General features: G+C 34.7%; 5 protein-coding genes, 1 non-coding gene and 1 pseudogene across 7 annotated transcripts; 3 read left to right on the top strand and 4 right to left on the bottom strand.

Annotated features, from left to right (window-relative positions):
• Positions 1-7,697: 7,697 nt before the first annotated feature.
• Positions 7,698-10,089, bottom strand: LOC120193905 (protein CHUP1, chloroplastic-like). Of its 2 annotated transcripts, none has more exons than XM_039196328.1 (5): positions 9,975-10,089; positions 9,549-9,787; positions 9,386-9,462; positions 8,648-9,217; positions 7,698-8,578 (listed from the first exon to the last, which is right to left on the bottom strand). In XM_039196328.1, the coding sequence occupies exons 2-5, from the start codon at positions 9,697-9,699 to the stop codon at positions 7,772-7,774; spliced, it is 1,605 nt and encodes a 534-aa protein (XP_039052259.1). In that variant the 5' UTR covers positions 9,700-9,787; positions 9,975-10,089; the 3' UTR covers positions 7,698-7,771. The 2 variants fall into 2 exon arrangements, with proteins under 2 accessions (XP_039052259.1, XP_039052260.1); XM_039196329.1 differs by having other exon boundaries at positions 8,648-9,214.
• An 11,894-nt stretch (positions 10,090-21,983) lies between these two features.
• Positions 21,984-23,146, top strand: LOC120194185 (2-oxoglutarate-dependent dioxygenase AOP3-like). Its single transcript, XM_039196573.1, has 3 exons — positions 21,984-22,416; positions 22,496-22,820; positions 22,904-23,146. Exons 1-3 carry the CDS (start codon positions 22,046-22,048, stop codon positions 23,138-23,140), a joined length of 933 nt encoding a protein of 310 aa, XP_039052504.1. The 5' UTR covers positions 21,984-22,045; the 3' UTR covers positions 23,141-23,146.
• Positions 23,147-23,767: 621 nt separating this feature from the next.
• LOC120194544 lies at positions 23,768-23,915 on the top strand. Its single transcript, XR_005522977.1, has one exon. It is a non-coding gene; the product is annotated as a small nucleolar RNA snoR135 (small nucleolar RNA).
• A 700-nt stretch (positions 23,916-24,615) lies between these two features.
• Positions 24,616-26,380, bottom strand: LOC120194480 (annotated as a pseudogene).
• Positions 26,381-32,985: 6,605 nt separating this feature from the next.
• On the bottom strand, positions 32,986-35,068 carry LOC120194013 (auxin-responsive protein IAA26-like; the record flags this gene model as incomplete). Its single annotated transcript, XM_039196416.1, has 5 exons — positions 32,986-33,138; positions 33,231-33,295; positions 33,492-33,636; positions 33,936-34,195; positions 34,695-35,068. Coding segments are annotated over 5 exons (879 nt in total), but the record flags the coding sequence as incomplete, so codon positions are not given.
• Positions 35,069-35,354: 286 nt separating this feature from the next.
• LOC120194108 (oxysterol-binding protein-related protein 3C-like) lies at positions 35,355-37,647 on the top strand. Its single transcript, XM_039196503.1, has 5 exons — positions 35,355-35,456; positions 35,866-35,961; positions 36,125-36,279; positions 36,347-36,683; positions 37,402-37,647. The coding sequence occupies exons 1-4, from the start codon at positions 35,452-35,454 to the stop codon at positions 36,517-36,519; spliced, it is 429 nt and encodes a 142-aa protein (XP_039052434.1). The 5' UTR covers positions 35,355-35,451; the 3' UTR covers positions 36,520-36,683; positions 37,402-37,647.
• Positions 37,648-55,217: 17,570 nt separating this feature from the next.
• Positions 55,218-56,377, bottom strand: LOC120193941 (histidine-containing phosphotransfer protein 4-like). The gene is made up of 5 exons (XM_039196363.1): positions 56,247-56,377; positions 56,045-56,175; positions 55,901-55,969; positions 55,675-55,746; positions 55,218-55,495 (listed from the first exon to the last, which is right to left on the bottom strand). Exons 1-5 carry the CDS (start codon positions 56,304-56,306, stop codon positions 55,375-55,377), a joined length of 453 nt encoding a protein of 150 aa, XP_039052294.1. The 5' UTR covers positions 56,307-56,377; the 3' UTR covers positions 55,218-55,374.
• Positions 56,378-72,089: the final 15,712 nt, after the last annotated feature.

Genomic DNA, 72,089 nt, shown 5'->3' with positions numbered 1-72,089 from the left:
GCAATTCTCCTATTCGTTCCAACCATGCTGGTTTAAGGGTTAATTCTGCACAAAGACCACCGTCTCCCGTTAAAGATAATCTTGCATCCATAGCTCGTAAAGCTGCAAACGTCTTTCTACTCAGAGCATCTGCTACCACATTAGCCTTTCCGGGATGATAGTCAATTATCACATCATAATCCTTTAAGAACTCTACCCATCTACGTTGCCTCAAATTCAATTCTTTTTGAGTCATCAGGTACTTCAGGCTCTTATGATCCGTATATAAGTAACAACGCTCCCCATAAAGATAATGACGCCAAATCCTGAGAGCGAATACTACAGCAGCCATTTCTAAATCATGAGTGGGGTAATTCCTTTCATGTGGTTTCAACTGTCTCGATGCATACGCTACCACTTTTCCTTCTTGCATTAATACACACCCCAACCCGTTATGGGATGCGTCACTGTATACTACAAAATTCTTGCCCGATTCCGGTTGAACCAATATCGGAGTTTCCGTCAGAATTCTCTTTAAAGCTTCGAAGCTTTCTTTACATTCAGAAGTCCAAACAAATGGTACGTTCTTTCTCATTAACTTTGTTAGAGGCAGCACAATCATAGAAAAATTCTTAACGAATCTTCGATAGTAACCGGCAAGTCCCAGAAAACTCCGAACTTCAGACACATTCTTAGGAACTTCCCAATCCATTATAGCTTTAACTTTCTGAGGGTCTACTCTAATCCCAACTGCCGAGATCACATGCCCCAGGAAAATTACTTCCTTTAACCAGAACTCACATTTGGACAATTTGGCATACAACTTTTTATCTCTTAAAATTTGTAAGGCGGTCCTCAGATGTGTGCTATGCTCTTCATGGGATTTCGAGTACACCAGTATGTCATCAATAAAGACAACAACAAACTGGTCCAGATAGGGCTGAAAAATCCTGTTCATGAGATCCATGAAAGCAGCAGGTGCATTCGTTACTCCGAATGGCATTACGATGAATTCATAATGACCATATCTCGTTCTGAAAGCTGTCTTCGGAATATCTTTCTCCTGGATCTTCAATTGATGATAACCCGAACGTAGATCAATCTTCGAAAATACCGAAGCTCCTTTTAGTTGATCAAACAAGTCATCAATGCGCGGAAGGGGATACTTGTTCTTGATGGTCACCTTATTGAGCTGTCGATAGTCAATGCAAAAGCGCATTGATCCATCATTCTTTTTAACAAATAACACCAGAGCTCCCCAAGGCGATACACTTGGTCGGATAAATCCCTTCTCTAGCAACTCTTGTAATTGATTCTTTAACTCTTGCAATTCTTTCGGAGCCATTCGATAAGGTGCCATTGCAATCGGAGCTGTTCCCGGCATTATTTCAATTTGGAATTCTACCTCTCTATCCGGAGGTAATCCTGGCAATTCAGCAGGAAAAACATCAGGGAACTCTCGAACTATTGGAATTTCCTCTAACCTTTTCTCTTGAGCTCTTGAATCAATCACATTTGCAAGAAAACCCTGACATCCTTGTAGCAATAATTTCTTGGCAGACATCATTGATATTACATTTGCTAAAGGATTAAACTTTTCACTGCTCACACTTATCTCTATTCCTTCTGGACTTTTCAGAGTTACCTTTTTCAATCTGCAACTAACATCTCCATAATAACGGAACAACCAATCCATTCCCAGAATCACTTCAAACTCATCAAAGGGTAATTCCATCAGATTAGCAGGGAATTCAATTCCCTGAACCTTTATGGGACACCCCTTACAGACTTTATTCACCCGGGCACTATGGCCTAACGGAGTCGTTACTATAATCTCATTACTCGTAGCTTCTAAGGGAATCCCCAACTCCTTTACTAACTTACTTGTAATATAAGAATAATTAGAACCCGGATCAATCAGTACCAATACTAATTTATCATACAAATGAAAAGTACCTGCTATAATATCAGGGTCATCACGGTCTTCACTTGTCTTTAGGTTGTATACTCGAGCAGTGGATCGAACTTCAGGTTGAGCAGAGAATTCAGACGGGTTCCTTCCTCTGCCTCTTCCTCGTCCTCTTTGTGAGGAAGAACCAGCTCTTCCAGATGGTGCCGGCTCACCAACAATCAATGGACAATCCCGGACAAAATGTCCGGCCTCTCCACATCGAAAACAAGTCCCAGCTGCCATACGACAAGCTCCATAATGGTTTTTCCCACAATGCTGACACTGTCTCCCTTGACCCGGAGTAGATCTCCCAGCACAAGATTCCACTGACTGCGTCTGTCTAGGTCTTGCCTGACTTGCTCCCCTAGCAGACGATGCAACTGATTCTGATCTAGTTTGTGATCGAAATCCCGAGTCTCTTCCCCTTTTTGTTGGTGCTGAGCTAGAAGAAGTAGTCGTCCTCTTTGATGTCTGAACTCTTGAGTCCCCAAATCGTTCATTCTGAGCCCTTTCAAGAGCTTTTGCACGATTGATCACCTCCTGGAACGAGGACATGTTTAGTACTATCAACATTTCTTTAAGTCTAGGGCGCAAGCCCTCCACGAACCACTCGCAAGCATCTTTTTCAGTAGGCACAAGCTCAGCTGCAAACCTGCTCAGCTTATTAAACTCACATTCGTACTCATATACAGAGCGGCTCATCTGCTTCAAATTCATAAACTCCTGCTTCATTTGTCGGATAAACTGATCTCCAATATACTTGTTTTCAAATTCTTCTAAAAACAAAGACCAAGTCAACTGGTCGGTTGACATCCTCATGGTGACGTTCGTCCACCATATCCTCGCCTGACCCCTCAATAAAGACACAGCTCCATCTAATTTCTCCACTTCGGAACAGTGGAGACCATCTAACATGATTTTCAAATCATTCAACCAAAGATCCGCTGACACTGGACCTTCCTCAGCTTCTCCCTTAAATTCGGGAGCTCCTAAACTTCTCAACTCTTTTGCTACATTAATTCTTGGAGTTAGTGGAGCAGGAGGTTGAAGACGCGTCAGAATAGCGTCTAACGTTCTGAAGAACGTATCTTGATCTTGCACAGGCACTCCTTGAGATGCTCGTTCTTCACTCTGCCTGGCCAGGGCAGGTGAATTACTGCTTTCAGCATGCCTATCTTCTCCCGCTTCACTTCGGGAGCTATTATGTCCGGACATCTAATAAGAATAAACACATTATTCTATTAGCAAAACAGCATACTCATACTATACCAGATCAGAAGTTCTCGCTATTTGTTGGCATGTATTCCATTTAAAGACTCCATAGACTCTGGTTTATGCCTAGAATCGGCTAAACCATAGCTCTGATACCATTAAATGTAACACCCCCAACCCATACCCGACCCGGATATGAGTCAGAGATACTACATTGACTTTAAAACACAACTCTTAATAAATAATAGTAAAATATTTGAACTTGTATTAAGAAAATACAATAATATACATACTGTAATATAAGTTTACCAAAATATTCAGAGCATACACAACTTAACCCTTTAATTACATGCCAACTGCTATTTACATAACAAAATGACCTACTGATTAAGTTGCTTCTGATCTGATGGTTGCAGGAGTAATACTGTCAAGCTGCTTCACCTGTCTCGTCTAATTCCTCGGATCCTACGTGTGAAACACTCACACGCTAAGTCATCGACTTAGTGAGGCAATAATAATAACAAGGCAATGTAATGTAATGAAAATGTCAGGATCATATGAGATGAGATGCAAACATGTACTTAATCAATGTAGTATACTTCATCAATATCCATACCTGTAAGCGTATGACTGTAACATTCATGAATCTATATTTAATAAGTTTATTGGCCCATGATAGCATATTGAGAACCTAAGGTATTTGAGTAATGTGAGGTTGTGCACTATGCTGTCACCACAGCTCGTATAAATGCACCGAAGTGCCCCGTAGAATTGCACCGAAGTGCCCGTAGAATTGCACCGTAGTGCCATATAATGATGTCCATAAGGACCACATAGAATTCCTTAAGAATCATATACATATACTATGGATCAAGTATGTGTCTTTCAAGACTTCACACAGGTTCCAAAGGATATACATATGTCCTAAAGAACCGAGTATACCCTCTACCCTTGGCATGCCAACTATACCTATAGTTCTCATCTACATAACATGGGCTTTTACATTTCCCGTAGTTCATATCGCGTAGACATAGTATTTCCATACCTTTATCACATAGGCATATCATTTACATACCTTTATCACATAGCTCATATAACTTTTTCTGCATATTCATGTCATGTAATACATATAATATGAATTCATGTCATGTAATACATTTAATATAAATTCATGTCATGTATCATAATATGGAATGTGATCATATGTCAAAATATGGAATCTAGACTTATCACAAGTCTAGCACTGAATATACTACTATATTCATGCTATGCATATGCACTCACCTATACTTCTTTGCCTTTTCCTCGATCGATTCTACTTGTAGATTGTTCCCGAACTCGAGTAGGCTCGGTATCTACATAAACATAATTTTTCAAGATGATCATCAGATGTCTATGTCTTGAAATTAAGCTTTAATAGCTTACTAATTTAAAGAATTTATAGCTTAGTCTTGCTTTCTTTTCTTTCTTTCTTTCTTTTTTCTCATGGGGGAATCGGTTCCCCCCATGGGGGTATCGATTCCCCACAAGCATTCTGGAATTTCAAATACGATGAGGGGGTATCGGTTCCCCCCTGGGGGTATCGATTCCCCTCTAGTATTCTGGAAATTCATTTCGTTGAGGGGGTATCGGTTCCCCTTGAATGGGTACCGATTCCCCTAACCCAGAAATCCTATTTTGAGCCCGGAAATCATCTCATTTCAGCTCAAACATACATATTTCAATCCCTTTAATACTCTTAGCTCTCATACACTTACTTAAACTAATTATTATCCATTCAATACCTCTAAAACTAAGAAAACTACTCATCCATATAGAATTGAAGAATCTAACTCAAATTCCAACTTGTTCTAATTTCAATTCCATGACTTCATACTTCTTAATTAGCTTATTGACAAGTCAAAAATCTGATTCAAACATCAAAAACTCATCCATATCAAAATTTCATCTAAAAACTCATTTTCCAAATCTATCTCTAAAACACTTATCTTGTTGTTTTAATTTCATATAAGATTTCCTTTAGCTTATATAACATCCAAACTTTCATTTCCAATCTTAAAAAATCAAAGAAACTACCAAGGTTCAGATTCTTACCTTTACTTGCAAGCTCCACGTTGAGAGAAGGAAGAGAAGAAAATAAGGAAGAAGGAAGAAGAAATGGGAGGGTTTTGGAAACCTAATACTCCACGTGGGTTCTCATATATCCCCATAACATTTTTTTTATTAAAATTTTCCTTACAAATGACCATTTGGTCCTCACCTTCATTTCATATTTACTAACCTTTATTTTTTTAAACTATATAATTATTCTACTTTAATCACCAAATGTTGAAACTTTGTAAATTAATCACTAACCCGGCATGGAGGATGTTACACATGTACATATTTCATATGACATATATATATATAACTATGTCATGCACACATGCAACTTATCTTTTTGCATCACTTTCACTTTAATTTATCTTTCAATTGTATTGCCCATGTATATTATTGAGAATAGAGGTATGTGAGTACATTGAGGTTGTGCACACATATGCTGTCACCACAACTCGTATAAATTATGTCCCGAAGGACCTATCATCCCGAAGGATGTCATCTGTGTCCCGAAAGACCTGTCATCCCGAAGGATGTAATCTGTGTCCCGTAGGACCTATCATATGTCTTATAAGACATATGTAACCCTCGACTCCTGGCATGCCAACTATACCACTAGCTCTCATATCACATAACATGGGCATTATCATTTATTATTGTTCACATCACTTGTATCATTCTTGTATGATCTCATAGATCATTGTATAACATTCTCGTATGATCTCATAGATCCCCTTTCATATAACCCATTTCACATAGGTTCATATCATATCACATGTATTATATGTGCATGTAATCATGTAGATCATATCATATAGATTATATCATTTCTCATGTGTTCATGTAAACACATATGTTATATCTTGCTCACATATGAATGTATTCACATATATTAATTTCACGTATCTCATATTTTATTCTCATATGTTCACATCAATCATGTCACATAAAATAACATAAGACACATATGCCCACTTTCATGTACTCATGCACACATAATATCCATATCAATCATATGCTTGTGCTTATGGAATTATGCATTCAAACATGGAAATATACTTATCAAAAAGACTTCCCAATGATATATAAAACATCCATATATAATGTTTTGAATGCATCACAAATCAAATAACATTTTAGGATTCACTTCTTACCATAGTAACTCCGTCACTAGCTCATCGCAAGCCAATGTTCGTTCAATAATATAAGTACAATTAAAATTGCATTCACCTTAGCCTTGTTTGATTTGAATCAATTCTAATCCTTTGATTATTCCAGAACTTGTTTAGGCTCAATATCTACATAAATATAACATTTCAAAACAACTATCAGAAGCCTAAACCTTAACCTTGATGTTAACAACTTAAGCCAGATTATTGAACCAAATTTCATTTTTCCTTTAGGGGAATCGATTCCCCCCCCCCATGGGGAATCGATACCCCTTGAACATACTGGAAATTTTTTCGTTCAAGAAGGGGAATCGATTCCCCTTCATAGGGTATCGGTTCCCTATTCCCAGAAATTGTATTTTAAGCCCGAAAATCATCAATTCTTCACTCAATTCTTCTATTTTAAACCCCTATCATGTCATTATACTCAACTACTATTACTTAAACCAACTTATATCCATGAAAACCATCCATAACCTCAAAATTCTATCTTTCATATGTAATTCAAGAATCTTACTCAAATTTCAATATGTTCTAAATACAATTCTAACACTTCATATTCCTTAATTAACATGATGACAAGCCAAATTTAACTTCAAATTCAACTTATCAACTCTTTCCCATAATTTCATATAAAAACTCGTTTTCTTAAATCTATTATAATTTTTTCATCTTTTGATTATAAGACAACTTAAGCTTTCCTTAAGCTTAGTTATCATCTAATGATCAAAACCTAACCTTTAATTTAACAATAAATCAACAAATCAGAAAACCCTTACCTTTGCCTAGCTTCCACGGTTGGGAGAAGAAAAAAAGAAGAAGAAAGAGTTTTCAGATAACTCTTTCCCCCACCCCCCATGTGATTCATTCATTTTATTGGAGAAAAAATATCTTTCATGCTAAATGACCATTTTGCCCTTTAATTCTTTGGATAATTACTATAAACTTTTAGGAAATATTTTCGAACAAATCATTGAACTATTCAATCATCTTACTTTAATCACCAAATTCTGAAACTTTACAATTTAATCACTAACCCATATTTTGGGATGTCACAGTCACATTCAGAGCTAATTCATACAAAGTCTCTGAATCATTCAGCGCTTAATCATTCTGAAGTAAACAAACAACCCTTAATTTGTTTAGGGTTAATCGAAAATTTCAATAAACCCAATCGAGAAATGATTTAAATTTTTTTTAAGTAGAGATAAAATAACTGTTAATATATGAACTTGACATATTTTTAGCTTGATCCTTGAATTTAGTAACTATGTGAACCTAGAAGAATATTAAGAGAAAAGGGAGATGCGTTTTTATTTGGAGAATTTGAAGTCTTTTACAAGCCATTGGGTCAAACTAGAAATTACATAATGCTAGATGCTCTCTTGTGAATCTGTCGTCTTTCTGTTCCCGACTGCTTTAAAGCCTCCGCAAACTTCATAACGTCGGATCTCTGATGGGAATAGAAACCTTGATGGAGTTGAGGTTCTAGAGCATCATCCCTGGCTGATCCGAATCTTCTGTATCCATAGAAGCCCAGGTCGCTGTTCCTTCGGAATTTATCAACGGCCTTGACTTGATCAACATCAAATGTGGCTGAAGATGAAGTATCCGATGGTGTAGCAAACCATCTATCACTCTTGCTTTGTACCATGTTTACGAAATCGATCCCTCTACCTGAACTCCAAGCGGGAGAATCAGCAGCACTTTTCCTTGATGATGCAGAACCAACTTTTCCCAGTATTAATCTCCCAAGTTTATTTAAAAACTTTGTTTTTCTTGAGTTGGGAGTTTTCTTGGCAGGTGAATTCCCGAATGTGGTAGAATCATCTACTTGGCCGTTGTCGGAACCATAGAAGGCTGACCAATGATCAAAGTCAAAATCCGTGCCTCTATCCCCCGTTTCTTGTGTGTGCGCATATTCAAGTATTAGCTTTTTGGCTTTCTCCTCCGATTCCGGGTTTAGGGTTTTGCTGAGGTCTCTAGCAACTGTTTTACCGGGGATGGGTGGAAAATTCCTCAGCTCGTACCGCAAGCAAGCGTTCACCCATTGGAGATACACCAGCTCTTCCGCATCACTGCATCTGTCTTCCTGTAGCTGTTCAATTTGCTTCTTCAACTCTTCATTTTCTAGCATCAGACGTTCTTGCTTTTTGTTTATTACTTCTGACTGCAACCAAGAACAAAAATATTAATAACAATATGAAGGAAGAGGATTCAACACACATGAACTGAGTACCTCCAAAACAGAATTTGCCTGGATTTGGGTTGACTCCAACTTCCGAGCCAGTTCAGAATTTTCTATCTGCAACCTGGTATTAGATTTCCACAACTCTTCTGCCTCGCCTTCCAAATCCTTTAGCCTTTTTAACTTTGATTCAATATCACTATTATCCACAGGAGCCTTGAGTTCTTCCTGTAATTTAGCAACCCTCTTTTGAACGTTCAGAATATGCTCTCTATTCTGCTCAGATTCGTGCCGAAGTTTCTTTTTGAGCACAATAATTCTCGATTTAGCAGCCTGAAGCTCGGCTGCGACTTTTGAATGATGAGCAACCTGATTTTCTAATCTCTGGTTTTCCGACTGTAAGGATGCAATCTTGAGAGTAAAAAGCTTAGCCTCCATATTGTTTTCTCTCAGCTGGTTTTGGAGCTCCAGGACCTTTGCCTCTTGTTCTTTAAGGCTGTAATATTCCAGCATCTGGACCTCGAGATTCCTCTCCCTCTCCTCAAGCATTCTTACCATTTTTCTAAGGCGCTTGATCTCTAGCTCATCATCATCATCCTTTTCAGCCGATATTTCTTTCTGCTAGAGGTAAACCAAAATAACATATTCAGGGAAATAGAACCAGCAGATTTTCCTTTACAGCTTTACGATCCATGGAAGCATATAATCATACTGTGAAATGTCATTCTAACATTTAAACAACACCGAGTGTCCTAAACGTTTTATACTTTACTATCGAAGGAAACTTACAGGACCAGAAGCTGGTGCCATCCTTAAGTCCGAAACATCGGCTTCAGCACAATCACCAACTTCCTCACTGCAACAATCTGGAGAATCAAAACAATAACAAAGTTCGGAACGCAATTAAATTCGTCAAATCCAAGAGGAATAAACACGAGGTTAAACGACAAACCTGAAACACGCCGTGATAGAGTTGGAGAAGGCAAATGCCGTTTGGTCTTTCTGGTTCTAATTCGTGCATAAAGCAATCCAGCGGAAGAGATGGCAACAACAACCCCAAATTTAAGTAAAATAGACCTTAAACCTCGCTTTTCTCTAGACATCACAACAAATAACTTCAAATTCCGATAATATCATTCAATGATCCAGGCAAAGCGAGATTATAAAGTCCTCTTCATAACCATCTTCCATCTACATGATGAAAAAAACTTATAGTCAGAACAAAATAACAAGTTGTTGACGAAAAAGAAGTGAGGCAAACAAAAATCTCAGATGATCCAGTTTATATAAAAAAACTAAAAGGTTAAAAAGAATTTTGCATGATCAAGAATAGAAAGATCGGCAACTAAACAAACAAGAAGAAGGAAAAACTAATTACCTTAACTCTAACATGCTAATATTAGACAGCTACAGATAGTATAAGCTCAAAGTTGCATATGATCTTGTAAGAAGGGTCGGGTCGTAGTTGGTTGTTTGTCTCTAGTTCATATTCGAAAGAGAGTTTGGTTTTTGATTGTTAATGGTGAATATTTGAGGATGGGTTCATGGCTGAGCTGATTCCATGTAGATGCTGCAATTGAGAATTAAATACATGTCCCCAATTTTGTTTCCAAGAAACGTCTCCATGAATTAATTTCACTTCAGGAGTTTGGAATAATAAATTTGGGCATCCATCAATTTTTTCCCTCCGCCAGTTGCTCCAAAATCGGGTGGCCCAATGAGATTCTTGGGTCGTTTGGGTCGGGCTCATATATAGTTCAGCTAGATACATTTTTATAATTAAATTATCAATTTGAATTTTTAAAATCTACAGTAAACAACCTATATAAAAGTACAACAGTAAATAATTTTTTTGAATAGTCGAAACTATTGTATATTTTTAATCGTACTATTAATTTAATATTCAAAAATTGCTTTTTTCCAAACAATTCCTTATATAAATTAGGACTAACTGCACGATTGATCATTTATGTTTGCGCTTTGTTTACTTTTCTCTTCGATTTCAAAAAAAAAAAATTACGATCACTTTTATTTTCATTTAATTAAGATATAGTCATTTTCTTATTAATTTAATTAAGATGTGGTCATCATAGGTTAATTGTCGTATTAAATTAGGGTTAACTGTAAATAATTTTTTGAATAGTCAAAATTATTTTATATTTTTCATCATACTATTAATTTAATATTCAAAAATTACTTTTTAAAACAATTCCTTATATAAATTATTGTAATAATTATTACTCTAGATAAAAATTTATATGTGGCAAAACTAGAATTTGAAGATTAATTCTAAAGAAAGAACTCTTTTGATAAACTATATATTTTTATGTAACTAATTTTAAATTTAAAAAACATTTTAAAAACATATTTGGATAAATCAAGAATAATTATTATTTACATGAAATTTATACACAACTAAATTGAATAATTAATTTCTGCTAACTGCTTTTTTCTCTCTTCTTTATAATTTATGTCAATTTTATTGATCAATTCAATTTTTTTTTCTTTAATTTTGTTTGACCGGCGGCGGCATCGATTTTGATGTTGGTTGTTGCCCACTAGTTATCTTTTTTTATTTTTTTATTTTTTAATAAGAATAATTATATTTTTTGTAACATATTTTTTGCTTTTATGACACGTTTATCTTTGTCTTTATGACACATTTTTCTATGTCTTTTGGTAGATTAAGGTTTTTTTTGCATTTTTTTCGTTTATCTTTTTTTACAGAGTTGGATTTAACATCACCACGACTGATCAAGATGGCGCTTATTTGTTATCATGTTGATCTTCCTTGCTTTTGACCATCGGATTGATTCATATACGAGTTTTGCGCTGATGGATAGTTTTCTCACGTCGTTTGACTCTAATTTACGATTTTTCAGTGATCTTTCAATAGTTTCATCCCCTTTTGTGGTTTGTTTACAGATGCAGTCATATTTGTTCGTATCTTTATTTTATTCGAGCATTGGTTATGTTTTTAACTTTTTACTTTTATGATCGTTGTGTGATCTAGGTGATTAATATTTGTGTTAATAATTATAATGAAATGTCCTAATTATAATTTAGTTTACATTTACGATTATGCTAGTAAATATTTATTGTTACTCTTGATATTTTTCATTTTTAATAAAACTAGTTGATTTCTATAAACATATAATTTTTTTTATGTCGATGATGAATCTAGTTAAGATTTAAATTTATTTAATTTTTCACGTTTATATACTGAAATTATCTATGTATAAAACAAAAAAAAATACTAAATAATAAAAAGAAAAATACATGTGGACACGTACAACACACGTTAAAGTGGATTTTGTTTTAAGTGAGTTGGTTTTGCTCGGTAACTTCCATTTATAGAATCCGAGAATTTCCTTTTTCACGTTTTCGCTATGCTTGATTCGAAAAAGCAATTTCAGTGGTTGTTGAAGTCCGACAATTAAGCAACGAAGTTAAAAGTTTTTTCAAAAAGAACATAATTAAAGAAATCATAAAAGCTAGTTAAAGAAAAAGCCATTCATAATTCTGTAGTTATCTTGGTCTGTTATTTTTCATAATGACAAGTCATTGACCTTAGTACTATAATAACGGTGCCTGTTTTACCATGAATGTTGAACAGAATCGAGCGTACGAAGATTGGAGCATATCTATAGTCTGCTACTGATATTGTGGGTATCCAGCTTCTAGGCATGTGATGTGAATGGAATCCATGTTCGTGTCTTTACTTTCAACCTTACAATTTTAGGCACGGGTTGGGTTGAGGATTTTTCATCATTTTCCCTTTTGAAGCTAAAACAAGGAATTGTAGTATGTAGTTGACCACCCACCCACTATGGACAGTGGTTAGCTTTTGCTTGACCTTCATTACATATTCTCAACCTTTTTTTTTCTTTACTTTAGTTTTGGTCAAACCATTGGATCTGGTTGTACATCTTTTTCCATTTATTTCTTTTAGAATTTCATAAATTTTTTCAGTTGGAATCACACCTAACGTGTCAAAACGATTACTTTGATTAAATTTTCTTCCGGAACCAGAAATTATGGTTTCTTTTGTCACTATTCAACTGCCCATCATATCTTATGTTAATAAATCAAGACAATTATAATACGTCTATGTTCCAAAAATATTCGATTTCTCATTTGCAAGGTTTAAATTGTACAAGTTTAAAACATACATTACGCAACAACAACAAAAAATAGTTTAAGCATGTTTAACAAAATACATAATCAATTTTTATACTTAATATTCGCATTCTATTTCAATCAATTTAATTTTAAATAAATTTTTTTGCTGGTATAGATACAACTTCCAAGGCTGTGGATTTGAATTTTTTTCCTGGTAATTAAATTGCCTGAAAATTTTGAAATTGGGTGCCTGTTTCTTGCAACAGTAGACGACTCCTGCTATCACTTATAATCAGATTTAGCCTTTGGTTGTATTGAAAGGATTAGTCAATTAAAATCTCCTCAACAATTTTCTTTATAAAGAAATATTCTAAGGGAAAAAATGTTTTTATTAATTTAATACTCGTCAAACGGGATGCTTTATTGTCTAATAAATTATTTTCTACAAATGTTAATTAAACGTGTTTGATTTAGCATAGTTGAGAACAAAAGAATTTGTCAAATCATGGTTTTGGTTTTTCTATTAGATTTAAATGTGAGATTTAATAATTAAAAATAGTTTAAGAATAATACAATTAAATTACATTAACTCCAATCATGAAGATTAAAAATTTAATTGAAGGACTAAAACCAGAATTTGACCATAAAAATCATTTTTCTTTCCCTTCCTTTATAAATAGAAAGCTGTAATATAGAATAGAAAATGAAATTGTAAATGCTAAAACAGTTTTTATTTATATCTTTTATTAATTAATTAAGTATTGGAATAATAGTTTCTTATTAAACTTATAATCGATATACTTTCTGCCGAATTTAGCCAACATTAATCGTGCCAGCCACGAATTTATCCAAAATACTTGGAAAAAGTTTAAAGACTATAAAATGTTGAGCCATATAAAGTAATTTATAGGATTCTCGTAAATTCAACGAGTATGATTCAATGTAGCTTTGGTTAGTGACGAAAGTCAAATACTTTTTTTGTGTTTTTAAATGAATATTTTTGCTTTAGCTTTCATTTCTGTACTTTGTTGTATTCCCTGACTGATTGGTCCAACGATAGATAGAATAAGACCCATCAGTTGGATGGGACTGCCATTTATTATATATGACAAAGAATTTCCGCCGCTATTACCACAGTTGATAGCGATATTTTGGAGTGAAATATATATATCATAGTCAATGTTGCATGAACTAAGGTAACAATTTTTTACATTCGAGGTATTGATTTAGCTGACAAACCAATATTTGACATTAATTCGAAGGGATTGACATTATTCCCACTACATGCATCACAGCATCGTTCTAATGTCAACGCGTGGAGCCCCAACTGCATAGGAATTTATGTAACTATAATTTCAACGTTGTAATTAAAAATTAGTTAGCCGCCCCAATAGCCATTTTAAAAAAGAGAAAATAACTTCAGCGATCGAAAATACCTTATAATATATGATTTTGACCAATTTTTTTTTTGATTTACCAAAATGACCAACAAAATCGTAATGCGATCTCTAAATCGCAACGCGATATCCAATATCGCAAATCAGTTTCCATATTCGCAACGCGATTTTGACTATCGCAATGCGAATATGTAAATCGCAACGCGATTCTGACTATCGCAATGTGAATATGTAAATTGCAACGCGATTCTGACTATCGCAACGCGATAATACAAAATCGCAACGCGATTCTGACTATCGCAACGCGATAATACAAAATCGCAACGCGATTCTGACTATCGCAACGCGATAATACAAAATCGCAACGCGATTCTGACTATCGCAACGCGATAATACAAAATCACAATGCGATTTTCAAAGCGCCATTAGTATCGCAACGCGTATTTTATTTTCAAATTCTAAACACGAATATTAATATATCCCGTAATCGCAACTCATAACCTAAAACTCTAAATCACAACTCAGTCATATCTCCATTTCTCACTCTCTACGGCAACATCCGTCCCCATCTCCGACGAAATCCGTCCCCATCTCCGACGAAATTCGTCTATCTCCATCTCTCAGAGCCACCCTCACAATCATTCACAGTCAAAAATGGAAAATCAACCACCGAGGGTTAGTTTTCTTAATTATTTTTATTTTGAAATTTTTGCATTATTATTAGGTTTTTCATATTGAAATTGATGATAAGTTTACTGGTAATTTCAATAATAGATTAACCATTTCACTTAGATTGCTTATTAAATTCATTCGATTGCTGCCAATACTGCTAAACTGTTTAGTCTTTAACCCCGTGAAGTTAGTATTTGTCTTTGTTTTGACTTTTGGTTGAAGTAATGCAATTCATTCAATTTTCAATTTTAGACAATGACTATTTGAAACCGAGAATCGCAACGCGAAATGAAAATCGCAATGACAAAATCGCAACGCGATTTTAGTTTCGTGTTGCGATTTTAATTTCGCGTTGCGATAGTCATTTTCGTGTTACGATTTTAAGTTTCAGAAACTATTCTTCTTCTGCAAATTGAAACTTGAATGAATTGCATTACTTCAACCAAAAAACAAAGACAGATACGAAATTCACAGTGTTGCAAATTTAAGTTTGAAGAATAAACTACTACTACTCTTTATGTTTATTATTGTTTTTGGTATATCTTCACAGTGTAGTTTTTGGTATATCTAACTTGGCATGTTTATTATTTTTGTAGAACTTTTTTTCGGCTCAATTGACCTTAAGGAATAAAATAAGCCTAGTCACTATAATTGCATCGAAGCTTTCACTTGTACAAAGAAAATTGTTTGAGAATACTTGCTTCGGGCCATGGCTGAAAGTATAACATCCGAGTGGAGATGCTATATTGACCCATTTGTGGCTTCAGACCATGACTAGCGATCTACCCGAGAGTATAAAATGTGGTAATGAAGAGATATGATTTCATTTTCCACCGGCGTATACGTGTTTTGGGCGGGAGGAGTTTTGCTTAATCATTGGTCTACGCTTCGGACACGATGATGTAGGTCGATATACTAGTCATATTACCCGTCCATCATGGTTATCCCGGGTTTTTCCTGAGCTGTCAATGGAGAAGCCGAATTTACACGTCGACGACTTGACGAGATTATTTAATAAGAAAGATGGTTTTACTCGGATGGATGACGTCGATGTTGTCCGAGTATGCCTTTTAGTACTTTTACATGCCGACTTTTTAGGCAGAGAGGCCAGACAACCTATTCCTAACGACCTAATATTATTGGTAGAGGACCTAAATGCATGGAACATGTTTCCGTGGGATTCGTATCTTTGGAAAGCTACATGGAATAAGTTGTCGTCTGCCTTTGATAACCGAAAAAGTTTGTGTGGCGATGGTTCCAAATACACTTTGTCAGGCTTTATTTGGGCCTTTAAGGTAAGAATTTCTATATAATGTTTCCAAAATTATAATTAATTATTTAACAATTACTAATGTTTGTGTATTATATTGTTTGTAGATTTGGATATTTGAGGCTTTTCCCGGCATGCAGACATATGCATTAAAAACTTCAAATGATATTCCTAGGGCTATTTCCTGGAAGAGGAAACGGCGGCTATTGGATTGGGAAGAGTTACTATGGTATACGACAATAAATTATGTAAGTTAACACAAATACTATCATATATAAACAAGTTATTACTAGTACACGTTTAACTTTGTTTGAACTTTTATATTGTTAGGAGGCCAACACTCCATTATAGAGGCTGACACCCACGGAGGCTGAGCTTGCCACTGATTGGTGGCAAGCTAGTAAGCGTTTTTTTGATGGTACGGATGATGAGCAACCTCCACTTCGAGAGCCATCACCTCACCCAGAGCCATCACCTGATCGACCACACTATACATCTCTACAACGAGAGCCATCATTTATTCCGTCACATCATCGAGCCTCTTCTCCACCATCACCTCATGATAGGCGACCGACAAAGATGCCACGACATTTATCTCCCTGTTCTCCACCTCCACGGGATGAGTTAGGGGAGTTACGTGATGATGTCAATGCCTTGCGTGAGGAGGTCGGTACTTTACGTGATGACAATGGTGCATGGCGTGATGAGGTATCTACTTTACGTGGTGAGGTAGCTGCACTACGTGAGATGGTATCATCGTTGCAGAATGAGGTTCATACTCTACGCAATGAGGTAAGTTTAAGATTTTTCATATTTAACTTGATTTACTCATAATTTCACTTAGATTAACCATTTCACTTAGATTGCTTAGTAAATTCATTCGGTTGCTGCCAATACTGCTAAACATTTCTAAAATAACCCTATGAAGTTAGTATTTGTCTTTGTTTTGTCTTTTGGTTGAAGTAATGCAATCCATTCAAGTTTCAATTTGCAGAAGAAGAATAGTCGCAACACGAAACTTAAAATCGCAACGCGAAAATGACTATCGCAACGCGGAAATGACTATCGCAACGCGAATTTGACTATCGCAACGGGATAACCGCAATGCGAAATAAAAATTACAACGTGAAAATCGTAATGCGAAAGTCAATTCGCATTGCGATAGTCTAATACGCTTTGCGATTTTCTCGTTGCGATAGTCAAATTCGCGTTGCGATTTTTGCGTTGCGATAGTCAAATTCGCGTTGCGATATTCAAATGAATGTGTAATAAGTGATAACAACTGAACAGATCATAACAATGTTCAAACTCAATTTACTAATACATGCCTAACTGAAAATGTTAAAAGTTTACACATAAAATACACATAATACAACGTTTGCATTTAAAAATCACCTAAGTTAATAGTCCAAAAAGGTGAAGCCAGTTGTGATTGGGATTTTGATTTTGATTTTGATTGCGATTTTGATTGCCTTTTGCTTGACACCATATGAGCTTTGGATTTTGATGAGGATTCATATTTTGGTAGAGGAAAAGATGATTGTGATGGTACTGGTGATCCACATGTCAACCTTGTATGACCACTTTCCTTGCACTGACTACATATCGATCTCTTCTTCTCTTAACCCTTAGACGGTATACGATCGTGACTTTTTGGTCGGCCAGATAGCCTTCTGTTTATGGCTGGTGGCAAAACTATTTGTAAGTCATCTGGTATGTCCTACTCAGAAGGATGTGTAATAGGGTAGATAATCTCGGCATAAGTCTGTCTATATACTTTTGTAGTGTAGCAATCCATAGCGTATGCGCTTGAATCATCTTGGTTTAGATGAAGAGTAACTTTTATAACATGGCCACACGGATAACCAGATATTTTCCATTTCATACAACTACACGTCTTTGCATTTAGATCGACAAGCTCATTTAAGTTATTATCCAGTACTTCAAACAAAGTGTTTGAACATGGTTCAACTCTCCATGACGTTGACTTCACAACACGTTTCGTTATCTTTTTTTCAGTCCATGGTGTACACACGATGTTCCAATGTTCCTGTAAAATTAAATAAATAATACTTAGTAAAATATATAATAAGTTACGAATTTAAAGAAATAATACCTGCATGGTTTCTTTTCTTGTAGTACCACTGTTGAATAGAGGCTCGAAAAAACTCCATTAACATAGCAATGGGTAATTTTCGGGAATGACGACTTAGAGCGTTGATTGATTCTGCACTATTAGACGTCATGAAACCATATCTTGCTCCAAGTTGAAGTACTCTTGACTATCTTTCAAACCCAACATCTTCTAGTGTTTGAGCACACTGAGGCAAAACATGTCTTAAACAATTTATATGCTTATAAAAATCCACTTCCCGATCAGCTTTTATAGACTTTCAGTATGTCCATTTGTGATTTTTTATACCAGCAGACCTTGATTTTAGATTTCTATACAAATGAACACCACAAAGTCCATGAAAAGCATCTGGGAAACACCTTCTAACAGCGTTGTCAATTGAGTTTGCCCTATCGGATATGATTGTCAGATTGCTAATAGGACCTATGCAATCCCTAAGATGCCCCATAAACCATGTCCATGAATAAGAGGTTTCAGATTTGCCAACCCCGTAAGCTATTGGCAATATCTCATTGTTAGCATCCATGACTACTGCTAATAAGTTTATTCCAATGTATTGACCTTTCAAATGTGCTCCGTCAACTATAATAACTGGGCGCATGCAAGTAATAAACGAACGAATCTACAAAATAATATACACAAGAAATATAATCATTTAAATGTAAAATGCATGTAACTAACAAAAATGAGTCAACAAAATTATATTGATTTACTAACCGCAACACCAATGGCGATAAACAACAACTCAAAGCGTCCATCTCTATCTATTTTGATATGAGTTACCGACCCAGGATTTTTCAGCTTTAAATTATGACAATAAGCCTGCAGTTGGGCAAACGATGCTTCTGGCGACCCCCTCAACAATTCAAAGGCATAACATTTGGCTCTCCAAGCTTGAGAATATGATATACTAATCTTGAACCGAGAATTCATGTCAGTCATAATTTCATGTCCCCGATATACCCTGCCATTCAAAAACATTAAGTCAGCCAGAAAACCACCCAACACCTTTTTGTTTGCCTGCCTATGGTGAGGAAAAACTTGGGTTCTTGAACATGTATGTTTATTAATAAAAGTCCTAACTTGAAACATTTCACAATCTTTTATCCTCTTTGCAATCATACGCCACGTACATTTTTTTGTCAATCATACACCTTGTTTCGAAACGATCTTTGCTTGATTTGTTAACTTTTAGTTGATAGCCATCTTCCATACATTTCGTATACAAAGCTATCTTCAAGTCTTCCTTTGTATCAAAACAATCATCTTTCTTGATACGAATAATTTTTGTGTAACAATCAACTGCTATCTTTACCAACTCTTCTTCCGTTATCTGAAGTAATTCTGGTATATTCCAGTTATACTCTCGTGGCATTTTCTTCGGGGACTTTTCTTCGGGGATTTCTTCTTCTTCTTCTTCTTCAGGGTTATATGAATTATAGAATGGATGTTCAACATATTCATTCACAGTCGTAACTTCCCCCTCATTATCATCAACAACATCTTCCTCGGCAGCGGCTGTTTCATCATCAAAATTTGGGTATTGACCAATATCAAAATCATTACACGCATTGTCTGTTTCTTCTTCTGAAACATCATCAAAATTCGAGTATTGACCAATATCAAAGTCCGGGTATTGACCAAGATCAAATTTCGAATACTGACTAGTACTCACAATTTTTTCTGTTGGCTCATCATCGTCTAACTGGTCAATACGAAAACCGGAATTTGGTGTTGAAAGTTGATTGGGATTTGGATTAGAGAAAAGTTGTGGGTTTTGAGATTGTGTTTGGTATTGGAAATGTGATGAAACAAAATTTGCTTGGCGATGAAATTATGGTGGAACCATTAAATTTTGAGCATCATAAACTGGGGTTGAAAAACTTAGTTGATTACTACCCGCTACTGACCCAACTTCACTACTTCTAGGTTCAACAACATACAATGTAACACCATCTTGTGAAACACTAATGTAAGCAATGAATCGTTCAACATCTTCATTGTCGGTTAACAAATAAACTTTACCTTTTCTCTGATAAGATAGCCTAAATCTACTTAGGGGCTCTAAATTCAATTTATTTGCAACACGTAACATTAGAGTTTCATAAGTTAACTTTTTTAATGACATTTTTAGTTGAAGATTCATGGGTAAAGGCATATATTGTAAAACACCATGAACATTCTCCCATGACCCTCCAAAACACAAATCTATCCAAACATGATCAACATTAGATGATTCAATTATTGTAAATTAATTTACTAAACAAACGAACTGTGAAACTAAAACCTGTTACCGGATGGGGAAGAATGTCGTTAGATATAGGATGTCGTTGGATGTAGGAACGGATGTCGCCGGAAAGAGTGATAGATGGAGATGGAATGAGTTATGATTTAGGGATGTAGGCTATGAGTTGCTGTTGCTGCGTAGTTATATACCAAAAATATTTGTGTTGCGAAACTAAAACCTGTTGCGAATTTGAAATTCAGTATTGCGATAGTCAGAATCGCATTGCGATTTACATATTCGCATTGCGAATCTGGAAACTGATTTGCGATGCTAGAGATCGCATTGCGTTTTTGTTGGTCATTTTAGCAAATCGAAAAAAAGTTGGTCAAAATCATATATTAGAAGGCATTTTCGGTCACTGAGGTTATTTTCTCTTTAAAAAAAACCATTGGCGTTTAAGAAACTTTTTCAATCAATTGAAAGTCAGCTTCCATTTTTTATTTGCACAGTTTTTATTACTCCATATTTTATCTGCATTTATATATATTTTTTAAATAAAGAACCTTCAACTTCTGGCCGGTTAACAATCTATTTAAGCAGTGCCTTGGATACCTCATTCAAGGCATTAAACAGTGGGAAAAAAAATCTTTCGGCTTCCTACAACCATGAGAACTAGTAAGAGCTAACAACACTATTTTTCCTTTAAAATTTAATTTATTTGATCCAAAGCTTTTTATATTTTCTGATTGTTATGCATGATTGAGTGGGTCAGTTGATGAGCTTTAGCATACAGTAAAAAGTTTTCTATAACAAGATAGATATCTGCTTTGTTTCTTTCTTTCTTTCTTTCTTTCTTTTTGATCTTTTACTTACTTTACTCTTTAATGTATCTTTTTATAAATAATTTCATAATTAAATGAATTAATTCAGTTTTCAATGTTATTATATATTGTCCTCTTTTACATTATTATTGTTAGGTTAGTCAAATGATGCATGCAAGCTATAACTTAACCCTTGTTATCCAAAGGTTATCATATTTACTTAACCCTTGATGATGATTATTTTAACCAAACCCATATGACAGTAGCGAATATTATTTAAAAGTAAATTGAAAAGGTTTGACTTCCGTTCAATTACCGTTAGTTATCATGTGTACTTAATAAGGTCAAGGGAGTAGAATAGTTTTCTATAAACATTATTAATGACATCGAATGATTAATCTTAGGGGACATGTTGCACTAACACAAAGTCAAAAATTAGTAAGTATATGCACTTAAAATTAAATGTTGATGTTGCTCCTATTCATCTGATCATGACATAGATTTTGTGGCTGTCCCAAACAACTTTGATTTACTTGATTGATAAGCATTCAATTGCTTAACTTGATTGGTAATTTTTTTGTGGTAATTGACCATGCAAAGGAGCAAAATTTCAAAGATGCTCAGCTAATCAATGATTTTTTTTACTTTATTAAACTAATGATGTTCGAAAATGACAACTCCTCACAAATACCATCCTGTATCGCAGAAGTCAGAACACCTTTTAGTTCTTCTTGTTCTTGATGAAACAATCTTCAAGTCTTGATTTCTTAACTTCGGAAGTTTAATTGGTGCAGAAAGTTGAAAGCATGAATCCCCAGTCAGCCGCCGGGCTCCCGGTAGTTAACCTTTTCGATGAGAATTGCAGGCCTGGAACTGCCGCTTGGGTCTCCAAATGCAACGACGTTCGACTAGCGCTCGAAGAATACGGCTGCTTCCTTACGCCTTATCACCAAGTTTCATCTCAGCTTCAGGATCAAGTCTTTAACTCCCTGCATCAATTGTTTGATCTTCCTCTGGAAAGCAAGGTTCGAAACACCTCTGAGAAACCTTACTTCGGTTACTTTAAGCACCCTTCCATTCCCCTCAGTGAAAGCATGGGTATTGATAACCCAACGACTCTTGATGGAACTCAATGTTTCACTCATCTCATGTGGCCTAATGGCAACCCAGGATTCTGGTACGTATTTATCTCATCATACGAATATGCAAACATCAATTTGAGAATATGAGTTACAGCTTTTACCATTTGTTTATAGTGAAAGTGCTCATTCGTATGCAAAGCTGGTGTCCCAACTGGATCAAACGGTGAAAAAGATGGTATTTGAAAGCTACGGTGTAGGGAAATACTATGACTCTCACATTGATTCAACTAGTTATCTTCTTCGGCTGATAAAATATAGAGTGCCGGATGAAGGGGAAGAAGTTGAAGACTGTGGATTTCCCCACACTGACAAGAGCTTCTTGACCATACTTCACGACAATCAAGTTGCCGGCCTTCAGACAAAAACTAAAGATGGAAGATGGATATGTGTTGAGCCATCGGGTTCAATGTTCATAGTCATGGCCGGCGATGCATTCTTGGTCAGTTTTCTCTCCCTCTCTTTTAATTATTATAAATAAGAAACTCCACCTAAATATAAAAATAATAATTTCGTGGATGGTAGGCATGGAGCAATGGAAGGGTGCATTCGGCAACGCATCGTGTGGTTACGGAGGGGAAGAAGACGAGATATTGCGTGGCATTGTTTTCATTTAGCGGTCAGACGATAGAAGCTCCGGTGGAGCTGATTGATGAGGCCCATCCCTTGAAGTTTAAGCCCTTTGAAAATATGGAGCTACTTCGGCTCTATTCCCTTGATGATTTTCAAAAATATTCCCAGGTTTTCAACGGCCAGGCCTAATCTGGTGCATAAACTAGGCAAGGCTCAAGTGTATTTCAAGTATATATGTAATTTTTATTTAATAATACCCTTTACCAGTTTCTCTTTTATATATGGTTCCTGAATTGAAATGAATATGACTTACATTGTCTCCCAGACTTGATATGTATATATGATGGTGATATGTCCCAATATAATTACAGCCATTTTAGCCCATAAATCTCTCTGACTTGAATCAAATCTATATTCGAAAACAGTCATTTCTTTTGCCTTTTCGCGCTGCATATCTTAATTAACAAATTGTCTTTTAAATCGAAGAATTGGTGACAAGATGATAAAGGTGTTAAATTTTTTAATATTTAATTTAAATTAATTATTAAACCAGATATTATATCAGGAAAATATAAGGAATAGGCTAGGGGCATTAGGCATATAAGGAAAAAGGGGTATAATGGTAATTAAGAGTCAGGGTTGTACACAGAAAAACCCTAATTCGCTTCCTATAAATACACAAACATATGGAAGCATCCCTGAGCAAGCCGCGAAGTCAAGTGATATCCTCTACTTTATTTATGTTCATCTTCATGAATATTTTCTTCTACTAATTATTATTAGTAATTTTGTTTTCTTAATCGAGTGTTTCCTTTGAGAGCAGGGATAGTGTGTATCGGCGTTGTGCAAATTTTACAGTGAACTATGTTCGAAAGAGTTTCCTGCAAAATTGATTTGGGGAAGATGGGCAGTTATGCTTCATGTCTACCATTGATTCTTTTCAACAATCATCTTCCCCATATTCCAAAATCTTGTGTCTTTTCATAATAGTTTTTCATCATGATTCAACAAGCAAGTCATTTAAAAGAGAAACTGAAAATACAGTCTTTGTCGGAGTATGATTTTCCCCCTAAGAAGAATAAAATTTGTACACCAGCAGTTAATAACCTACGGTTCTGATGATGATAGTTCGAAATATTGGAAAAGTTTATAGATGATTTACGGTTCATGTCAATGACTTGTAAATTTCGATATTAGTAATCTCAATTTTATTTAGCTAACAATTTACTGTACTATAGTGGTGAAGATATTATGAACGCCATTTAAACTTGTTTCCCCAGATTTTGATAGTACCTGGGAATCTTGTTTGCACGGAACTAGGTGGAAAAGCCTTAATAAGCTCTCTGAATAACGGTGAATGAAATGCTTCAAGTGAACCTGGTATAAAGTTATATATGACAGGAGGATCACTTGAAACGAATGCCGACGTGAATAAGCATTGTTGGGAAATAGATTCTCTCGGCAGTGTTCTAATTGGAAAACAAAATGATTCACTGGATGAATTTACACAAGCTCTCTGTTCTGTCCTATGGCTTTGTTTATAACAAAGTGAAAAGACTCGGGACTCATATAAGTTCAACTTCCCAGTGATTCCCACAGCGAACGAATTAATAGGACAAGACTTATGGAACATGAAAATTTTCTAACAATATTCCAGAGTTTGATCAACTTGGTAACAATGACTTGTTCATTTGAACTCCACTAACGCTGTTCCTCGCAGCCGTTATTTTATCGAGAGAAAGTCTCTTCTTTGTTTCTGCCACTGATCTTTGCTTTGGCGCACTGTGAGATCTTAACTTGGCCTTGAACGATTGTGTGCTCGCCATGTAGTTTGGGAGGTTCGAAAAAGGTCGTCTAAAATATCTGTCCCCGCACACACTCAATGGTGTAGTAGGAGCATCGAAAGTCCAATTTGTGTTACGGAAACGAGGAGTGGTCTGAGCTGTAGAGAGCCTACATTCATCGTTGGTGAAACACCATTCAAAATATCAATAATTTCGTGATGGGGTGTGGATGCTCGGATTGGTAACGGACATGGAAGAGGGGAAGAGATTGCCAAGTATGGAAAGTCGTTCTCACGTTCTGATAATGCCTTAAGGTTGAACCTGCGTGACCTTGATCTTGTCTTGAATGTATCAATTTCAACAATTTTCGGGCTGTCATCATATACGTTTGATTCTATTGATGCAGACAGTCTTTTGCTGTGAATTTCACTTCTCGATTCATCATAGCTCTCCTGTAAAAGACACAGCAAGAGAAAAATCAATATAACCAAAAATTGAATGTGGAAAATGGATTGAGAAATGGATCTTACAATGGATTTCCGGGGCCTGTTATCGAGACAATACGAATACTCCTTGTTGAAGGAACGACGTACCCGCTGAGAACGAACTGATGTCTGTGCTCTTAGTAGAGCTTGCATACTGTGAAAAGTTACAATAGCCCTCTTTAAGGTAGCCTCTTACAAGAGCTTGTAACCGAACCAGACCTTTCAAAGCTCTAAGTGCTTTCCGAGACTTGGACAAAAAACAAATTAGTTTCAACAAAGGGGTTTCTAAGGTAAAAGTTGTGAACCCAAATATTTGAGCAATTAAAACCAGAAGCCAAAAAGGTTGAACAACTGATTACGTTTGAGCAAATACTTAAGTGAGACACTTGTAATTTTAAATTTCAAGAAATGCAATCATATTCAGACCTAAAAACATCAAAAATTGAATCGAGTCGTATGCATTGGACAACATCTCCCATCAATTCAGTTGGGGTATACTGATTACTAGGAGGAATGAGGATTTTGGCTTTTAGTCAAAAAAGAGAGTTTGGAAAAACATAAGTAGCACAAGTACATTGAGCAAAGATATCACACGGACCAAAATGTAAACATACTCGAAAAAGAATGTATAATCCAGTTACTAAAATAAATGCACTTACCAAATAGCCTCTAAAGATGGTTTGAATTTTCACAGCCGCCCACCTTTCCCTCCCCCCGCCAAAGGAAGTGACTCTTCCATTACCGGTTAGCTTCACCACTGCCATTGCTGCCGTGGCTGCTGCCACCGCAATTGCATGTTTGTTCTGATCTTTATTCGTTTCAGCAACGTAGGAGCTCAGCCAAGCACCCTCCGTACTTGTGCAAACATTCCTTGGACTATGAGAGATTTCATCAACACCCTTGCTTGATTTGACAAAACTCAACCTTTTCTTCTCCTTTTTATAATATAAAATTGATGAATTAGACGAATTTTGGTATTTATTATCTTTTTCTTTCTCCCGTTTCAAGCCTAATAATCCCTTCAGCCACCTTGCTGCTTTTCCCATCTCTTAGAGATCAAAACTAAGGCAAGAAAAAGAATAGTGCCAACAAAAATTATTCCTTAAGACAGAAACAAATGAAGCTGAGTTCGTTAAAGAGCAAAAAAAAAAAAAACTAAAGAAGCTGTATTTTATTTTATTATCACTTTCCCTAGAATCTGAAGTGAAAAAACATGAGAGAAATAACAAGCAGGCAGGTAGCTAGCTAGTAAATCTGTATAGAGAGAAACGAGAAACGTCAGAGCCCTGATGGTTTTGTTCTTTTAGCAATAAAAAACAAGTAAGAAAACTTTCAAAAAGAGAAAGTAATTACTATAATAAAATTTAGAAAAAAGATAACAAAGAAAAGCGAAAAAATTTGCTCCTTTTAAAGTTTTAAAGTTGGAATCGAGTTTATTGAGAGAACAAAAACACTGCAACATCTCTAAAATCTTCACTGTTTTACAGGTTAAGAGTAATGTGGAGGAAGAACAATATTAACCAAAAGGAAAAAAGAACTTCCAAAAAAACAAAAACCTTAAACTATATGGATAAAGGTTGGATTTTTTAAAAAGGAAATCTGACACAACCTCGTGAATAACAGCACTACAAGACGAAAGAATAAAAAAGAAAGATGTCATGATTTATATTTATTACTACAAGAAAAAATATGTTTCAAATAAAACTCAGATTCAGTAAGCAAAAACAAACAATTACAGACAAAACGAAATCTTTTAAAAAGGAGAGGTAATGATAATCTCATGAAAGTAGAAGAAATCTAGTTTCCCTCTCACCTTCTCAAAAATTCAAAAGTAGCGCCCTGGGTTGCTCTGTCCCAAAGCTTCAAACTTTTTTTCAAAAAAAAAAAATCTAAAGATTCTCTCAAACTTTGTTGAGCGATGCGTATACAAATGAAAGAGCATCACATAATACAATATTTTATACCAATAAATAGGAGCATTATTATAAATACCTTTATCTTATTGGACAAGATGAAGAAAATCTGATGACCATTTTTCTAAACAAAACTAGACACAAAGAAAGCAACTTTTCTTTGCAGTTGTTTTTAGACACTGAGAAAGGACTGAGGCATTAAAGCAAAAGGTTGGCTTTTATAGCCGCTACTCTTTTGTCCGTAAATAGTACTCCAAAAGAATATACAAATATATGTATATGTATATAAAGGCTAAAACTTCTTCTCTTCTGGTAGGTGAAGAAGAAAGATCTTTCAGTTTCCATATCTTCTTTTGCATAATGATTTGTGGCTCAGTATCTCTCGGCTGTCATTGGTTCTCCACAATATCCTTCTCTTCTATCGGTTTGAGAAAAGGTATAATGAAAAATATTAAGAATCAATCTTCATAGTTATGTAATTGGTTTTTTATGGCACAAGCCCCACTATGCGCCAAAAATCTCTGGAGTATAAGCGTAAGGCGTGGGCGTACAATTTTCGAAGGCGAGTTGCACCCTTTATACTATATAATATAAATTAAATTAATACTTTAACAACACACAAATACTTTTTAATGCAAATATAACAACATAAACTTGAATTTCTTAAAAAGAATAACAATTATTTTAATATTTAAAACCATTATTTTATTTATTTTTAAATGAAATAAATTAATTTTATTATCAATTTAAAATCTTCATATAACTTTAAATTATTATAAAATTTAACTTTTATATTTAATAAAATTTATTAAATAAATATTTTACTATTTTAAAATTAATCATATATATTATTAATTTAATTAATTAAAAGAACATAAAAATATTATATAAAAACAATAAACTTTTCGATAAAAGTATGTAAATAGTAAAAGAAGTTATGGACTTGTTATAATAAATAAATATTAGAATGGGCTATAGATTTAGGCCTATTTATGTGTTATAATAAATAAATAGTAATTTTATGTGTTAGGGTTACTGTTGAATAATAAAAGTGTAGTCTTCTACCGTGACTTTTCTATCGCTCCTGCTTCTACTACTTTTCCCGCAGCTCGGTGTCTTTCTTCTTTTTCTTCCTATTTATTATTTTTTTCCTATTTTTTTTAACAAAAATCTGAAAAGCGCAAAGGTGATGTGCCCGAGCCTGAAGTTCCTAGGCGCGCACCTCCGACCACCTCCCGTAGATCGCCTCGCCCCAACTTAGGTAGGCGCTACCTTCATTGCCTGACTGCGCCTCTAGAGCTCACCTTTTAAAACACAGGTTATCTATTATTAGTTTTTGTTTGATATAAAAATAGTTATCTAAATTATATATATTTTTAATTTAAGTGTCTAAATTATTTAAAGTCAGTCTAAATAACTAAAGTTTGTAACGTTATACGTTTAGGTATTTAGATAATTATCGCCATTAAATGAAATGTACGTTGTTTTTATAAAATTTTAAAAATTTACTTTTTTTAAAATAATTTTTTTATAACTATCTAAGCGTGACATGTGTCATTTAATTGCGGAATTTAACTTCTGTTACGATCAAAGCATCTAAAAACGTAACGTTGAAAATATTAAATATTTATATTAAATGAAAAAAATTTAAACACCTAAATAAAAATAAAAGATATGAATGTGTTTGGTAAACAATTTTTTGAATAACTTTTAGTTTATTTGAGAATAAATACTTGAATGATAATCAAACCCTCTATTTTTAGTATTTGATAAACATCTTTTTCAAAAAATTTATTGTGCAAAATAAGCTGAAAATGAAAACGCTGTAAAAACACAACGTTTTGGGAGATCTGATTGTAAAATAAGATGTTAAATGACATATTTGACCTTATTATTTCCATAATCACATCCTTACCATAAAATCTAATCTAATATCTTTTAGCGAAATTTTATTTTATTATTCTATTTTTTAGTTGTAGATTCTTAAATATATTTTAGTTAAGAAAATATAGCAAAATATAAAAGTAAAAAATGTAATGTTGATATTTTATACAAGGTTAATAGTATGTATCAATCTCACAATGTTAATATCTGTGAATATTAAATTTAAAAAATATATTTAAAATTTTCAAAAATATTCACTAATTTTATTAAGAAATTTTTAATTTATTGTCAAAAGTATTTTATTCGAATAATTTTACCCCAATAAAGGCTAAAGTATTATAAAACATATATATACTTAACAACTAAATGTATCATACTCTTATTTGTCTTTTTACCCATATCAACTATCAGCTAAATTTTATCAAACACTTTTATATAAGTAGTTAATCAAATTAGTTTCTCAAGTCAACTAATAAAATCAGTTGGTCAAATCAACTATTAAAATTAACTACCAACTATTAATTATCAGTTGTTTTATCAAACACCCCATAATTTAAACACGTATTTTTTATTAGCCCTTATCTTTTTAACTTATATCACATATTCACGTAGGTTTTAACAGATTTTTCATAAAATATATTATCATACCGAGTTAAAATTTAATTATACTATCCAAATGAAAGGCAAAAGAGTGAATCATTTGCATTGGTTTTGGTCAACAAATTCCATGACCTTTTTCAGCTTTAATTGTTCTTATTGAAAAGTATATGCAACAGTAACAAGTACCGTAACAAGATTTCCATAACGAAGTAACATAATAAATTTGGCAAGTTGGTCTAAAAATGGTCCAACTCCTATTATATTACATTTATTAGTATTATTTAAAGTAAAAATTATAATACATAAATTCTATATAATCTTTGCACGAATAAGTGGACTTCGTGATATAAGAATTGTTGTTATTCATTGAAGATCCGAGTTCGAGCATCATATATGTCAGGGATGTAAACTTTCAATGTCGAAATATTGAGATTTATATTTAAACATATATTGTTTTGTATTTACCCAAATTATTCAAAAAAATCTAGATAATCTACTAATTTGTAATTAAAATAATTATATTTAAACGTACTTTAAATGCATGTTTTTTGATTACTTAAATTTTTTAAATTAAATCATATCAACTATTCAAATCAATTGGGCTAAAAAATCAATTTATTGAGTTAAATTTACATATTAGAGCTAGACACCATCAAAAATCCTAATTTTTAAAGATGATAATGAATTTATGGGTGAGCGTTGGATTAAGTCGAGTTGAGTCAAAAAAATTTGAGTTGTTTGAGTTGATGAGTCATATTTTACAATTCAGACTTTATTTAAAAATTTTCAAGTCAAGTTTATAAAATTCGAGTCGATTTTTTAAGTTTATGTTTAAATTTAATTATAAATATTTATAATATTATTTGATTTCAATTTAAGTGACTTTCTATAACCATATATATAATACAAGTATATTTTTTTCATATTTTTTTCATATGTGATATACATATATCGTACAAAGTCCAAAGACTCGACTCAAACTTGAAAAATAAATCATTAATTACTAAAAATTTTGAGTTATTAGAGTTGCATTTTACAACTCGATTTAAACTTGAATTTTTTTTGAGTTGAGTCGAGTTTATGAAATTGGAACTCGAAGTCAATTCGATGAGTTTTTTCAATAGTCGAGTTTTGCTCACCTCTAATAAGGATTATTATAATTAATGAGACTCGAGGCTCTAACAATTTATTTTCACATTAAAAGCGAATTCCATTAATCTATATCCATATTTCTATCGACTATATTTAATAGTCATTTAATATTTACAGAAAATAAAATAATATAATTAATTGAATCTAATATCGAAGTTCAGATATAACATTGGATCCGCTTTATTAAACATGGACTGAATTGGTCCGGCCCTATTCTTGTAGACGGGAGAGGCCTAAGTGGACTAATTGCTTTCTTCTTTGAATACATGGAAGGTGGAGGTTTAGTCCAAAACAGACAATGGCTGCTTCATTATTGTATATTTGTTGCTTTAAGTTTTATATGGTGCGGTTGTTGGCGTTGCTTCTTTAATTCCCCATCTTCCTACTTCATACCAATCTGGTCCCCTTACATGTAGGAATAATAACATGTAGTTGGTGTCTTTATGTAATCAAGTATAACAGCATTCACTATCACTTTTATTAGTCTGTTTTTATATTGGTCACCAGTTTTAATGTGTTTCGATTTTTTATATTCTCAGTTTTTTATAATTTTATCATTAAATCAGAGAGAAATAAAACGACAACTCCAATCTTTTCAAATGCTACTAATTAACCCTGTTTTACTTACAAACATCTGAGCCTTGCTTCCATTTGTCACAGAACCCCAGTCTCGGGCTTAAACTAGTGCAAGCTATGTTGATTAAGAGATTCTACGTAAAATTTTGGAATTAGCCAACCTTATCCTAGGAGAATATCATAAGGAACAATATCAATTAAAACGTGCTATTAATTTATAGACTAAAAAAGAAAAAATAGTTCGGTGACAAAAATTGAAGTGCGAGAATGATGAATATCTAAATAGTTAGGTTACCCAAAAAAATATATTAGGAGTATAAAACTCGTACTTAATTTCTGCTGCTACATGTAAAAATAATCCCGTCAATATTAATGAATTGCCTTACAACCGTTAATATTACTAAGTGAACTCTTCTATGATATTTGAGTGTCGGATGACATATTTTTCAATGTAAGCTTGGCACTGAATTTAGGTTGAAGGTTTTTGAGGTGGATTAATGGTTTCTCAGGTATGTATAAAAATCGTGAGGTTTAGAATGTGTTGAAATTTATATTTGGCAATGAATCTTGGTGCTTAAAAAGACATACTGAGAGGAGAGAGACGAAAGGCAAATATAGAATAGTGACACTTTTTTTTTTATAAGTGAGAGTTTATAGTTGTTTTAAAATATTTTAAAGACGCATATCCAATCAAGTATACGTCTATAACTTTTCTCTCAAGGAAACAAGTTTCTTCAACGATAAATCCGCTACGACAGTGCAAGTTGGTCAATACTTGGCTGCATACCGAGGAAAAATGTCAACAAATGTTAATATTTAATGATACAATATTGAAATGATCTCTCCAAAGTTCGAAGAACCGTACAAGTATTTGACGATTATATATGTTAGTGTAAAAAATTAGGAAACAAAGTCGGTTGCCCAAGTTTGCAAGTTAAAAGACATGTCCGTCGACCGTCCTTTGTCTTGGTCAAAGAAGCACACGTGTAAATGGCCAACCATTCTCTGCAACCGGAGGGAAGGTTTAGAGGGAAAACGCCACGTTAGCGGCGGCGGCGGCCGAGCACGTGTGTTTGACACATTCCTACATCCCCACACGTGTTGGTCTCCAGATGGAATTATATTAGGTTAGAAAGTCTTGTTTTTTGGCCCAAAGTTAGGCAGCTCCTAATAATGGATGATGACCCTTGCATCATTCCCCAAACCTCTAAAAATATACATTTTATCCTCAAAGTTCCATTGATCTAGGCTTAGATAATCAAAACAAGACGCAGGAATCAAATTACTTCAGTTATAAAGGAAATGTTTTTTATTGATGTTTTAAGTTCGAACATCATGATTACCAAAGATACAATTGTTTAATATCAAATGATTAAGATTTAATATACAAAACTAAACAATGCATGAACAGTGTTAAACAGTTTTGGTCGTCGATGAAACATGTCTCAATGGGACCAAGAGTGATGGAATGAGCTTTGGGGTCGGTCCTTTCATTTGCTAACAGAACAGTACTTTAGGTTGCAGTGAGGTTCAAAGGCTATGGAAGCCGGAGATGGGTGCTAATATACCAGGTAAAAAGAGCTACGTGATAGTACCAAATGGCATTTTGACGTAGGCAGAAAAATGAAACAAAAAGTTACATAAAAAACCAGTGATATATATACAGGGAGCGCGTCAGGTTTAAGGCAAAACAGGGGAAAAAATGTCAAAACACCAAACATAATTCAAAGCCCTTATCTTCAAACTTGGGTGACACAATCAAGCCGGTTTCTTTACTTGTTTATTGCTTCCAACTGTGTAAACAAGCAAAGCATCCCCAATTTCGTCAATAAGAGCAACGAAAAAACAAAAAAGAAAAAGTGATTATAAATCAATGAACACTCACGGCTAAGAACAGAAATTTCAGAGCTCTTCAACACGCGCAGCCTCTGCACTGTAGACACAAACATGCTGCAAAACCAATTCAGACTCCCCCATATTACAAATACATGCAATACCGAAAAAATACGGCCAACATTGAGGAAAACAAGACGACAAAAGATGAAGTACAATAAAATACGGTATTCTGCTGTGATCACTGATTGTGGGAGTATAATATATAATCTGAAATTGGGGCACAGCAGGTCGATGGTGATAAGATACTTACTGCCATGGGACATCCCCAACAAGCATCCTGTCCCCTTCGTTATCCTGGTAATCCAGTGTATATTCCCCACTTCCATACAACAATCCCGTGATCGCTTTCTTCTCCTCCACCTTCACTATTCCACCACCACAGGCATCTCTTTGAGCTACACACGGGACATCAACATTATTAGAATAATAACCTAAAAGAGTTTTATCTAAAACTGAAAATTTCATGTTTTCTCTCCACCGTTTGCCACTCCCACCCCCTAAACAGTTGAAAACCAACAGTGAAGGTGAACTGATTTGTCATACGGGATGCAATACTAGCAAGTGTGAATGCTGTCAAGCACAAGAAGTTCGATTAAAACAAACTTGCCTAATGGCCTGATTGACTGGAATTTCGTATCAAATTTAGCTAAACCCATGGTTTTTAGCTTACATTATTCATTGGAAATTTATTTACCAGCAAGTAGGCCTCTGAATAGTTCATCAACCGCTGCAGACAGTTTTTCGTAGCAGTCATAGGCTTTGAGGTCGACTTTCCTTCCTATGGAAACTCCATCCATGTTGATTTTCACAAATTTGGCTCTCGGTTCAGCCGTTTTTTTCTCGTTAGCAGCCTTGTGTGGTGGTTCGGTAGCTGGTTTTGAAGAGCTGCTGCTTGCAAGATTTTTCCTAAAAGACCGAATCGGAAGCCAACCCACAACTGGACCAGGAGCAGTTCTGTTTTCCATCACCATAATAAACCATAGGATTAAACCCCGAATAGAAGTTATCAATTCAAGGGTTAAAATAGATGAATATAAAGAAATAAGATCAATATAATAATAGCATAACATAGGAAACTTGTACATCTAAAGAGAAAGATGATAGTTAAGCATTTACAACCAGAATAGGCTAAGAGCTACCATGAATGAGCAGATCAATAACAATAAATGATGTTAAAGAAATAGTTTCTGAAACCAGCTGAAGTAATGTAAAATGATGAACTAAAACTACAAAATATGCAGGCACATGTAAGGAAAAGATAAAGAAACGAAGCAACTAACATTCTAACAAAGCATGCATGGACCACAAAACATCAAGTAAGCTAATCTCGTGACTTGTCAATGAATATCCTCAGTCAAGAAGTTTTTTTTAAAAAGAAAAAAGAAAAAAGAAAGAGAAATATGCATTAAAGGGATGCAGAGAGACAAAGAGATGTAATAAAAATCTGGAGTACCTTTTCTGAGAAGTTTTGCGAGGACCAGCTGTATTTGCAGTAGGTGAAACTGGATTTTTCTCTGCATTCTGAATGTTTACGGCTTTAGTGCAACATGGCTGTGATGATTCCTTTGCCATAACGGGCAAGCTCTTTTGGGGTATTGATGGGAACTGAAGAAATGGAGGGCTTGTCAGCTGTTGAGGGTTATGGTGACGAGTTTTGGTCCATGAAGGGGACAAAACTGACCCGAGCGGGTGGTGGTAGTTGTGGTCCTCTGGAGATGGAAACGTATGTGCCTGTTTTCCATTGCTGTTCATTGAAGACAAGTACCCGAGTGAGATGACAGGCTCATCTCTCTCCCTATTGTTGTTTTTGGTGGTAGCCTTGATGGATCAGTTTGGATGGAAAAGATTCTCACTTGAGGGTATTATCTCATTGCTAACAGTAATTTTTTAACTTTATTACTGGAAATGTCATTCACACATATTCCATAGGTTTTTTGTTTATTCTCGAGCGTTTGGGCTAAAATACCTTTTCTCTTCTTCTCCCTGTGACCTCGCTCCTGTCCAGGTAAAAAAATTTAATTTTTTTCCCAATAAGATTTATCCTGGTAAGATTTCTCCTCCATTCCCTTTTTTTATTTTTCATATTTTGTGCTTTTGTTTCTGTTAACGAAAACCTCTTGAATATTTTCCTTTGTGAAAATTTCATCCGTTTTTTAAGGTTTTGAAGTTTGTTCTGAGCGATCTTCTACAACAATACCCTGAAGCAATGTATGTGGTATGTCTATGCTCCTTAGTTTCCTCGTTTATGTTATTCTCTTCAGTACAATGGAAGATTGTTATCGTGGCTGTAGTATCATAGAAAAAGATAATAAGGTAGAAGTTGAATAGATCTAGTTTGTTAGAAAAAGAATAAATGAATGTTGAAGTTTTTTTTATTTGATACAGTTATGTTTGGATTACTCGTTAGAATATGAACTAAGGTTAAATTTGTTTGTTTCGTGAAATCAATCCTTCATTTCTCCCCAAAGGTTGATCTCTAACTCATCAACGTCGGATGTAATTCCATTTGAAATCATATAGAAAATAGATTGGGGAAATATATACTTTCATTTTACCCAAACAGATACACCTTTCAGATCTCGCTTTTGCATTTTGCTCCTCCTCACTTGTTTATTAATTTGCAGTTTCGCTTTTGTTGGAGCTCAAAATCAAAGGCCGAAGAACGTTCAAGTTGCGATTCAAGCTAAATGGTCGGGTACTCTATCGCTCTTTGAAGCCGGGTCGGTTCCCTTTCTTCTTATTATTGCTTTAATTTTGGGTTTGTTCTGTATATGATTATCTTGTTGTGGATTTCGTTTATTTGTTCATATTCGTATTAAATTTATTCTCTTGGTGTGATCTGATTGTTTAGTTCTTATTTTTGAGCCAATGTCAATGTTGCAGAAAATGGCTGAGGTTTGTGTTTTCATATCCAACCACTGCTTTAAAGTTATTTGCTGTGTTTGGTTCTTTTTTGTCATTGCAAAAAATGGAGTATTCATACCTGCGAGATTTGGCTGATGAATGCGAAGATCCTTACATGCGATTAGTGTACACTAGTAAGGTTTCTTCTAACTTCTATTTCTTTCTAAGTTTAAATAGGTGACTGATGGTAACTAATTGCAGCTTCATGGTCTATATATGTCTATTATGCCTATCAATGTACCTGGAAACCATTCAATCCCATACTTGGGGAGACTTATGAAATGGTTAATCATGGTGGCATTACTTTTCTAGTTGAACAGGTGGGTCTTTTAGACCTGAGTTTTCGACTTGTATTTGAGTTGAATATAGGTTGAAAAGTTCAACAAATTTTTTGATATTTGAGTTGGTGTGCATTTGGCATTGACTTTTTTCTTTCTTTCAAATTACATATGCCATTAAATACAATAACACTGCAATGGGGAGGGAAGAACTTGTTTATATGCAATGGGGAGGGAAGAACTTGTTTTGAAAAGAGCAGGTATTTCTCTCGACCCCACAAATTAGATTTTAGAATTAATTTATACCTGTATGCATATTACATAGATGTTGCTCTGATTGTATGAACTTCGTTTGATGGAGGTGAAACAGGATATGGTGTTTTGTTTCATTCAGAACAACGTTCAATTTATCTGTTATGCCACTTTTCACTTTATGCTATTGTCATGTCAATTCATATAATAACACCTTACAACTTTTTCCAAGGCTTATATGTATTATGTGTTTATCTTCTATTTTTTTTCAATTGCCATTATGGATCTTTGCATTTGAATTCAATTGTGATATTTTCTTGGCAAATGTAGCAGTATGTTTGTGGTTGATGTTTTTGGTTTCTTTATATGGATCTTCTTTAATCATACTGTTCTCTCTAATGCATACACTTTTGTCTTGGTGTTCTAACTTGTTTGCTCTATGATTTTTGGAAACTTTCAACCTTGATTAGTCCTTTAATGTTTTAATATTATTATTATTTCTTTTTTGAGGTTTTTCTCCTTATGAATACATCTCATTCTTCTTCATCGTTCTCAATTGTAGTACAACTTCTTGGGAATGCCTATGCTGTTCTATTACAAATATGGATATCTTGAAAAAAAACGCATTCATGAAAGTTTTATTGTAGCATGCATGCTTGTTTGCTTCTAATCACATGCTTTATTTCTTTGGTTGAGGTATCTAAGGACTTGAGGTTTGAATTACAGGGGTAATTCTAGAAGATCCTCATACTGAAGATCTTAGCCAAGAAGTTGAGGTATCTAAGGACTTGAGGTTTGAATTGCAAATATCAAAGGACATATGGGAGTTGGAAAGTTCCATTTTAGTTCCAAGTCCCAGTATTTGATTGAACAATTGCTTACATGTGAAACATGAAGGAATTCATGGTGAAGCTTTTGGGATTTTACACATGTTGTAAAGCATGACAGATCATTATAATAAATTCTTATCATTCATCGATTATTCTATGAGAAATGTTTTTTGACCATTGATTTGGTATACTATTGATTAAACATTCTTAGGATTTATAAACTTTTATAATATATTTTTAACCAATTATTAATATTATCTAAAATACATATTTTTATAAAATATAATTATATAAAAAAAATTAATCTTTAAAAATTAATAAATAATACAACATATTCAATATGTACAGTTTCTTCATTAAAAACAGATTCTGAAAACAGTTTTCAGGAAAATTACTCAAACTGTGTAAAACATTTTACAATAAACATCCAAACACTGGAAAATGTTTTCAGTGAAACAAACAGACCCTAAGTTTTATTAGCTTCTGTTCAGTTTGATGAAACATTTTATGTCTGATTCAAAACAGTTGATGCCAACAAACAAGATTTCAATTGTAATTAGGGGTGAAACATTATTTCACTACAACCTATTGCAAGGTTGGATTGGATGGGTTAATCAGATCTGACGATAATGCAAATCCGTAGTCAACCTAAAAGACATGAAATTAGCTGATTTGGTGTCATAAAGTTTGTATATAGAAGATATAATAAATATTCGATTGCGGGTTCCACCAACTTTGAGTTTGTAATGGATGGTGAAATGCCTCCTTATGTGCTTGCAAAGGATTTGATTTTGCAGGAAAGATCGTAATATAAATTCATAAGATAAATAATAATGATAAAGTATGTAGAATTAAATATAAATATAAAAGATAAATAAATAAATTATTGAATATAGAAGATATAATAAATATCTTAGATAACAAAAATAATTTATAACTTTTTATTATTATTAATATCTATGATAAATTATTGTATATAGAAGAATGTAAATTTTGTCGATTGAAAAATACAAGAAATCTCCTAGTAAATGCGTCACGTATGAACCGAAGCTAATTTTCACAATGTAAACATTAAGTTAAATGTTGATGTAAAATTTTAATATATTTTTACATAAATTATGTAAAATTTAATATTAATTAAAATTAAAATTATATATGATATATTTAAATACTCAAGTAATATATTATCAACAGATAGAATTTTTATATAAATAATTTTTATTTAAATATTTAGAATTACGCTTATTAAAAAATATAAAACAATGACAATTTGATAAAATATATATTCCAGTAATATTTTATTCCTACAACCAAATAATGTAATCTTACATTCTTATCAAACCAATCAAACACAATAATATAACATTCTCAGTAATCTATGCACCCTTAGTTTGTTCAGCAGAGCAAACAAAATCAGAGACTAGAAAGCTAAACAAAAGCAAAGCGTGCTGTTGCTGACCTACTCAAATATACTCTTTTTTAACTCCTTCCCTTGCTCTCTCTAAAGTTTAACCAACTGGCTCTCCATTTTTTTTTGCACTGCTACACTTTCAAACAGAACTTTACTTTCAATGGCATCATTAACCCCGATAATATCCCACCCTTTGTTGCAGTCATGTCCCTCCTGGGTGAGAATAAAATCTGACAATTCTTTGAGTTAAATCTCTGATCAAAGGGCGCACTCTTTTGTTTGTTAATTGCAATGTTCCATCTTTTATTTTTCAATAAAAATATATCATTTATAGAATACAATGAAGTGATTGGGTAAATCAACGATAATATTATATTAAAAATCTCATGAATTATTTTTTGGGCAATTTTCTCAATAAATCACCGGTGATCGATATATTTACCGATCTGAACACCGGTCAGATTATATTTCCTGATCTAACACCCGTAGCAGTAAAGCGCACCCCCTGAATCGCACTATACGCTGATTTGGCACCATGTAGGTATAGCGCGTCCCCTGCCCCGCGATATACGGTGATCTGGCGCCACGTGGGTATAGCTCGCCCCCCTGATCCGCGCTATACCTGGGTATCTGACACGTGGGGTATAGCGCGGTGCAGGGGGCGCGCTATACCCCTAAATACCCAACCCTTCACGTCTCCATCCTTCCTATAAATACCCCCATCCTCAATCACTTTTATCATACCAAATTCTCTCAAATTCTCTAAATTTTTCTCAAATACTCTATCTTTTTAAGGTATATTTTATAATATTTTTACTATTATGTATTTACTTTATTTAATATTTTACTAATATAATTCTTTTGCAGATATATAATGGAAGACAATCTACTTCGCTCGGATGGAAATCATATATCTCTACACTTTACTGATACGGTAACATTTTAACGTTTTAATTTAATTTAAATTATTAGTAATATTTAGTTGATTTATTTAATGCATGATTATTAGATTAAGAATTAAATATCTCGACACTTTACTGATACGGTAACATTTTAATGTTTTAATTTAATTTAAATTATTAGTAATAATTAGTTGATTTATTTAATGCATGATTATTAGATTAAGAATTAATTTTTGTAATTATTTATTTTTAGGAGAAGGATCGTGTATTAGATCCTTTTATTAGGAACTTTAAGTTAGTGATACCTAGTCGTGTCTTGCCGTATTTAGTAGAGGCTGGATTCGGTTATATAGGTAGATATCAGGGTCACTGTAAGATAGAGCCAGACCTGATTTCTGCCTTAGTAGAGCGGTGGAGGCCGGAGATCCACACATTCTATCTTCCGTGCGGAGAGTGCACGATCACGATTGAGGATGTTTCTATGCACATGGGGCTTTCGGTGGATGGAGATGTGATATCGGGGATAGCTTCCGGTTCTTAGACTACTTTGTGTCGGGATAGTCTAGGATGTGTCCCGGAAAATTTTATCGAAGGTAGGATTCCGTTAAATTGGTTAGATGCCAATTTTCAGGAGTTAAGCGCAGACGCCTCTGAGGATGAGGTTAAGATGTATGCACGGGCATGCATACTGCAGCTGATAGGAGGGTTGCTGATGCCAGACAAATCGTGCAACCTAGTTCACTGCATGTGGTTGCGACATCTTAGCGACTTTCGTCTTGCCGGATCATTCAGTTGGGGCTCGGCAGTTTTGGCTTTGCTGTACAGGGAGATGTGTGGAGCCACTGACTACAGACGTAATGCTATCGACGGATGTCTCCTGCTGCTGCAGTCTTGGGCATTGTATCGATTGCTCTTTTTATGTCCCGTTGTGAAGAACTCATTCGTATTTCCACTACTTTTGAGGTAATTATAAAAATGATTTTTTATATTAATAATTTTATACAACGTATAACAAATTTTTTTCCTTGAATAGGCGATCTACTGATAGGAAAAATCATCAGGAGCTACCTGATGATTTAGAAAAATTAGGGTGCTAATCGATCAGAAGACTGACACACAGGTATGAATTTTAATGTTTAAAAATCGATTTTAGATTATAGTTATATAATTAGATTATTATTTTGATAAAAATTATATATTATTTGTTTTAGTTTGAATGAGTGTCATATTCTACTGATGATGTGAGGGCGGTGATCCCACCTGAGTTGAGGGGTCCATCAGATGTTTAGATGGCGATGGTCCCTCTGATCTGTTATACGACCGTCGAGTGGCACTCTACTGATCGCGTGCTCCGGCAGTTTGGTTGTTTGTAACCAATTCGGGAAGTACCTCGCAATATGGACGAGTTGCATAGCTTAGATAGACGCGGCAAGACATATATAGTTTGGCTAGTGAGGCATCATGGGTGGGTCGTGTTGTGGGAGGATCGACATCGGCGCCTTCCCCGTAGATAGCCCATTTTTTATGACCTCTTGATGTATGCTGAGGATTATTATGAGTGGTTCAACAGTAACGGGAAACCGTTTATACTTCCCGAGGATGCACGAGGGCAGACCTTTCCACGACGTCGAAAGAGACGTTCATCGACACAGCACCATCGTCCCCCGACTAATGGATGGAGAGAAGGTGCTTGCGGTTCATCCTCAGCTGCACTAGCAGGACCTTCCTTGCAGCCACCGCAGCCATATATAATGTCGCAGCCATATATGATGCTGCCATCGCCTTTCCATTACCAGATGTCACCGCTGCCGCATTCACCTGGTTTTATGACCCCGCCACCGTCACCGTCACCATCACAGATGACCCCTCCTGGAGGCTATTATGGGTCTATGTTTGTAGATCCGACTTAGGGTTCATATGTTGGATATTTGGAGGGTTCAGCCTCATCACCCATGGCCGTAGCACAGACACCTCCTGTATAGTTTTCACACTCAGCAATGTCTGGGTTTTCCCAGTTTTCGCAGGCCGGTGGGATAGTCAGTCATACACCTCCAGGGTCCTTATTCTATAGAGGTGCTTCATCGTCATCAGCTCCTCATCAACCTAATGTACATGCTCAGGACGACGACGACGACGATGACGATGGTGACGACGACGATGACAACGAGGAGTCAGAACCAATGATACGAAGAAATCCTACTCGAGACCAACAACCACCGCCCTGCGGAACACATTCGCGACGCATGCATCAATAGATTTTTTTTATTATATTTGTATTTACTTTATTTTGTTTAATTGTAATTTTTTATTAGTTTTCATTTAATTCTTACTTTATTTTGTTAAATTTGTTGGACTTTTTTTAATATATTTCAGTTAATTTTGTTTATTACCATTTAATATCAGTTATTGTAATTTGATTATCATTTACCATTTAATTCTTGTTGTAAGTTTATTGTATTTAAATACCAAATTGTTATTAGTTTGATAAAATTTAATGATTATGTTCATTTTTTTAATCTTCATCAGCGATTATCGAATGTCATTAACTTGAAGTAAATGCAAATTAAAATATAAGAATTATTATTTGATAAACAAATACATCATTTCCTGATCAATTGTTACTTGATGACAACAGAAGTGGACATATTTTTCTAGTGTGTCCTGGGTTTCTACAATGACCACATCTTCTGTCTTGTCTAGATCTTTCTCGAATATCCATATCGCAATGAATTCGATTGGATTTTGGATGACCACACTCCCTCAATAAACTCGGATTTGGTACAATCGGAAGCCAATCTTGAATATCATCAGGTTCTTTGTCATTACCTATAGGGGGAAACTCAAATTCGTATACCTTAAAAACTTCAGATAGTAGGTATACGGGATCCACAAAATGGTTATAGTCTTGACGTGTATGCGAGCAAGCTGCTATCACATGAGAGCATGAATACTTCAGAACTTGAAAAAACCCACAGTCGCACGTTCTGTTTCTTAGATTTACTCTTAACGACACAGCTTCAATCCCTTGAAGAGGTCGAGACAACTCCGTGACACGAAATATTTCATGCCTTCTAGAGAAGCTTGTTATAGACATTCCATTTGATGCAGCAATTTTTTTCTGTAGATCTGCAACTAATCTAGGGTGATAGACATGACCGCCTTGCATCTAGGTTTGATCTTGTCCCCCGAGCTTCGCAAAAAGCGCCCCTAAACGAAAATATGTAGTTTTTACCAAAGCCGCTATAGGTAAGTGACGTGCACCCTTTAAGGTTGAATTGATTGCCTCAGCCAAGTTGGTCGTCATGTATCCATATCGATATCCACCATCATATGTGTTCGTCCACATTTCTTTATCGATGAGGCTGATGTAATCGTATCCTTCCTCGTTCTTCGCCCGCAAATCTTGAAGTATTGATTCAAACGTTCGAGGAAGTAGTTCGTAACCTGATCAAAAAATGTATAACTTATTAACTTGCTTTTCTTTGCAAAATTAAAATGATCAAAAAATGTATAACTTGCTTTCACTTACCCATGCGCACAATTAATTGACGCTCATCATTCTTCTTGTACCTTCCATGATAGTTCGCAGTAATGTGTCGGAGACAATACCTATTTTGGACAAAGGGTGGTTGCCACATTGGACCCAAAGACTTCATTACTGCTTTGATCCCAGCTCCGCGATCTGAAATGACATAGATTTTTTCCCTCATGATAACATGTGCACGTAAATTTCGGAGGAAAAAAGCCCAATAATATGTATCTTCTCCTTCGACAAGAGCAAAAGCAACTGGAAGAATGTTGCGATTGCCATCTTGGACAACTGCCAATAATAAAACTTGCTTGTATTTTCCATATAAGAAAGTCCCGTCGATCTAGACCACAGGCTTGTAGTATTTGGCAACATTAACACACTGTGGGTAACTCCAAAAAACCCTGTAGAATTGGCATCGATCGTGAAGAACTCTATCATTATGGTATGCATAGGAGGTTTCGAAGTCCACAATTATCCCAAGATTCAACGTCCTCACCAGCCTAAACCAATCTGGAAGTTTGTTGTAAGATGCATCCCATTCGCCATGAAGTTTGACAATGGCATTTTGTTTTGCCAACCAAGCTTTTTTATAGGAGACGGTGTACCCATACTGCAATTGTATAGCTGAAATCAACATTGCAACAGCTATATGAGAGCTTGCTTTTACCATGGGCATGATGGCTTGCATATCACTTCAGAGTCCAAGTTGGGATGATCTTGGTTGACCCATCCAGCACAACATATGTGAGGACCGTTGTATACTGTTAGTTCCCATATGTTGTTCTTCCTCTTCATTTTTGATACGCGAACCATCGAATTGCATCCGTTTTCAGGTCGGACACAGTAGCATACATATTTTTCGGTCATCGATCGGTTGACTCTGGACTGAACAAAATTACGGATATTGTAATTTTTGATAGCCATCATCGATTCTTCTTTGCTTGAAAACTCCATGCCTAAAGATAACTCACCATTATTTATTGATGAGTAATATCTATAGTCACCGAGATGAGGCATATCCGCAAATTCTGGCCCGTACATTGCACCATAATCAGCTTCATACATATGTGTAGGAGGGTCAGTTTGTACCACATTTCCTGGAACTTCATCATCATCGGAGTTGAATTGCGGTGATTCTGGGTGAATGAATAGTCTAGTCTCAGCACCATCTGCATCAGGCTCACAAAGCGGTTCTTCTGGTGGAGATGATGGTTCCTCTATGCTCTCCATATTTAGGTCGAAGAACCTACTACTTGCACGCCTTCCCCTTGAACTGGAAGGCATATTGACATTGAGATCGAAAAAGCTCGCAGTCGAATGCCTCCCCCTGGAGCTTAAAGCCATCGTTTCAAATGGAAACTGCATAGATAGTTGCGTCGATGGCATCTCCATATGGTCAAATAAATTTGCAGATGAATGTCTTCCCCTTGAACTGGACGCGACCTACTACTTGCACGCCTTCCCCTTGAACTGGAAGGCATATTGACATTGAGATCGAAAAAGCTCGCAGTCGAATGCCTCCCCCTGGAGCTTAAAGCCATCGTTTCAAATGGAAACTGCATAGATAGTTGCGTCGATGGCATCTCCATATGGTCAAATAAATTTGCAGATGAATGTCTTCCCCTTGAACTGGACGCGGTGTTGCCATACGAATTGTTCATGGACCCACCTCGGTACATATCGTAAGGAGTTACAGATGAATGTCTCCTTATTATGGCATTAAAATCATTACACATTACTGTAGTGGGCTGTCAACTTGATCAACTTGTTCAGCTAGCCCATAGTGTGAGCTTAAAGATTGACCCCGAATAATACGCACTTGAACAAAATATACATACATCTCAATAGCGGCGTCTGAATAATTACTTTGAGCTTCAACCATCATTTGAACATCATCATTGTTCGAAAGTTCGAACGCTGTATAAGTTAATGGCAATAATGATGTTGGAAATCTGTACTGCAACGACAACATTCTTCTGTTACTTCCAACATGAATCTTCCTCAAAATCTTCGTTATCAGCTCCCTCAAGAGTTATGTTTCTCTTGAATGATATTTTAACACGCTCATTTGATACGAAAATAACGCCGGTTTCATCTTCTTGAATTTCACCATCATAATAAACAATAGCTGAAAGTCGCACCATTCTTTGAGTTTAAAAGTGCGACAATATTATATCTGCAAAAAAAAACTTAAACAAACCTGATTAAATAAATTATATATGAACGAAAATATAACACAAATTTTTTTTTACACATCAACGTAAATAATTTAAATAATATAATTTTATATTATTACCTGCACCGCAAAACTATTTCGACGTATGCTCCCGCTTTTTAATTTTACAAACATAAAAATTAATTAAAAATAATTAGTATAATATTTTTTCAAATAATGATAATAAACAATAAGTATAATTAAAAAATTATAACAAAATCACCTTATAACGAAAAATCGCACGAACTTCTAAATCAAATATAAGAAGATTGCTAGAATTATTACTCGTTGACGGAATTGTTGTATTAATTTATAAGAAAGGAGAGATGCGAGAACCGGAGGTATTTATAAACATATAAGGCGCGGTACTTGCACCGCGTTATATGTAATTATTATATAGCGCGAATCAGGGACCGCGTTAAATATAATTTTGGTACGGCGTATAGCACGGCCCCTGATCCACGCTATACCCCTACGTGGCGTATAGCGTAGAGCAGGGGGTGCTATACCACGCGTGTAACCCAGTTAGCGTATAGCGCGGTACAGGGGGTACGCTATACTCCACGTGGCGCCAAATCAGTATATAGCGCGGTTCAGGGGGACCGCTTTACTGCTACGGGGTGTTAGATCGAGAAATATAATCTGACCAGTGTTAGATCGGTTTATATACCGATCACCGGTAATTTTTGGGGAAAATCACCTATTTTTTAATAGTAACTTCTTTAGTAGATTTAAAAAATACTTTTAAATTGTACATTTAAGATAACCTCGCATCCTATTCACTACGTCGTATTTTATAGGATACGAGATACTGTACACTTTTCAGATTATCCAATTTAATATGATTATTTAGTATATCGTGTTTCCCTTAACACGAGGTCCATGAGATATTGAGAAATTATCGTTTGCAAAAGTTTCGAGAATTAAAATTTGAAAATATTCTAATACCTCGCGCTTCATATAACGTGAGGTATCGTTTGCCACGCGCTTTGTAAGAGTGCAATGACCCCTATAAATAGGTCACACCACCCAATTCCATACACCTTTATTCAAAGAAAAAAACTCTCTCATATATTCTCTCTTTCATATTATTATAGTTGAACTACTGAGAGCTGATCTTCCGCATGTATGCACCTACTGAAGAAATTATTTATTTATTTATTTATTTCAAATTTATTTACTGATTTATTTGTTTATTTAATTTGGATTTATTTATTTTGAATTTATGTATTCATTTATTTCTAATTTATTTATTCCACTTGAATTTATTTATTTAGGTATTTCGAATTTATTTATTTGTTTATTTGTTATGAAATCATTTATTTATTTGAAGGGATATGAAAGTTCATTGATGAGTTTTATCAACCGTTACCTGTCCCCTAATGACGATATTATTTCATATTTGCACAAAGTCGGTTTTGGTTACATCGGGCACTGTAACTGGTAGTACGAAGTTGCGCGCTCCATTGATAAATGCTTTGAATGAACAGTGGAGACCGGAGGAGCACACGTTTTATTTTCCTTGTGGGGAGACGACTATTACCCTTGAAGATGTCGCATATTATCTTGGGATGCCTGTTAATGGAAATCTTATTATCGGTATGGCTCATGGGAACTGGAAACCTTGTGTGAGGAACTGCTCGGAGTTACTCGATGGAGGAGGATTTGGATGGATAGAAGATCTACATTAAATTTTTGGACGATAATTTTACGCATCTATCTGCCGATGTTGCTCCAGAAATTAAACAGTTAATTATTTAAATCTATGTTTATTTATTTTAATTTATTTATAATATTTAAATTTTTTAGTTTATGTTATTGTAATTTTTTACGATAAATTTTTAATGTATTCATATCATTTTTATTTTACATCATTTTGCTCTTACTCATATTTTACAAGTTATTGAAGGGTCTTGATGCATGGTAAATCCTGAAACAAAGTGCATCTCACATAGTTGTGTCATCTATGCGATTTGCAAGCCTCTAAAAACAAGAGTTGAGGATAGGCAGTGTTGTCATTTTTGTTTCGGGAGCTATATAAAGGTGTTAATCCGAACAAACAAGAACTTGGAGGATGTTTGATGTTGTTACAATCGTGAACTTGATTTCAAATGCCATTTTTAGCGTCGATTCCTTCACAACAGACCCCCCGTTGCAATATCCTCTACTTTGAAGGTAATTACAAATAACCTACGTTTATATATTTATTACTAAATGTTTTTTTAGTTTTACAAATAATTATATTTTATTATATGAATGATAGATGAACCGTCGCACTTACTCACAACCTATTACCAAAAACTCTGCGTGATTTTAGATTGTTGATTGATAGAATGACAAATGAGGTAATCGATTTTATAATTTTAATTTTTAAATTAAATATCAATTTTTATTCGATTTTTTCTAACATATTTTAAAAAAATATTTGTGTAGTTCGTGTGGACGTCGTACAGTGACAGTGCTATTACAGCGTGTACTCCAGATGAGATACGTCACAGTTCACAGGTTTGATGTTGATGGTCCCGTTATAGTTTATGAGATTGACGAGTGACATCCTGTTGATCGCGTGTTGCGACAATTTGGTAGTGTCCAAACGATTCCGTAGCCACCAATAACCTTGGATAGGGACTTGCATTGGCTAACATGACATGGGAAGATAGAGGTTGATATGAAGGTGTATCATGTGGATTGGGTGATGCAGTGGATGACGAGGTTCGTTAGGTAACCCGTTTCTGAACCCATCTTGGCCTATGGTGTTTCAGATGATTATATGTTGTGGTACGAGCAAAATAGGGTGCCACATATACTGACCAAGGAGGAGTGAGCGCGAGACATTTATAGGCCTCCCAAAAATCGTCTGCCCACGCAACATCCCCCGTCGCAACATGGTGCAAGTCAGAGTAGACAAAAACACGCTCAACCCTCATAATCGGGATCAACACAAGAGCAATCTACAGAGCATCAGACACCTCTGACGGCACCTACGTTCACCCACTCGACTTAGTCATCATTTCAGTCTATGGCGACTCTGTCATCATTTCAGCATATGGCGACTCCGTCATCATTTCAGCATATGGCGCCACTGACGGAAGGTTTTTTCGCCGACATATTTCGTTCCTATATGGCGATCGTTGTCTATTCTCATTGCCCTCTTACACCAGCTGAACCTTATTATCTGTCACCTCCATGTTCATCTGTTCGACCATTGGTAATATACTTTGAATCTGACAGTGTTGAGCTGACGTTGTCGCAGAGCATGTTCTACATCGATCTTGGTCTTAATGGCAGTAGTGGTACTATCCATATAGATGAGGGTGATGATGATGATGAGGGTAATGGTGATGGTGGTGGTGGAGGTGATGATCAAAGTGATGATGATGCCCCTCAAATATAGATTGATTAGTAGAAATACTCGTTGGACTCAGCGTCAACCACAGTATAGTACAGGTGGACATATATATAATTAGTTGTTTAAATTTGTATTTTTTTGTTATTTGAATTGTATTTTCTTTTTTAGTTAATCGAACTCCATTTTCTTTTTTGTTTAGAAAAATTGTATTCGAATATAATGTTCTAGTTTTTTAAAATTTGTTTAAATTATTAATCAACTTTAAATTATTAATTTTTTAAGTTATCCTTGAACAATATGATAATTACTTGTTCTGTTTGACGCATAAACAACTTGGGAATCATTATTTTCTCATACAAAATTTATTTTAATACTAATTTAAAAACATAATAAAAAGCAAACTACACGAGTTATTTATCTCTCTCTCTCTCTCAACGTTCACGGGAAAAACACAGTAGAACTGACTCTTCGTCCTCATAGTCTTATGATAACCGAGTTAGTCATTCATTACTTGTTGAATATAGTTCTTCCTCAAACGTTACAGTAAACTCGATGTTCCTATCATCAACATGTGTGTAAGCCTTAATCATCTTCCGAATGTCACTTGTATTCGATAAGGTCAACATATAATGTGCTTCACTACCGATATTTCCCACGAAAACTTTAGCTCTCAACGAATTCATCTGTCGTGTTGTAGATTTTTAAGCTCCGTTGAAATCAAATCATACAACTCATCTTTCTTAATCTTAGCATTGAAGGAAATGTAAAAATAAGTTCCGGAATGGAACATAGTTGCATAAAATTTCGCCATTAATATTTGTTTTACGAAGGTGTTTCATCCGAAATGAAAACCAGTCTTGTTTTTATAGACATATTTTCTCGCTTCTTTTAATGCGAGACTTGCCATGTCAAATCAAATGCTGCTTTCACGTCAGAAATCTCTGCCACGTCAAGAATTCCTCGATAACTCATGTTTTACAGAGAGCGAGTTTCCTGCCATGTTAGGAATCTCTACAAAACGTTTGTTTTGCACAACGCAAGATTACCCCATTATAAATAAATATCCCCTTCCACTGATATTGTAAGTTTTAACATGGTCTATGCTTCTAAAAGGTTTTTTCTTTCGGTGGTACAAATTGGCACTAAACTTATGTCAATATTGGTGCTATAAGTTATGCCACCTGAAGATAATGTATTTTATAAAAGATATGGCCTTCTCGATAAAAAGCTTATTTCATAGATTTCGCCTTCTTCGTCAAACAACAATGTTTATAAAAGGCATTCTCTTCGGGTGGCTTCCTCTACTACTTGTCTTTTATATGATATATTTGTAAAGTCGATTAAACATGAGTAACCCGACCTTCTTGGGAAACTCTACGAAGGCATCCTCTTCTGATGGCATATTCTATGGCTTTTCTCGCTCGAGACGCTGATTTGACAAATGGCACACTACCACTTGTCTAATTACTTGAGAAAGTAATTGTTTCTAATAAGGTATTCTCTTCAGGTGGCTCTATCGACTTATCGCTCGTGACGTGGATTTGGAAGTGGTGGCTTCCTCTGATACTTCTATTTTATAAGGTATATTTGTAAAGTCGATTAAACATGAGTAACCCGATCTTCTTGGGAAACTCTACGAAGATATCCTCTTATGGTGGCATCATATATGACTTTTGTCGCTCGAGATACTGATTTAACAAATGACACACCGCCACTCGTCTAATCGCCCGGAAAACTAATTGTTTCTTAGAAGACATTCTCTTCAGGTGGGCCTATCGACTTATCGCTCGTGACGTGGATCTGGCAGTGGTGGACATGACTTCTGAATTCTATTTTTATACCTGATCCACTCTCCATCAAGCCCACGATGTTTCTAAGAAGGCATCCTCTTCTGAAAACATCCTCTACGTGAGGCATCAAACCCACAAATGACACACATCCGCTCGTTCCCTAAACCTTATTGTGTTTTTTCATTGCACTACTTTTGTTTCGAAGAATTTTCAATACAATTATTTCACCGCTTAAAATGTCTCGTATGTGCCGATACTAGCAATGTCTATCAAGTCATTTTAGCTTGTTTTGTATGCACAAAACTAAGCATTAGATCCATTTTAAAAGTGATTTTGTATCTTCTTATTCTTGCACAAAACAAACTTTGGTACCATTTTCAACGTAATTTCTATTTCGCCTACAATATATCGCATGTCTTTATATTAGCCTCAGATGAATGATAAATTCCAATACTATGCAAAGAATCTTATAAATTAAAAAAACCGGAGATTAAATACCCGAACATGCCCCCCGAACATGCCTATAAGAACTTGTGGATTGTTGAAGAAAATAAATAACTCGTTTTTTGGAAATGCGAGGTACTTTGAATACTTATCGCGATAAATTTCTAGGGAGGGTTAAATATCTCATGGACCTAACGTTATGGGAAACACGATGTACTAAATAATCATATTAAATTATATAATCTGAAAAAAGTGTACAATACATCGCATCCTACAAAATGTGAGACACGTTCTCGCGTTGGATAGGACACAATATATTCTTACTTGTGCAGCTTGGGGGGCATTTTTCTAACAAATCTTCTATGGGGTTATTGTTAAAAAATTAATTTGGTTTTTAATATAATATTGCCTCAATGAACGATCAAATGAGAAAAATATTTTATAGAAGTAGAAAAAACATATCACAAAGATATAATTATTCTTATTAAAAATTTAAAAAAATAAAGGAAAAAATTGTCAGTGGACAACCAACATCAAAACTGATGTCACGTCGACTAAATAAAAAATGATACAAACTCTAAAGAAAAAAGAATGAGATAAATAAAAAATGATACAAACTCTAAAGAAAAAAGAATGAGATAAAATAGCGGCAAGGGTTTTACCCTTTCAAAATCTTTAACATTAGTATTAAGGTTTTCAAATTATTACAACAACAATAATAATATCAATAAGATTAAAATTTAATTTATTATGGTTTACCATATAGAATGCATGCATTAATTAGTGGTTAGTCGAGTTTCTTTCCAGGAATGTATGTCGGCTTGTAACAAACTTTGAATCTCAGCCAGTGGATTGGGAAAATTCGTCAAGCCTGCTAAAGTCGAGTGGTTGGTTTTGGCTATAGCATCGGCTACACCATTCGCTTCTCGGCAGATATGGGTTATCTTGATGCTCCAGTTTCGTTGGATAAGTTCACGAGTTCGTCAGAAAATAGTCGGTTCGTACCTTCAGGGAGAGTTCAGGATTTTGACAGCTTTAGAGTTATTCGTTTCAACCTCAATAGGACGGACACCTCGGTTCCAGGCAAGTTGCAAATGGTCCATTAAAGCCCAAACTTCAGCATGCAAGTATCGAGTAACGCCCGATATATGGATTGCAGCCCATCACCCACTCGCCATTAGAGTCCCGAAGAACGCCACCACCCGTCGCTTCCATTGTAGGTAGATGAACGGCGCCATCGGAGTTCAGCTTGATCACTCTGGTGCTAGGAGGTCTCCAGTTCTTCTCCTCGAAGCTCGCGCCACCTCGGGTCTCGGATTCCTAGGACGAGCCCGAATTGCACCCATGATATGGCTGAATGTATGATTTCTGTCGTGGACCAATCTTCACCCTTAAAGACAAAGTTGCAACCTCTGCTTCCAAATCCTCCAAGAAAGGATCTCGAAAATATGATTACCGAATTTTTCTCTCTTTATTTCATTGTTAATTTGGTTATTTTTCTCTAAGATAAATTAGACGTTTAGTACCTAAACTAATAGTTTTGATCAATTTTAATACATAAACTTTCAGTTTTTTCAAAACCATACCTAAATTTTAGTTTTTATTTCATTTTAATATCCCTGTTCAAAATTGAACATCAAGTTTTGAAAATGATAGTTTAGGTATTAAAACAAACCAAAAAATGATAGTTTATGTACTAAATGTGTTAAGTTTTTGACGGTGGGGTACTAAAATGAAACAAAAACTAAATGTTATACACAATTTTGAAAAAAATTTAAAAGTGTAAATATTAAAACGTATCAAAACCGATAATTTAACTATTAAATATGTAGTTTACCATTTTCTTTATTATGGTTTATCATATAGAATGCATGCATGCAAAGACCCCACCATTTTGTTATGTACCCACCTATCCCCTATTCCTAGGGGTGTTCTAACGGGTAATTTGGTTAACAAATTGAACCAAATTACCTAAATTCCATTAACCAAAATTTTTCTTCATTAACCGTTAACCGGACCGAATTTAAAAAAAACTTAATCGAACCGAACTAAGTTTGGTTAATTGATCAGTTAATCGGATTAACCGAAATTTATAAATAATATATATTAAATATTTAATTTTTTTGGTTAATTTGGTTAATTTGGTCGGTTAATTAGGTAAAAATCGAGTTCAAACACCCCTAAATCTAAATACTATTATTATATAATATTAAATATTTAATAATTTTGATTAATTCAATTAATTAATCGATGTCGAACCGAATTAACCGAAATCGAAATTTGAAAAAAACCATTAACCATTAATCGACCGACCATTAACCATTAATCGACCGATTAACTGACCGAAATTTCCGTTCGATCGGTTAATTCGGTTTTAAGCCCCTACCTATTCCCCTATTTTCTTCCCTTCATTCATTGATTCACCACTCTCATCTTAATGGCTTGCCCTCTTCAATTTCATGGGCCGCAATTTCATGCGCCGCTCTTATGTGCTATTCACAGTATCTCGTCTCGGACCCATTTCCGGATTTCCCTTTCAATTATTTGAAACAAAAGGATAAATTATATATTTAATTACTCACTTTTTTTGTGTTCCTTTTTAGTCACTTAATTATATAATTTTCAAAATTATACTAAAACAAAAGTACTAGAATAACGAGTGACCAAAAAGATAATTTAACCAACAAACAATTAGATTGGCAATGCCAAATTTAGTAGTTTTTTTTCCGTAGGAGACTACTTATAAAATTTTAAGAATAGATAAATTTATAAAATTTTAGAAGATAAAAAAATTATAAATAAAATTAAAAAATAAAAAAATATGATAATTTAAACTTTTTAGGGACATTTACTCTCATCCACTCCCCTCGATCTGTTCACGATTATCAATATTTTAACCATGCACAATGAATTTATTTTATACTGATATTATTTGATATAGCTATAATCACATTTAATATAATTATATTTTTATTGATTATTTGAATATATTTGACATGCATTAGTTAATTTAGAAAGTGTAGAAAATGGATTAAAGTTAAGAATGGAAAAATTAAAATTATATTTGTTATTTTTATAAAAGCATTATAATTTAAAATTTTGTTTAGCTAAAAACCTTTAAACATGAAAGAGATGGATCATGAAAAAGGTTTATAAATATTTCGGAAAGAAATAAAAACGTGGGTAATTTAATTTGGACAATGTGAAAAAGTGTGTTTGGTACAGCTCCAATAAGGGAGCAAGCCGAACGTTATCTAGATATGTTGAAAGCAACTCAAGAAAAGCTGAGTGCTTTTTAGTATGATAGATTTTTTAAAAAATTATGGAGCTTAATAGTACAAAAAATGAAGGTTTTTTTTTCTTTATATATTTGTTTTGTTAAATATAATTTTTGAAAATAAAAAAGTACATACTGCTGCAAATAAAATGTTGAATTGTCCATTCTTATATGTGTATATGGAGACCTAATTAGTTCATTGAACATGGAAATTAAATAATAAAATATTATAAATTTATATGCATTATAATTAAATTTAAATAAAAATATATTTTAAACAATTGATTAATAATTCACCTATAGGAGTTAATTCAAGTGGTAAACAATTTGATATCGCTTAAGCAAGGTCTCGAGTTCGAGTTTTTGTGTATGCAGAAAATCCATGCTGGAAGACTCACTCACCAAAGTCAAATGTGCGACACGAATCAATTCGAATTAGTAAAGGCAAAACCTTGGCAGCGGGAGGACAACTAAAAAAAATTCGGACCCAACCGAGTTACCGACAAAATCCCAACTCAATCCGCACATAAGAAGCAATAAGTATGCACTCCCCCCCCCCCTTTTCCAAATATTCACTTTCATGCTTGATATATTTTAAATATGAATTTAGGGGATTCATGCTGCACTTTTAATAATTATTCTCTATTTATAGAAAAGAATCATTGCTTTTTTATCAATGAAGTATTGAATTTATGATTTTAGGAACTTTGAAATATTAGTGCAAGTTTAGCAACATATGTGGTTGAAGATGGATTTTCATGAAATGAGGGCATATACATAAGAAATTTAAACTGATGGAGTAAAAAGGCTAATATTTATTTATTCACAAACTCGATCCAAAACATAGGTTTAATTCCAAGTAGAATCTGAGAGGCCAACAAAATAAAACAAGGTTAATTTTGGGCATACAAATTCAGCGTTCATTCGTAGATTGAATATTATTATATCACTACTTTGGGCGACTTGCTGTGTCCATTGGTCCAGATTGCCTTGCCAGATGAAAATAAGCTTCAAGCTTATTTCTCAGTGTTGTGTATTCTTTCTTCAGTTGCTGGAAAGCCCTCACGCATCTGCTTCCGGTTCAATTTAAACTATGTTATTCGGTCTTCTTCTAACTGTATATAACATTTATAACCAAAATATATTTGGATATGGGTATTGAGAACATACAAAAAGGCATTGTCTAGTTTAGGGAATGTTTGGATGCAATGAATGTGGAGATAAGAAAGGAAGGAGAAGATGGATTTACCCTTGAGCATTTCCAGACCTGCAATATTCCCTAAACAACGTGCTCTCAGCTTTCACCTTTTTGGCACCAATGCTGCAATCCCATCACACATAGGTAATTGTTTTAATGCCATCATAGAATATACTTGATGTTAATTTATGCCCATAAGTCTTATACCATATCATGCAACTCCTTTTTTTTATAGGCTTTTTTTTTTTATAAAAGAATCAGAATTAAAAGGATTTACCTTGAACTGCTTCCTTTGAACTGATGCATATAATCATCCAACTTGTTGAAATCAAAAGGTTTACCCTCCCTGAAGAAGAGCACCCATTACATTATCACTGTTAATCTTATTATAAAAAAGTTGGAAGAGAAATGAAGAACGTACAGTGAGTGGTGGATGTTTTGGATTAATCTGGCAGAATCGCGGAAGTATGAGGTGACGACTTCTTCGGCGAAATTAGGGTTGGCATCATCTTGGAGTTCCTCCAACTCTATGAATTGCTCATCCAGGTGTCCCTATATATGTCACGCGGAAGATTAAAGTAGGGGTTTTCTTTTCCATTTTCAAAACGCCAAGGAAAACTAACCTCATCAAACAAGGACTGCCTCATGATTGCAAGCTGACTCCGCACTGGATTTCTCTCCATTGGGCTAAAGACTTGAGCAACAGAATTATTAAAAGCAAGAGGGAAACAACTTGAGTGAATATTGCATTGGAACAAGGATGGTTTATATAGTAGAGAAATATTCCCTTTTTTTAAAACAAATGTATACTTACGATCAGTTGGGAATATGGATTTTTTAGTATCTTAATTTCCAGTGTTGGTTCTGTTTAAACAAAAAAAAATATCAAATTTGTTTATTGCTTTTCCCATCTAGACACATTGGCATCTTCATGTGCATAAGATGTTAGATATTTCCCCCTTTTTCAAGTTTTGTAAACACATGTACCGTTTTTTATGCATGCTCCTCGAGAAACAACTACACTTTCCAATAACAACGCATTTCTCATAAAATGGAATAAATTAATCTTTTTACTTTTATATTTTTTTATTACTCGATTTCAGCTTTTCTCATAAATCATATAATATTATTAGTGAGACTCAAACTCTACTACTTATAACTAGTAGTCAATTAACTGAACCAATTACAACCTATACTATAGTAAGACTTGCATGGAGCTAGGAAAGTTGAGTCCTGTTGCTCAAATCAAATGGGTTCGCTATTTAGTTTATAATAGAAATATACTCCAAGTAAATAGCAAGAATGTTATACTTGGGAGATAGGGTATATATTTGATTTGTTTTGTTGATTGTAAGGTTTTCTTTGCGGCAGACTCTACTTATTCCTTTGGATAAATAAGTCTTGTTTATTCGAGTTGTACAAATCCATTCTTTATATCATGATAAATTGTTTTGAAATTCATATAATAATTATACCTATTTAATTAGGAGTATAACATTACCAACAACCATTTGGTCTAATGAAATGAGGTATTAGATTCTTTAAATAAGGTCACGAGTGTGAATTTCGACATTTGCAAATATACCAAACTAGGTTAAAAGGATCGTCCTTAATTCTACAATGTTTAATTCATATTAATCAATTAATAAATAGGATACAAGTTATTATAAAAAAATTTAATTATAACATTAAAACTAAATATTGTATTACATGATTTTTATGTCAAATGATTTTATTCTTGTGGTGTCTATTATAAAATAATTTTACTATAGATTAAAGAAAAATATAAACAAACAAAAATTAACAACTGAGTATTAAAATCTTAGGTTTTTTTATAATATTATTAAAATATAATATTTTCTAAAAGAAAAAGTGAATAAAAAGATAAAATGCTTTGATTTTACTCATATTGTTCATCGTTTTCAGCTAAATGTTTTTCACCGTTGTTATCAACAAAAGTAACAAGGTAGAAGCTAAGTTGATTTGAGGTGACCTTGACTAGGTAATGTTTATAATTCTTTTTAGATTTTTCTTAAAAGAAAAAAGTATCGTGAGAAGTATATGGAAGAAGCTAAACATAAGTGCACAAAAACAGAAAAAAATATTCTTCACCTGAGTTATAAAGAGAAGTATTGTTTTGTAAATAAGGTGAAGAACTGGGTATGAGACACGATAAATTAAGTCCCAAAGGCCATAGCATATGCCATATCCACTTCTCTTTATGTTTGGTTCGGCCGCCGAAAATAGAGTTTAGTGGGCAGACAAGAATTTATACTCAGTGAACCGAAATTAGGTCAAGCCGTTCATCTCATAAACGGAATTACTCAAATTATTATTTCCAATGACTTTTTGTATCCATCACAACAATCAACTCCAATACTTTTACGTCACCATTCCAATTGATCTTTAATTAAGATTTAACTGCATTTTTTTTTATAAATTTGTGATGAATATAATGTGATATCTATTTAAATACTCTTAACTTTTTGACAATAAACGTTTATATCCTTGAATACGGGGTGTTTGAACTCTAGACATCTATAGATAATAACAAATCTCTCAATCACTGATGTCGTTCGACTTGTGAAACATGATAAAATAATACTAAAAAAGGAAAAAATGCATCATCTCAAAAAGAACATTATTAATAAACTATTTTATTTTATTAGGTTTATGTATGAAAAAAACAAAAAGATATATATTGATTAAAAATTACACAATCTATGTATCAGATAATTTTATATTTAAATGTATTGTATATAAAAATCAGTATAATTAAACAAATTCATCACATTCGAGGGATTCTCTCTCCATATATAATTATAAATTAAAAGTGACATATATACCCCACAACCAAAATGCGATCAATTGCATATTTCCTTTTGCTGTATAGGATCACTTTTTCTGAAACATGATCATATCACACATCAAGGATTTCTTACCGAAATATCATCCGTAACCTAATAATTACCGGTCAGACATCATCTCTTCTAATATTATTGATCTAGCATCTTTTCTGACAAAGCGTGGATCGCCATTCGCGTCTTCGCATGGTTCTGACCGAGTTGGAGCCACGTAAAGAAAGGCGCGGATGGCTATCCGCACCTTATCTGGTTCTGTCCGAGTTGGCGCCACGTAAGGAAAGACATGGATTACCAACCGCAAATTCTTGGATTTCTGACACGTACGTAAGGCTCGAATCGCCATCCGCACCTTCCATTATGCACTTTGAATTATTAGTACTTCATTATTACCCGAACAACTTGGCTTTTAAACCCTTCCCCTCCCCTATAAATAATAACCCCCTCTGAATGCAAACATCACCAAACCAAAATTACTTGTTTGTTTTTGCTTTTATCAATTTCTTCTATTTTGTTGTAAGGTAAAACTATTTTTTATTATATTATATTTATTTTATATATTATTATTTGAATAAATTTTATTGTACTAATTATTTTGTATTATTTGTTGCGTTTGGACAATTGGAAAGTGGGATCATACCTCGAGACATTTTTGCCGATACGGTAACAATATGAAATTATGTTATTTAAATTATAATGATTTTTTTTAATTTTTTCCGATTAGTTTATATTTTAATTCATATACTATTTATTTAATTAGGCATATTTCAGTTATCGTTTTTGCATATATAATACTCAATCTTTCAAACTCTCAAAATGACGCGTAATTCAGCTATTTTTTTTACTATGATGGAGAATTCAGGAAGATGAAACTGATGTCGTCTTCGCATCAAATCATTCTGTCAGAATATCTTTCAAGAGAAACATCACTCTTGAGGAGCTGATAACGAAAATTTCAAGGAAGGTTCATGTTGGAAGTATTAGAAGATTGTCCTCACTTTAGTACATATTTCCAGCTACATTATTTCCGTTAACTTATACATTGTTCGAACTCTCCAATGAAGACAGTGTTGCTATGATGGTTGATTCTCAAAATCAATATTCAGACACCGATACACATATATATGCGATATTTCTTGAAGTGCGTGTTATTCATAGTATGTCATTATGCTCCCATTATGGGTTGACTCAACAAGCTGATCAAGTTGATAGCCAAACTCAAGTAATGTGTAATGATTTTAACTCGTTAATGGGAAATTCACATCATGGTGCGATCCCGTCAAGTTCAATGGAGAGATATTCATCAGCAACTTGTTACGATATGTCAATTTCAAGGGGAAGACATTCATCTGCCAATTTCTTTCACTTGAATATGGGCATGCCCTCGACGCAACAATCTGTGCAGTACACATTTGACACGATGCTTTCAAGTTCTAAAGGGAGTCATTCAACTGCGAGCTTTTTCGATCTCAATGTTGAGATGTCTTCAAGTTCAAGGGGAATGCATTCAACTACTAGCTTGTTCGACCTAAATGTCGACATCGTGGAGGTACCCTTATCTCTACCAAAAGAACCTCTTTGTGAGTCAGGTGTGGATGGTGTTGAGACTGTATTATTCGTTCAGCAAGAATCACCACAGTTCAACATAGATTCTGATGATGATGTATATGAAATTCCCACAAATACGGTATACATCGAACCTCCAGCACACATGTATGAAGTTGACTATGGTGCAATGTACGAGTTAGAATTTATATATATGCCTATTGTCGATGACTACGGATTTAACGCATCAGTCAATGATGGTGACTTATATAAAGGAATGGAGTTTCCATGCAAAGAAGAAGTAATGATGGCAATTAAGAATTACAACATTCATAATTATGTTGAGTCCAAAGTCGACAGTTCCACCACTGAAAAGTATGTATGCTACCGTGTCCAACGTGATAACGGATGCAATTGGATGGTTCGCGTATTGAAGAGGAAGAGGAAAAACAATATATGGGAACTAACGATATACAATGGTCCTCACATATGCTGTGCTGGAGAGATCAACCAGGATCATCCCAACTTTGACTCCGACATTATCTGACAAGCCATTATGCCCATGGTTAAAGCAAGCTCTCATATAGCTATTGCGGCGCTAATTTCAACTATATAGTCGTAATATGAGTATACCGTCTCATACAAAAAAGCATGGAAGGTAAAACAGAATGTCATTAAAAAACTTCACGGTGAATGGGATGCATCTTATAACGAACTACCAAGTTGGTTTAGGCTAGTGTGTAGATTGAATCCTTGGACAATTATCAACTTCAAAACTTGCCATGAATACCACAATGATCGAGGGCTTCGCGATCGGTGACAATTCTACCTACTTTTTTAGACTTACCCATAGTGCATTAATGCTTTAAATACTGCAAGCCTGTGGTCCAAATTGATGAGACATTCTTGTATAGAAAATACAAGCAAGTTATACTATTGAAAGTTGTCCAAGATGATAATCGCAACATTCTTCCAGTTGCTTTTGCCCTTGTTGAAGGAGAAAATACAAATTCTTGGGCTTTTCTCCTCAGAAACTTACACTTACATGTTTTCATGAGGGGAAAATCTGTGTCATTTCATATCGCAGAGTTAGGATCAAAGCAGTAATGGATTCTTTGGGTCCAATGTGCAACCACCCTATTTCCAACATCGGTATTGTATCTGACACATTGTTGTTAACTATCATGGAAAGTTTAAGAAGAATGATGATCGCCAATTACTCGTCCACATGGGTATGTCAAAATGATGCTTTTTATTTCTCAATCATTTTTATTTTTTAATGGAAACTTAACAATAAGTTCTACATTTGATGCTCAGGTTACGAACTATTACTTGAAACATTTGAGTACATGCTTTAAGATTTGCGAGGAAATAATGAGGAATGATATAATTACATTAGCCTCATAAACAAAAAAAATGTGAACAAATGAATATAATAGTGGATATCAATATGGACACATAACGAGCAATTTGGCTGAGGCTATCAATTCGACTTTAAAGGGGGCACACCATTTACCAGTAATGGTTTTGGTTAAAATGACATATTTTTGTTTGAGAATGTTTTTTTCCAAGCTCGGGGGAAAAGCTCAAACGTGGATGCAAAACGGTCATGTCTATCACGTAAGATTAGTTACAGATTTACAAAAAAGAATTGATGCATCAAATAGAATGTCTGTAACAATCTTCTCTAGAACCCATGAATTATTTCGAGTCACAGAGATGTCGTTACCTCTTCAAGGGATTCAAGCTAACTCGTTCAGAGTTAATCTAGGAGATAGATATTATAACTGTGGGATTTTTAAAGCTCTAAAATATTTATGCTCTCATGTCATAGAAGCTTGCTCTCATACCATTTAAGACTATAATTGTTTTGTGGATCCCGTATATCGACTTTCAGAAATGTTTAAGGTGTATGAATTTGAGTTCCCTTTAGAGGTAATGAGAAAAACTCTGATGAGGTTCAGAATTGACTTCCAATTATACCAGATATGTCTTTATTAAGGGAGCCCAGTCGTCCAAAATCTACTCAAATTCATTGTGATATGTATATTCAGGAGACGTCCAGAGAAAACAAAAGATATGACCATTGTAGAAACCTAGGATACAATAGGAAAAAATGTCCATATATTTTGTCATCAAGTAACTATTATGTTGTGATTGATGTAGTTGTTGTTTATGAAATCTAAGTTTCTGTTATTTAATTTTCATTTACTTTTAGTTAATGTTATTTAAGCATCACCGAGTAATTGGATACTTAAGAAATTAAATAATAAAAATAATTCGAACAAACTAAAATAGAAAATGATACAACTCAAAAAATAAAAATAGCTAAATAATAAAAACAATTCGAACAATTAAATAATAAAAACATTAATAAACAAAATAAATAAAAAAATCCATAATTAAATAAAAACTTTACAATTGGTGGTAAACAAACAAAATTAAATAAAAACATAACGAAGTAAACAACTCTATCGATGTTGGCGACTTGAATGTGTTCCGCAGGGTGGTGGATGTCTGTATCGATGAGGATTTCTTCGTATAAATTGTTCTTCCTCCTCACTCTCATCATTATCATCATATTCATCATCAGGAGCAGATACATTTTGTAGATGAGGTACAAATAACGATGTAGCACCTCTATTAAATAAGGACCCTGGAGGTGTATGGCTAACTATCCCATCGCTCACAGAAAAATGTGAAAATTGTGAAAACACCGACATCGATGAGTGCAAAAACTGCACTGTAGGTGTTTGTGCATGTGGTGAAGCTTCACTCGCCAAATAACCAGCATATGAACCCCAAGTTGGATATATAAGCATGAAATCATAATATCTTCCAGGATGGTCATAAAACTCTGCGGCGGTGGCGGTATTTGGTATGAAAGCGGTGGCGTCTGATCCGAGTGCAGTGGCATATGAAATGGTTACGACACCATTTGAAACGACTTCGAAATGTACACCGGTGTAGACGATGGTTGATGTGATAGTTCCGATGCTGCAACTGAGGATGAGCTGGAAGCTCCTACTCTCCGTCCACGAGTCGGGGTATGATGATGCTATGACGGTGGACGTCTTTATTGACGTCGATGAATGCTCTCGCCTCGTGTTTCCTTAGAAAGTAAGAACAATTTCCCGTTTTTGTTGATCCACTCATAATAATCATCCGCAACCGAGTAATGATCCACTCATAATAATCATCCGCAACCGAGTAATGATCCACATAAATGGGTTTCGTACAGGGAATACGTCCACGTCGATCCTCTCATATCATTACCACTCAATGTGCTTCAGCAGCCAGTCAACTTTTTTTTGCCCAGTCTATCGATGATGTGTATATCGTCGAGATTCTTAAGTACTTTCGGAATAGATTGTACAAAACCAAATTGGTGAAGCACGCGATCAGTAGAATGCCACTCGACAATAGCATAACATATCATAGGGACTACCGCCATCCAGACATCTAATGAGCCTCTTAAGTGAAGTGAGATGCAAATCCTCATTTCTTCAGTAGAATAAGAAGCCCATTAAAACTAATATATATATATATATATATATAATTCTTATCAAAATAATATTCTAATTATATAACGATAAAGTAGATAATAATATTTAAATACATACCTCTGTATTAGCCTTCTAATCAATGAGTATCCTAATTTCTTCCAATTCATCAGGTAAACCCCGATGGTCTTTTCTTGCACTTGACCACCTATTCAATGAAATATTTTTCATTATATATTCAATAAAATTATTTATATATGAAATCAGTATTGAAATTACCTCAATAATAGCGGGAAGACCAACGAGTTTTTCACTACCGGATATAAAAAGAGCATGCGATACCACGCCCAAGATGGGAGAAGAATGAGACATCCGTCGATAGCATTTTTTCGATAGTTAGTAGCTAAACACATTTCCCATATATAAATGTCAAAACTGCAGAGCCCCAACTGAGTGTGCCAGCGTGATGAAAATCTGTGAGGTAAAGCAACCAAATACAATGAATTTGGTTGCACGATTTGTCGGGTATCAAGATCCCTCATATGAGTTGTAATATGCAAGCCCATGCATACATTTTAACAAGCTCCTTGGAGGCATCGCGACTCAAATGTTGGAAAGTTGTATCCAACCAATTTAACGGTATTCGACCACCGTTGAAATTAGGTGGGACACCTCCAAAATACTCCTCGTACAAAGAATGTCAGTCACCATCTGCCACCCCAGAAATCATATCCCTATCTATCGGAAGCCCCAAATACATGGAAACGTCCTCAATTATAATTGTGCACTTTCTATACGGAAGATGGAATGTGTGTGTCTCTCGTCTCCATCTCTCAACCAATACAGAAATAAGGTTAGATTCGAGGTTACAATTCCCTTGACTAAATACGACTATACATGAGTAGGTATCTCTAACTTAAGGTTACGAATGAATGGATCTAATATACAATCTCTCTCCTAATTTTATAAATATTATAAAAATTAAAATATAAACTAATACTAAAAAATTAAATAAATAAAACATTAACAATAATTAAATTACAACAGAATTTAAAATTGCTATAGTATTGGTAAAATGCCTCGATATATGATTCACATCTAAACGTAGCAAATTCTATTTTATAACTGCAAAAATTAATAAAAAATTAGTATAATAAAATTTAATAAAATAATAAATTATTGATTCATTATAATATAATAAAAATATTTTACCTTCTTAATATAAAGATTAATACTCGGAAAAATGAGAGAATTTGATATTTGAGTGTGGTTTGCGTGTGGTTTGGAGGTTGTGTTTGGTATGGTATTTATAGGAAGAAGGAAGGGGGTATTTATAGGAAGAGGAGAGGGGGTAGACGGTTCCCATAAATGTGGAAGGCAAACAATTGGGGTATTAAAGGAAAGACGTGAATGGTGATCCGCGCCTTACATATGTGTCAGAAATCCGAGAAGGCTCGGTTGGTAATCTATGCCTTTCCTTACGTGGTGCCAGCTCGGACAAAATCAGATAAGGCGCGAATCGTCATCCGCGCCTTTCTTTACGTGGCGCCAGCTTGAACTGAACCTCGCAAAGGCACGAATGTCAATCCACATTTTATCAGAAGGGTATTAGATTGATAATATTAGAAGAGATGGTGCCTAACATGTAATTATTATGTGTACTGATGATATTTCGGTAAAAATCCTAGTAATATAATTATATGTAGTCTTTTAAAAAGTGTAAACTTTATCCCCGCTTAATTTCATAATTTTATTGAATTCAAATACATTATTGTTCTTAATCTTTAATTATTCTGTTTTTTAATCTTATATATTTCAATGAATATCATTGAAATCTTAATTTCACGATAAGGTTAATATTTTAAAAATGTTATCATTATATAGTTTTATTTATATGTTATATGATTAACTTTTATTATAATTATAATAAATCATTAAATTTTCAATAGAATCAAGGATTTGTATTGGTACCAGTACAAATTGAAAATTGATTTATACCTTAATTATTTCGTTAAGCAAGCCTGTTTAGTGTATTAGCCTTATTTTGAGTGTGTATAATTTTTATTTGGAAAAAGGAATTTAATTTCATTTTTTCGGAGGGATGACGCATTAATCATTGAGTTATTAATTTATTAAGAAGGGAATGAATTTTTTAAGATGTGAGATTTGATGGGTGGAGAATAACGACACGAGGCTTCAGCAACAAAAAAGAGAATAATTGCTAGTTTCTGAAATAGGAAAATAATTAAATAATCTATAAAGATAAAAGTATTCCGGTAAATTCCACGAGATAATCTTCTTAAAATAATTAATTCATACTATAACCGGATTAATTGCTTGTTGATTTAGGGTGAATTCTACAGTAAGAACGTAGGTCGTCATGTACTCCGAGCGACGTAAAATAATTAATTCACGAGATAATGCTATAATCGGATTAATTGCTTGTTGATTTAGAGTGAATTCTACAGTAAGAACGTACGTCGTCATGTACTCCGGGCAACATAGGAGGTCGTCAAGGCATCTCGGGGTGAATTCTACAGTAAGAACGTAGGTCGTCATGTACTCCGAGCGACGTAAAATAATTAATTCACGAGATAATGCTATAATCGGATTAATTGCTTGTTGATTTAGAGTGAACTTTACAGTAAGAACGTACGTCGTCATGTACTCCGGGCAACATAGGAGGTCGCCAAGGCATCTCGGGCAGCAACCTCTTGGTCGCCATGCAAGCCCCGCGACCAAGCAGGTCGCCATGCAGAAGGTCGCCATGCGTTCTTCACGCCAGAAGCTGTTGGCATACGTGTGTTGGTCCCCTCACTTCACTCACCAAAAAGGGCAGCTTGTTGTTTACTTCCATGCGTGCTGGCCCCCTCACTTTGTCACTTTGTCACAATCCCATGCATGCATCCCATCCAACGTTCTATTAGGGTTCGATATGTTTTGTTCGATTAAGGTTTTATGTTTCGGTTTTTGCCTTCTTTCCGGATTGGATTTTCCTTGAAAATAGGTAATCATGGGTATCACCCGCTATCTTTTCTAGAATGGATTCAAACATTGCTCTTTCGAGTAAACAATCACGAACGAACTACTGAGTTGAATTTTCGGGTTGTGTTTTCTCATAAGCAAACCAGAGCTTTAGTGTTTTTATTTTCATTTCTTCTTGTTCAAATACAAATGATCAGTTTCAACGTTCTTCAACATCTCTGGCTTCGGATTTCTGTATTTTGTTCGTTCGTCTAACCACTTGATAATGTCGGCAAACACATTTTCAATGTTTTCCGAGGGCTCGTCAAAGCGTGCCACATTTGCTGGACTTGTCTGTGGTTGAAGCTACCTTGAAAAGTTGTTTGCTAACTTGTGGGACTGACACTTTGTCTTCTTCACCATGGAATTGTAACCTAATAATTAGGTTTCACAAAGAAACGTGCCATGAACATGTTACGTCACGTAATCCATTCGGTTAGATGTAACATTTCAAATTAGGTTACAATCCATTCGGTTAGATGTACAAATCAATGGGCTGTGGATAACTTGTTTGTATAAGTTGAAGTTCAAACTTGAATTATCTTTTGTATGTAAAATTAGGGTATCTAATAATATAAAAAAAATTAAAACACGCGTTAATGAAAAATTCGATAAGACACATGAGTTGTTTGAATTGGATATTATGGTGCTCGAATTTGACACTTTTATTAATGAAGTGAATCGATTTTTTTAATCAAACTCAAACAATTTGTGTATACTATATCTTATTTACACCTAAATGTTATTTTTTAAGGGATTATGATGGTCAAAGAATATAAGTGAATTAGGTTGAGATAGAGACAAAAGAGAGGATAGGACCATGTTCATGATCTTCAATCGACCCCAATAGTCTCTTCATCCAAAGTTTAGGGATCGATTTAGAATGATAGTCATAGTTTGAGGATGAAACTATAATATTCACAAGTTTAAGGACTAATATAGAATAAAAGTGTCATAGTTTGGGGATGAAATTAGAATGTTCAAAAGTATAAGGATCACTTTAAAGTAAAGATAATAATTTAGGGACATGGTGCAATTAACTCATATAAATTGAAAATGTTCTACTCAAAAATTAAATTGAAAATGTACTACTCAAAAATTAAATTGAAAATGCAAATTGATACACATGTCCTTGTTGGTTATGCTCAATCCCACATAGTGTTGGAAACACTATTGGGAATGATATTTAAGGCTTGACATTCCACTTCCTTGTTGAGTGATAGAGAACAAGGGGGGCTCTCGTGTACCGCCGCCGCCGTCCGTCCGTCTCGTCTCGGCTCGGGTCGGCACGGCTCGGCTCGGCTCGGCTCGTGGTCGTGGTCGTGGTCGTGGTCGTGGTCGTGGTAACACGTGTCTTCGACACGTCCGCGCGGATACTATCTTTTTAGAGAAAATTCTTGAGGAATTTCTCTTTGAAAGAAACAAATGGAAAATGTGAAAGATATCAACTGATATTTATAGGCTGCTGAGGACTGTTTGAATTTCAAATAATAACAGCTGAATTATTTGTTATCAGAAATTAAACAGTTTATTCCTAAATTAAATCAGAAACGTTAAGATGTACCTGGACTGATTTACAGCTTTGTACAGAGGAGACAAGTTAATATCAGTTACATGAGTTATTTGATTTAATTCCAGGAGTTACATGATATAATTTCGGGAGTTATAACAGCTGAATAATGATACAATGAACTTGGACTATTTCTGAGTCAGGTTCATCTAGACGTTTCAGCTGTTACAAATAAGAGATTTAATCCTGAAATTTTATAGACGATTTTAACCCTATTTCTAGCCTATAAATAGAGAGCTATATTCAGCTTCTCAACTCATTCAAAAACATTCACAATTCACTTACAAAGTGTTTTCTAAAGTTCTCTCTGTGAGTTCTCTCTGAGTGCTTTCCGATCAGAAGTACAATACCACCAGCAGTCCACTCCGGTTTCGGGTGTACGGATTCGGCGACCGTGTTAACCTCGGGGGACGGTCCGCCTACTGCAGCGATTACACACATCGGGGCGAATTCGTTTCTAAGGCAGTGGTTCTTACCACGACACGGTTTAAGAATTTGTTCTTCTTAATTACTGTTTATATTTCCAGTCAGAGCTAACGGTGTAGTTTTACAGTTCATATATCCAACAATTTAGAAACGAATTCCATAAACTGCAATCATGTCGACACCTTTTAGTAAACTCATTCCCGATCTTTCCAAGCTCGATGCACTTGATGGAAAGAACTATAGAAGGTGGTCCCAAAGAATTCTGATATTCTTCGAGCAACTTGATCTTGACTACGTTGCTCAAGCCACCACTTACCATGCCGTCAACCCCAGCTGCCGGTAATGATACGGATACGGTCCTCAATGATGATGCCTTAGCAACTGCCGGCTCCGCTCTCGCTACCTACGAGAAATACGAGAAGGACAACAAGACGGTGCGAGGACATCTGCTCAGCCACATGTCAAATAAACTATTTGACATGTTCCTTAGAGAAAGGAGTGCTAAGTCAATATGGGACACTCTCGACAAGAAGTATGGTGCGGACGATGCGGGGATCAAGAAGTACGTTGTCGGCGAATGGCTCAAATTCCAGATGACAGACGACAAACCAATAATGGATCAAGTCCATGACTATGAGAACTTAGTCGCTGACATCATCGCTGAAGGGATGCAAATGTGTGAGGTGCTGCAAGCCAATGTACTCATTGAGAAGCTGCCCAAGTCCTGGTCTGGCTACCGCAACTCTCTTAAGCATAAGAAGAGAGACATTTTGCTTGAAGAACTTATGGGCCATATGAAGATTGAAGAAGCCAACCGTTTAAAAGATAAGCTTACTAATTCTATGAGTAATTTATCTTTTAGAGCTAACTTGGTTGAGTCTAAATTTAAGAAGATCATGAAACGTGGGAATCAAGACAAGAAGACGAAACCACAGAAGGCTACCAACTTCAAGAAGTCAGGAAAGGCCAAACCGGAAGAAAAGACGTTCAAGTGTTATGTCTGTGATTTACCCGGCCACAAAACTTACCAATGCCAACACCGCTCAGACCGCCAGAATGACAACAAGCCACAGATGCACGTTGTAGAAGAAGATGATGAGATCATTGCTGCGGTGGTCTCAGAAGTTAATCTGGTGGAGAACAGTTCAGAATGGGTAGTTGACACTGGCGCTTCGAAGCATTTCTGCGCAAGGAAGGAGTTTTCACCGAGTTCGAGGATGGGAACACTGGTGAACGTGTGTACATGGGGAACTCTAGCAGCTCTGAAGTGTTAGGCAAAGGCAAGGTTTTACTCAAGCTGACTTCTGGTAAAACTCTGGCTTTAAATAATGTTATGTATGTACTTGCCTTGCGTAGAAATCTGATAAGTGGTGGGCTTCTGAATAAGGCAGGCATTAAGTTAGTTTTTGAGGCAGATAAACTTGTACTTTCCCGAAATGGTGATTATGTGGGGAAAGGGTTTTTAAACAATGGTTTATTTGTCATAGAAACTCAATTTAATGAAAATAAAGCTATCATTTATGCTTATATTGTTGAATCCATTGATATGTGGCATGCTAGATTAGGACACGTGAATATTCATGCTTTAAAGAAATTAATGAATATGAATAGTCTGCCAAAACTAGACACAACTAGCTTTAATAAATGTGAGATTTGTGTAGAAGCTAAGCATACTAGACCTCACTTTAAGATTGTTTCTAATAGAAAGACTGAAATGTTAGAACTCATTCATACTGATCTAGCAGATTTTAGAAACACTGAAAGTAAAGGAGGAAAACACTACTACATAAATTTTGTAGATGATTATTCAAGATATACAAAAGTTTATCTCTTAAGAACTAAAGATGAAGCTGAAAACTTCTTTCTTATTTATAAGGCAGAAGTTGAAAATCAGTTAGATAAGAGAATCAAACGGGTTAGATCTGATAGAGGTGGTGAATATGGATCTAATTTCTTAAAAGATATTTGTGAAAAGAATGGCATAATTCATGAAACATCAGCCCCCTATTTTCCTCAACAGAATGGTATAGCCGAAAGGAAAAATAGAACTTTAAAAGAGATGATGAATTCTTTACTAATAAGTTCCGGGTTATCTGATAACATATGGGGGGAGGCCATTCTATCGACAACTCATATCTTGAACCGAGCTCCTCATAAGAAATTAGATTATACTCCATATGAATTGTGGAAAGGATACGCTCCTAATTTACAATACCTGAAAGTGTGGGGGTGTCTGGCAAAAGTGGGCTTGCCAGACTTTAAGAAGTCCACCATCGGACCTAAAACCGTTGATGCAGTGTTTATAGGGTATGCTACGAACAGTGTTGCATACAGATTCATGCTTTTACAAGATTATTCTATTTGTGAGTCAAGAGATGTTGTTTTCTTTGAAAATACTTTTCCTTTAAAGGAACCGAGAATAAATATTGAAACACAAATAGAATATATTCCATCAACTTCTTCTAGTAATCCTGCTAGGTCTTCTGAACAAATTGATTTTGAGCCTAGAAGAAATAAAAGGCAAAGAGTTGAAACCTCTTTTGGACCAGACTTTATTACTTCCTTTATTTCTGAGATAAATGATTTAGACTTCATTTCAGATCCTATAGCTCAAATTTTTCTATTAGATGAGGATCTTAAAACTTTTGAAGAAGCTATAAGATCTATCGATGCTAGTTTTTGGAAAAGCGCAGTTAATGATGAACTAGAATCGATAATGTCTAATCATACTTGGGAATTAGTTGACTTGCCTAAGGGATTCAAACCAATCTCCAACAAATGGGTCTTCCGGAAGAAACTAAGGCCAGATGGTTCGATTCAGCGGTACAAGGCAAGATTATTCGTCAGAGGGTTCACTCAAAGGTTTGGTTTAGACTACTTTGATACATACTCTCCCGTTACAAAAATCTCAACGATTCGTGCATTATTTGCACTAGCCTCTATTCATAAGTTGCAGGTACATCAAATGGATGTTAAGACTGCTTTTTTGAATGGGGATCTAGATGAGGAGATTTACATGGAGCAGCCACTAGGTTTTGAGGCACCTGGTATGGAAGGCAAAGTCTGTAGACTCAAAAAGTCACTCTATGGACTTAAGCATGCTCCTAAACAGTGGTATGAGAAATTTCATAAAACTATTCTTAGCTTTGGTTTTGTTGTGAATGGTTCGGATGCTTGTGTGTATTCGAAGATGTTTGAAACTGAATGTGTTATCATAAGCCTTTATGTTGATGATATGTTGATTTTCAGTTCTAACATTGAGTCCATTAACAAAGTTAAAAATTTCTTGTCTACTAAGTTTGAGATGACAGATTTGGGAGAAGTAGATGTAATCTTAGGAGTCAAAGTTACTAAAACTGAGAAGGGATTTTCTTTATGTCAAGCACATTATATAAAGAAAGTGCTAAAGAAATTTGACAGTTTTGATGTCGTCCCTGTTCGAACTCCTTATGACCCTAGCATACATCTAGTTAAGAATAAAAGAAGTAGTGTTTCCCAAACTAAATATGCTAAATTAATCGGAAGCTTAATGTTCTT

The sequence above is a fragment of the Hibiscus syriacus genome, unplaced genomic scaffold, assembly GCF_006381635.1.
Source record: "Hibiscus syriacus cultivar Baekdansim isolate YM2019G1 unplaced genomic scaffold, ASM638163v2 tig00116997_pilon, whole genome shotgun sequence".
In the NCBI taxonomy this organism is placed as follows: Eukaryota; Viridiplantae; Streptophyta; class Magnoliopsida; order Malvales; family Malvaceae; genus Hibiscus; species Hibiscus syriacus.
The sequence above is the reverse complement of the archived record's forward strand: the minus strand, read 5'-3'. Positions and strand labels throughout refer to the sequence as shown.

Coding starts and splice junctions, on each gene's coding strand:
- LOC120194185 (XM_039196573.1), top strand. CDS start 22,046: ATGAATCCCCAGTCAGCCGCCGGGCTCCCGGTAGTTAACCTTTTCGAT. Junction 22,417..22,495: donor AATGGCAACCCAGGATTCTG/GTACGTATTTAT, acceptor ATTTGTTTATAG/TGAAAGTGCTCATTCGTATG. Junction 22,821..22,903: donor TGGCCGGCGATGCATTCTTG/GTCAGTTTTCTC, acceptor CGTGGATGGTAG/GCATGGAGCAATGGAAGGGT.
- LOC120194108 (XM_039196503.1), top strand. Junction 35,962..36,124: donor CTATCGCTCTTTGAAGCCGG/GTCGGTTCCCTT, acceptor TCAATGTTGCAG/AAAATGGCTGAGGTTTGTGT. Junction 36,280..36,346: donor CATGCGATTAGTGTACACTA/GTAAGGTTTCTT, acceptor AACTAATTGCAG/CTTCATGGTCTATATATGTC.
- LOC120193941 (XM_039196363.1), bottom strand. CDS start 56,306: ATGGAGAGAAATCCAGTGCGGAGTCAGCTTGCAATCATGAGGCAGTCC. Junction 55,970..56,044: donor CAAAACATCCACCACTCACT/GTACGTTCTTCA, acceptor GCTCTTCTTCAG/GGAGGGTAAACCTTTTGATT. Junction 55,747..55,900: donor TTCAAAGGAAGCAGTTCAAG/GTAAATCCTTTT, acceptor ATGGGATTGCAG/CATTGGTGCCAAAAAGGTGA.
- LOC120193905 (XM_039196328.1), bottom strand. CDS start 9,699: ATGTCTAGAGAAAAGCGAGGTTTAAGGTCTATTTTACTTAAATTTGGG. Junction 9,463..9,548: donor TCTATCACGGCGTGTTTCAG/GTTTGTCGTTTA, acceptor TTGATTCTCCAG/ATTGTTGCAGTGAGGAAGTT. Junction 9,218..9,385: donor TGGCACCAGCTTCTGGTCCT/GTAAGTTTCCTT, acceptor GTTTACCTCTAG/CAGAAAGAAATATCGGCTGA.